The sequence below is a fragment of the Sceloporus occidentalis genome, unplaced genomic scaffold, assembly GCF_023333645.1.
Source record: "Sceloporus occidentalis isolate IW3139 unplaced genomic scaffold, rSceOcc1.0.p SCAF_235, whole genome shotgun sequence".
NCBI classification, from domain to species: domain Eukaryota; kingdom Metazoa; phylum Chordata; class Lepidosauria; order Squamata; family Phrynosomatidae; genus Sceloporus; species Sceloporus occidentalis.
Window position 1 is genome coordinate 787,260 of NW_028317215.1, and position 72,089 is coordinate 859,348.

A 72,089-nucleotide genomic window follows, 5' to 3' on the forward strand; every position below is an offset into this window, starting at 1 on the left:
CCCACCAGGAAATATCCATTGGCCCAGAATTAAGACACTCATTTAGGGTTTTGGGATTTTTTTAACCCTTATGTGTAATTCACAGTGTTAGAGTTGGTCACCGACATTGTGCTGCGTAGGACCGAGAATGAAATGCTGCCCCCTCCAAAGAAGGACTCGACCTCCCATTACCGTGGACCAGCAGTGCTCGGACCAAACGATTCGGATAACCACCGATGGACACATCTGATTGGCAGGGCTGCTTCACAGGACAAAGTCCTTCCCATTTATTGTAAGAGGACAGAGTGATGTCTGTTGTGCATGTGACTTCTGTATGCAACAGAAGGGAAAGGTCATGCAAATACAGGGAAAAGGAGTAGGGCGCCATAGATTGGTGCTTTGTCCAGTGGACCCATCAGGACCCATGGTAGGGTAAGAGGGCAACAGTAACAATAAACCACGTTGTTATAGCGCTAGACATTTTCCTGTTTTACTGGAGGTGATCCCACTGTGTATCATCTTACATATGGTGGAATTGATTTAAAAATCCCCTCCATTATTCCCCCATTATGGTGTATGCGGGAGCCGCCATCTTGCTGCCCCGTCACATGATATAAATCACCCTCAAATATCACACACCCCGAAGATATCTGTGATAATAGCGTTACGGAGGGACCTGCGCGGCTGGAAACAATCTCTAGCGCTAGAGGCTCATGCGCCGTCCGCTAAAACACTGCGGGGAGAGAACAGGAAGCGGCTTCCAACTTCCTGCTCAGGCTGACAGAGGAAGAGAACAGAAAGCAGCTTCCAACTTCCTGCTCGGGCTGACGGGAGGATTCAGGTGCAGCTGCATTGCGGGATCATGGGAAATGGAGAGGAAATTGCATGAATCCTGTGGCTATGGCTTTGGTGGAGACAGATTTTATATCAGAAGTGATAATTATAAATTTGAAAAAACTTTTAAAACTGGAACATTATATAAGTAAATAAAAAAAAAAATACAAGCTAGATTTGGTCATGATTTAATCCCAGATGTGATAATTCTCCTTTAATCATATTATTAAAGGATATTTTTAAAAATAAACAAATAACAATATCCTTATAAATGTGTTTAAATATTATTAATAATAATAATTAAAAGAAAAATAATAATAATGCAATCAAATATAATCTCTCGATGATTTAGCGATAACAAAGGATAACTCTGGCTTGAGTGGCATGCGTCTGATGGAAACGCATCTCCCGTGCTGCCCAAAGACAGCCTGATCCACAAAGCCTTTGAACTATTTTAGTTTCATGTCTCTGATAATTAAAGAGCAATGACCTTCTCATTAGCGAACAGAGAATGATTATCATTGTCCCTTATATTTATTAATGGATGCAAGCTACACATATGATTTGCGGATATCAAAGCAATTTTTTTCCCCCCCTATGTTATTTATTAGTGTAAAAATTATGAAAACACACAGAAAACCTTTAGTTTGAATTGCGAGTGTTAATATATGCAGGAGCCAATGAGTAGCTCTTCTTTCTTCCTCTCTTGTATCTTAAATTTTTCATTACAAATTTCCGAGGCTTCAAAGTAACATCTCACAGCCAGGACCCTTTTTTCTCCTTGTGCACGACAAAGAGCTGTCAAAATGTGTCCCTGTGTTTGTTAGTGTATTTCGCTTTATTCTCTCATTTAAATGTCAAACAACTTAAGCTTAAATAAAGTATCGGATTCTTCATCTGCCGCGTCTCAAAAGAAAAACAACAGCACAGAAGGCATATAAAAAAGGCCTAATTAATGTTTCTCATTGATTTTGTTTTAGCGTGATGTATTTTATGAAAAAAATATGAATCCAGAAGCACTCTCATTATCATCATTAGCGACTCTGTGTTATCTGAAAACAGCTCATTCTTTGGGATTTTATAGGGCTTACAAACCACCGCAGATACTCCTTAACAATATCTTACACTCACACCATGTCGGAGGGGCATTTAAGTCACATATTACGAAATTCATTTTTATATACCCCTTGATACTAACTATACTCAATACTAACCCAGATCTGGTCAATTGGAGTGTTCTGTAAACATGTATGTTCCGAGGTTTCGTCCAAATCTGGCCAACTGGAATCCTTGGAAGGCCATGTAACTCAATATTACAAGATTCCGGGTGAAAATGTATATCGATTGCCTGGTGACAATTGGTAAGGTTTAGCTGGATTCAACTCCGTTGACCAGACCTCCTGGAGGGCTTCCGCAAAAGGGTAGAGCCTCCGCGCACAGCCTCTCCCCGATTGGAGGAACGAGGGAGAGCCTGCCCCTGCGGGGTGCGCCGTGGCTCCGCCCTTTTGTGGAAGTACTCCAAGTAATGCAGACAGGTTCGCAGAGAAAGAGAGGTGCAGAAACACTTCTCTATCTCCATGGATCCATCTGCATTATTCTGGAGGCCTGATTAACGGAGCTGATACCAGGGAGAGGCCGACTAAGACAGAAAGAAAGAAGACAAAGAAGAAAAACAAGAAGAGACAAGAGAAGAAGATGGGGAAAAGGAGAGAGAAACACGGAAGTAGTAAGAGAGACATTAGGAGATGGAGTGTGAGAGAGCGTGAGAGAGGCAGGCAGTGAAAAAGAGAGTGTGAGTGTATGTGGGGGGTGACAACGAATGTTATTTCTGAATGGAAAAAGCTCTCCGAATTTCACTTCAAATTGTTCGTAAATGAATGGACCCAAAACAAAATGAAAAATGTATCTGAATCATTGTTGGTCCATTTGCTCAAGTCTAATTTACATATTTAAACTTGTTACAGTAAGCATTCCAGTATAAGTCATGGTGTATACTGCATGTTGTGCTCTGTTTGGTTGTTTTTTTTAATATCCAGCATTTTGATGATTTGATAAATATTTTTGTAATTAACATTTTGCAGGAAAGTAAGAGGTGATTGAACTGATTGCCCAAAATACCCAATGCAAAAAGATTTTCATAAATGGAAAATGTTTTTTTTTTTTATTTTTTATTTTTTTTTTGTTTTGAATTGAGCTAAAATTATATCAAGCAGTTAGTTCACTAATAAATATCTATATCATTATATGCGTGTCAAGCACCAGGGTAATTATCAGGCTTCCAATGAAATATTATTAATTATCCCTTTTAATTGTTTTCAAGATTCTTTTCAATAAAAAGCTGCCAGAAAAATAATTTTGATGTGAAAATTAAGTGCACATCCTGTCAACGTATTTTTTTTTCTGGAACAATGTTTGACATTCTATTTTGTTTTCAGTATAAACTGAGGATGAAAGCCATGATAGAAGAGGCTGTTTGAAAAACTCATTTATGTCAAAGGTAAAATTGTATTTATTTATTTTTTATTATGGCTCCTTTATAACCCTGTCAATACACCGAATATCAGACTCCACATCACTGTTTTTTACTGCCTTAAACTGAAATTGATGAAATATATATATATTACTGTATACAGCGCTGGGGGTTATATTACTGTATACAGCACTGGGGGTTATATTACTGTATACAGCGCTGGGGGGTTATATTACTGTATACAGCGCTGGGGGGTTATATTACTGAATACAGCGCTGGGGGTTATATTACTGAATACAGCGCTGGGGGGTTATATTACTGTATACAGTGTTGGGGTTATTACTGTATACAGCTCTGGGGGTTATTATTGCTGTGTATACAGCCCTGGGGTAATTTTTTCCAAGGGGCTTCTCCTTTCAGTAGGTTATATTTTGGTTTTGTAGCAGACAGTATATATACATCTATAGAAGAACATTTGTCTAAAAACAAAGCAAAAATTGCATGTCTCTAAGCATAAATAGGGTTAGTAATAAGAACAGTTAAAGTTGAAATGTGTCACCTTGCGGTGTATATTGTCTCGTTATCTGCTCCCTTTCATCTTCTCAATGTATGCAAGAATTCTGTTTGTTTCATCAGTAAAGCAATAGATTCTACATTCCGAGTTACATCCCCATAGCTCGCTCCCCATTGGCAGAGCTGTCAGCTATATTTTTTGATGGTTAATAACGTTACCGCAATCGCACAAATTCATTTAGAGACCTAACTGTAAATCAGTAATAATTTAATACTTAAAGTGCGTTAATGTTTTGTAATATTTTTTCTTTATTGGGAACACAATAGTGAGGTCATCCGTAATAAAGATATTAAAACCGAGTCACCTGCTAGCATTTCATTTCACACAAACAAGCCATTAGCAGCAGATAAATGAAAGTGCAATTTTTAAAATATTATGTTATGGCAATAGCTTGGTGACACTATAAACCATTCTCTATAAATTATACATAACTCAAAGAAAACTGCATTCCGCATTAAGATCCCAACAAGGAAACTCTGAATTAAAATGGAATATTTAACTGTGAACGCAGGTATAAATCATAATATTGTGGAAAGAATGCTTACTGGACACAACCCATAATGGGGCAATCATTTTTAGGACTATGCGGGTGCAGTATAAGCTTATTATCAGCTCGTATGTCATCGCTCACAAATCAAGAGTTTAGCAGAACATACTCCCCCCCCCCATTAATATAGATGTTCTTCTACCTGGAAGAATAAACCAAAGGGATAAGTGGCTATAAGTCTAAACATTTGGCCTTAATGTAACGGTTGAAGGTTTGGCTTCTTTGGGTCCTCCTCTTGATTGACTGAACAAAGAAGGCAGATGGTGGTAGAAGTCTAGCTTCATCTTGTAGATATGATGTCATATTCTATGGATCCCTGCAACTGAACCAACAATAGAACCAAAGGAGTTCTGGAAGTCACATGGACGGTGTTACCTTTCTAGTAGATCAAGTTTAAGGTTGGGCAAAAATAGACCTTCTGAGTCTTCATTGCACTGGCAACATTATATCGGGCTCACAAATCCAGTACTGGAATGAAATAAGATAAACAAAGATCGACCCTGGCATTGGCCAATGTTGGCCAATGCCATTCTTTAGAGCCGTCAAGCAGAAAAAAGTTCCCCTCTTGACCTCTGTGGCCCACATGAGAGACATCATCCCCCGAAGACTGGCGAGAGGGTTAAACAGACACAGAGGAAAACAATTTATGTCACTATTACCCTTGGTTTTTCTCTTTGCTCTTATTATGTATTGTATGTGGCTTTTTAATCTTTCAGTTCGGATGCTTTATGTAGATCAATTATATTGTTTATCCTTTTGCTGCTTTTATTTCCAGGTGATCCATCTGCCAGAAGAGCTTTTAGAAAAGGAAATACTTTTTCTCGTGTTGTCATCGCAGTAATCTCCAGCGCAGTCCTACGACTACATGCGACTTTAGGCAAACACTTACTGTCAGCGCCACGTCTGATTTCAGCAAAGGCATTTCAGAACGTCCTTTTCAGGAGACTCAGGATGCTTCCCAAAGATAAAAAAGGGATGTGTGTTCTCGATTCAACACCATTTATCGATTTGGTTGAAATAAAGAATATGTTAAAGAGCTGGAGCTGAGAGCCCTGCTTACTTCAGTTATAGTATTAGAAGATCATGAGTAGAGATGAGCAGGGGGCAGACTGGGTTTAAGTAGGCAGCCCTGGAGCTTTAAAGCCAGCCGCCACCTGATAACGTAAGTGTGACTGACTGCTAGATATGGTAGAGTGGCAGATTGGGTGAGTGTGTGCTGCTGTGGGTCAGCGGCCCGCAAGGCATTTGCCCGTTGTGCCACATGGCCAGTCTGGGTCTGGAGATGAGTAGAAGCTGAAGAGCGATCAAAGCTTAGCGACCATTCCAAATATAGACCCCAACCTTTGCATTGAAGAAGCTTCAAGGACCCACCACACGAGGGCGATAGAGCTCAAGTTCCATATCGGGTCTGGTTAACTTTCCTCCCTCCCTGACTTGACCCCAGCTTTTCCCTGCCTCGTCAATGAGATGATTAGTTCCGTTCTATACTTTTAAGCATGACACATCTTTTTTGTTGAGAATGTCTTTGCTCACCTCTATTGAGCAGTTCAGAAACTTTGCCGTGCTTTACTGTATCATTCTAACAGCCGAAATGAGCTATCTTCATCAAAGCCAACGACTGCCAATGTCTTTAAGCAACTAGTAGAAAATACCTTACAAAAGGGTTAGATTTTTCTAAAGCCTCTCTTTTCTCTACTAGCATTTGTGATGCTCGTCTTCACATTACCATCTTTGAAGCGATACAACGGCATAACATGTTAACTAAACCTTGTTAGGGACTCCGCAATACTGGAATGGTCACCATCGCCTTTATTATACCCATAAGCTTCAGTATGTTAGCATTTAGTTCCCTGCTACAGTTTTACTCATTATCACTTTTATTCTTTCATGATAGAACTCCACACTGAGCAGCGCGAGCAGCCAACGAGGAACCATATGGTAATTAAACAGTCCAGATGGGAAATATATTCATTATTCTCCAGAAACTAAATAGACAGAGAGATAGACGGGGTTATTGATTAAAGGGAATGCGTGCCCCACTGCTATTTTTAATCCAAGAATTAAAAGGATCATGTTTGTTTCGCTGCTTTTAATTATTAAATACGCCATGGCACTGCTGTTTTGCCAACAATAAGCACAATAGGACTCTAATGATAAGAACTGTAAGATTAATAAATGCCGGGGCTAGAAACAAAGGGCTATCAGTGTATTGGGCTAATGCTTTTTATCCAGCAGTGTCCGCACGTTCCATTAGAAACCGCAAAGTTCTAAGACGACAATAAAGGGAAACACCGGGTTCTGCAAAGTTCTAAGACAACAATAAAGGGAAACACCGGGTTCTGCAATGTCGGTGGGAGAATGTAAAGCTTGCTTTAGGGCTGTTGTTGTGTCAAGCTAATTAAGATTTGTCTCTCCTGTTAGCTTTATCACTAGAAGTTCCTGCACATTCCTTGTAAAGTCATGGTTTGATGTCATAGAAAAGAACTCAAGGATTGACACAAGAAGTCCTGCATTCTATCTTCTTTCCAGATATGGCTATTTTTTTGCCCAGCTATAATGCCAGGTATTAGAGATGGGTGATAAGTCCCATCTTATGCTCTATCAATTCGAGCCCAGCCTCAGGTGTTAACAAGAACAAAAAATAAGTCTAAATCTGTGCTTATTCTTTCTCCTTTCTTGAACCGGTGTCTAAATATTATACTCTTGTCTAAGTTATTCTTGAAACAGTTTCTCACACGTTTGTTGCACACACAGTCAATCACATCAATAAATGTCATCTTGAGTATGAATGGAGCCCCTATCAAGGACATGTTTGTAGGTTCCTCAAAGCCTCAAATGTTCTCCAAACCGCATCATCCTCTCTGCAGCCCTCCGGGCCTCTCCTCTCCCCTGATTCCTCTCCTGTCCTCCATCTTTTCCCTTTGACAGGTGGGTTCTTAGTAGATGGAGTAGAACAAAAATGCAATGGCTGTTGGACACATCGGTGAATCACTGTTGGTCCATGAGGAATGGATGAGCAAACTCAACCTCCTAATAGATTGCAAGCTCATACGATCAGGTCCTACTTCTCACCTGCACTTATCTGTATTAATGTTACTACAACATCCCCTTTGTGCTAAAAAAAATCCTTGGGCTCTATGAATAAAGTCTAATAATTAAATATGGCCCTGATGGTCTTTATAAGACATCTTCTGTCTATCTTGTTAAATACTTTCAACTTTATAGTTTAGGAACATAATTCCGGTTAGTGTTGCTGCCATGTTCCTTTTTTTACCAGCATAAAGTCACACAATGAAAAACTAGTTTTATCAAAAGCAAACTGCGATAACAAAGCTCAAAAAAGCCAACATTTCCATGCTGTGAGCTTGTTGATACAATATAACAACTTTTAGGTAGGTTGTCCAATTCCAGAGAAATTGTTTACAATGTATTTATTTAGATAAAGAAAAGAAGATTATTTGAGTGTCACTAGGGTTCAGAAAAAGTTCAGATGTTCCTTTAACCATCAAAGACCGCGATTAGCAAGAGACCAAGTTTCTCAGTAAAATATCCCATTTATTTTCTATCATCAGCTCCAGAGCTTTGTGGGGGGAAAACATGTCTTATATATATTTTTTTCCTGTACTGCTAATGTAATGGGCTCTTATTTTCTACATTTCCAGGTTTCTTGGGAAAGCGATGGTGTTTCTTTGTAAATCCATTATGTCATCTCAGGTCAGAAATTATAAATGACAACCAGTCCCAAGATAAAGAAAGGAAAGTATTATTTTGTGGAACAAGCAGGGGTTAAATCACATTTTTAATATGACTGTCTTCTTGGTTATGACATATCGAATGTATTATTCAGTTTAAGTGCATGATTAAGAAAGAAGTAGAGGGTTATCGAGGGAACATTTTCACAAAACACTATACTTAAAGCACCTCGTGGTGCCATATGGAAAGACAAATGACATGTCCCTTTGTGATCATGTGCTTTCTAAACCTGCCGATTGATTTTTCATTATTCAGGAGCAGAACTAGTTTTTATTTTGAATTCCATTTCCTTTAGATTTAAATAACCCTCTTATACCACAAAGAGTTGTTCACCAATAAAAAAAATAATTAAAAAAAAAAAACATTTTCTGGGTTTCCACCCCAGTCTCAGGCCGGACCAGACCAGCCTAGGGAAGCAGTGTTCACACGGTGAGCACAAGAGAGAAAGCTGCCGTCAGTGAGGGGTAGAGGGGTGCAAGAGGGAGCGAGAGAGTAAGGGGCGGTAAGGGAGGGAATAGTGAGAGTAGATTTGTGTATTTGTGTTTGAGAATGGATGAATGTATGTATGTGTTTGTGTGTCAACATAAATGTGTATGCGTAAATTTGTGAGCATTAATGCGTATTTGTGAACATGGATGTGTGTGTGAGAATGAATGTGTAATTGTGTGTGTCAGCATGGGTGATTGTGTCAGCATGAATATATATGTGTAAGCAAGGAAGTGTATTGGTGAGCATGGATATGTATGTGTGAGCATGTATGTGTAAATGTTTGTGTGTGAGCATGGATGTGTAAGTGTGTGTAAGCATAGGTGTATAAATGTTTGTGTCTGTGTGAGCATGGGTGTATATGCGTAAGTGTGTGTTAACATAAGGGTGTAAGCTTGCATTAGTTAGTATGTGCGTATGCATGTGTGTCGGCATGAATGTAGAAGCGCAAATGTGAGAGTGTGTAAAAATGTATGCCAGAGCACACGTGAGTTACCTGGGGAATGGCAAGGGGCTGATGGGGGGTGCCAAATATAGGATCCGCCCCGTGTGCCAAATACTCTAGGATCGACCCTGCTTCATTCTGAATTTCTTTGCCTGAACCAAGGGGACCCAAGGCAGGACTTACTTATTGCCCCAGCTTTTATGCATTTCATCTTCACATAATTCTGGGAGGCAGCCAATCACATGGGTCACATGACATCACGTGACACCACACTACTATTGCTAACTTCACTATGTGCAGACGTTCAGCCAGGTGTATCTGATGGATATTGGAGTAAAATAAGGGGGTGCTAGCAGGAACTCTTGTCTAGGATTCAATTTGGTCTAGAACCAAAAAGAACCAAAAAGAATGCAACGCAGAGCCTTTTCTGTCCTGTTAATAGAACCACAATCTTTGGATTCTGAAAATAATTATATTCAGCACACAGAAATTGTACGTTTTTGCATTATTTATTTCTCCCGAATAAATATCTTTTGATTTGGAGGTTTGTAACCCAATAATTTCTAATTTAATGAAATTGAATCATTTACCTAATTTCTTAAGTGAAAAATATACATGAAACATATAAATATATGTCCTATTGCTTTATAAAATGTATGCATACAAACCTTCATCGGATGACAAGAACAATCATTATATTGCTGGTGTTTCATATCAATATTGCCCTAAAATAGAACGCGCCCTGCCTTAATTTTAAATTAAACATATGCCCATACAGCTGGTGGATTTGAAACAAGTCAATTTGATATGCTAGTCTGGTCGACGGGATTTTTTTTCCCCTCCAATATGTAAAAATCTGATAATATCAGAGGCAGATTTGGTAAGTAAGAAGCAATTCGTATGTCTGCTATTTCCTTACAAAAGAAAGAGGAGCATGAAAGAAATGTAAATTTTGTATAATTAGACTTTTAGATGGTTACTTAAATACCTGTCTTTTTGCTCTACAGGCACAAAGTTTGAGTCTAAAGGGATGCATACCTCAGATATGCTAATACGTATAAATGCCTTTGGATTGTGACATACAGAAACTGAATTTCTTTTCCATACACACCTCTTGGGTATTGTCACATACCCCAATGAGGCAAATTTGAGGATGGCTGCAATAAAGATTAAAGCGACTTTAAAATCTTTGATTTTTTGTATTAACGCCCACTGCTTTCAAATTGCTACTAATATCCCGCTATGTCACTATTTAGTTTTGATACATTGTATCTACACTTTTAACACAATTACCAATACGCCGTTTTGGGCCAACTGCTGGAATGTCTTCATAATGACGGAATCCTGGCCAATATGGTTTGTGAGCTGAAAAGCATGGATATCATAGGGGTTTTATTCACTAAAAAAGTAAAATACAAGTGCATTGGGGTGAGTCAAAAAGCTGATCTCATTAAACATGCATTAGGAAGGGTCAAGCTTGGGAGGTTTCTCCTCCATGGTTGGCCAACGTGGACCTTCAAAAGAGTAGTAAATAAACAAGGTCTTTCTGGTTCATATATTTTCTCTCAATCACATTCTCTCTATTTTTTTCTTTCCTTTTATCTGTTTCATTGGGGTTGATTCACTTCGGTAGGTGAATAATGAAATCGACGAGACAAAGAATGTCCTCTTAATTGGAGATGGTAGAATGGAAGAAAAACTCAAACTGACCCTTTAAGGGCCTATCTTTCTTACCCAAAATATTACAATTGTGAAAATAGATTTAATTGATAAAAATGATGAATTTTGGAAACTCTATACAAGGTATAAAAACTAAACCAAAAACAAAACCAATTTGAAAAAGTCATCATATGTCCCATCACAATATTGCTGTTAGTAACAATTTTTGACCATATTAAATCTGGATATTTCTATTGAAAAGATACAGAGAAATTAAAAAAAAAAAAGATTACAATTTTAGCAGCTTCTGGGTGGATAGCTTGCCTCGGGCACGTTTGTCAGTTTCAAAGAGTCCTTTTATTCATTTTGCATTTTGTATTTTGTTCGTAAGAAAAACAAATTCTATCGGGATTCCTGAAGCTATAGACTGAATGTCTCGGGGCAGCCGCAGAGCGTATGTTAAGTAGATTTCACACGTGAAGTCTTGTAAACTGCGTATGTTTAATTTGTCAGACAAAAATAAAAATTGAATTCAACAATTGACGTGCCTACCTTTTAGAAAGAACCAGAACTGGCAAATGTGTTGCTGTCACGATTCTAAACTGGATTCTGGAAATGAATTATAAAACATCGAATACACATCACATTTTCCTTAATTTTTACCCTAAAGAATCTGCAAATGTAAATAACTTGGGGATCTTTTTTATTTAATTTTTTTTACTTTTGACCTACTTTTAGAAGTTGTTTTTTTTCTGCTTTTGAGTTGTTTTTTTGTTCAAGTGGGTGAGAAGTTGACCGAAATTTCAAAATGGAGTTGACTTGAACATTTCTTAACATTAATGCATTTTTTAAAAGTATAATTTTAAAAGATCCTCTATTGGCAGGAAAATACCCTTTTTTACCACTCTTCCTCGAGTCTGCGTGAGATGGGGGTATCAGATAACTAGGCACCAAATGTTACAACCTGCGAGAAAGAAATGTTTGAAATTACAAAAATGATCTTTCAGTTTTACTAAACATGTTTTAGTTGGGGTGGAATTGATAAAGAACTTTGCTGAAAATGTTGCTCTAAATTTCAAATTAACTGCCAGCTTGACTTTATCATTGTTATAAGCTATCGTTTTGAATCGCATAAAAATCACAGGAAAATGTGATTATTTAAAATTTTACAATTTTGTTTTAAAATAATTCATTTTTTTTTTCATTAGCTAAATTCTGCATTCTATTTTCTTTTTTTTTAACATATACAACCATGCATACATTGTGTATCTGACATAATCAGAGTCAATAATTCTATAGAATCTACTTCCCCTATGGCTTTGGCTACCTCTCCACATACAGTTAACCCATAATTGTCCACACATGCGCATGACCCCCCCCCCCCCCTTACATATATTTCTATTGCTAAAATTTACATATAAGTGTTTGGAAGTTAAAACAGAAGGAAAAAAAACAACTTTTTCTGTGATTCTGGGGATTTCACAAATTCGACTCAGTCGGCTTCAAACAGCATTAATCAGAATAAAAAGAGCGTATCCTCGGGCCGCAGAACTTACAGCGAGAGCTGCGTTACCTGCAGCAAAATGAAGCAATATTTTAGCCCGAAGACAAAAAGAGACGCGCGTCGAATACTTTGAAATTGTTAAAAATATAAAGCTATCTGAGTGTGCCAGACTACAAATACAGGGAGAGAGTTACAGATGTAATTAAGATTTGTCATTTAATGAGCACAAATATTACTATTCCTATTTATATATAAAATGCTGGAAAGTACAGCTATAGACCAATAGGAAAGCCAGGCAGAGGACGTGTCTGATAGTTGTTAGGACATGTTCACTAGACAGTGAAAGGGAACAAACAGAAAACCCTATCAGGTCTGATGCTAAAATCCAGTGGGAAGGGGAAAAAAAACTAAAAAAATTGCAATTGGGAAAAAAAATCAATATGTAAATTAATTTGCGGATTATGAGCATTTATGTTTTCTTACTTTTTATATTCTTGTTTTAGCGTTAAGTAATTATGTTTTATTGTCTGCGGCATCATGGACCTCTATGCTGACTTCCAGCACAGATCCGGGCCTTAGAGCTCCCCCTAGTGTAAAGAGCAGGAGCCAGCAGCTCGGAGATAAAATTACGCCTGGAGGATGGGATTAACGTGTGAGGTCATGCGAGTGCAGCTGAGTGTTTTTGGGGTTGTCTGTGAATTTTTACAAACATGTGGCCCTCCGATGAGTGCTTGTGGATTCAAACCAGCTCTCTGCCCCATTAGGTTTGGCTGAAGTAAGACGCGCCTTCCCGATACGTCCATTCAATAAAACGTAAAGTTAAGGCATCTCAAAAGATTGGACTCTGAGTCCAAAATACACACGGACACTACACATGTTAGAAACATATCAATTCACCAATCTTACAAACAACATAAAAATACTTTTTTATTACTTACAAACTCACAAGAAGATGTCTTGCGACCTAAAAAAAAAGAAAGGAATGCCGAGGCTACATCTTTCCATTAGGCGTGTTTAAGGAGATGTCCCAATGCCCTTGGAAAATGCTCAAAGAAATTAATGGACAAAAATACATGTTATGTTTTTTTTTCTTCGCTTAAAAGTCTTTTGAGCTTTAATAAAAGAAAAGACTTAAATGTTCCCAAGTCAACCGCGGTACTCCGAGTGCTACACAATAAAACCATGTTTGGCGGGTATTCCATTCTCTCGAGTGCTTTCTTAAATTGACCTAATGTTGCCTTTTTTTCCCACGTCATTGTAGTCCAGTAGAAAGAAACGCGCCTTCCATTAAGGTTCATTACTGTTTACATCCGCAGAATTTTTCGCAACATAGTAGACGGTTTGCCAGCGGGAGACGGAAACAGAACTCTGGTTGGTTTGGTTTCGAGTTGCGAGATGTCCGCGGGTTTTATTGCCGCATAAATTGGTGTAATGGATAAGAAATTCTTTTAGAGACCACAGATGTAGTTGGTAAAGTTTGAGGGAACATAAAGTCTTTACACTCAGAGCTTATATATTTGTCGATTTAGAGATCTAGAGAGAACATAGACCTGACCACAGACCAAGGGGCATCCAAAAAAGAAAAAGAAGCTCACAATAGCTGGAGAGCCACCTGTTTTACCAAGTAGGGTATTTTCAGGTCTAACCCAGGGCAATGTCCATCAAAATGCCTCCCTGCAAATATCTCATATATCTAGTATCATCTTCTGATTCAAAAGGACACTCTGGTAGGTATTAGTTACCAGGGGGGTATCATAGCTGGGGCAGTTATAAAGGGGATATTCTCAACCAACCCATGCACCATGTAGCACAATTGCCCAACAGACTTACCCCTAGTAATGTGGGAGCTACCACCCCACGGGCCTGCTACCTTAGGTCTAGGTCAGTACACACTGCTATTGATACTCTAATTTGAATATTGCCACCCGATTCTATGTAATGCGCACCCTTGGAAATTCCTTACTTTTTAATAATATTATGTCCGACAGTGTTCAGAATCCCGTGTATCTTTAATTAATGCTATTTTATTTAATCTTATATCGTCTATTATTAAGATTTAAAATTCTGGAATTCGTCAAATTCCCATGAAAATAATACATCGGAATCCTACGGTCAGTCGAAGTGGGTCTTAAAGAAGCCTGAAAATGTCAACACTTGATCTCACATTCCCCAAACAAACAATGTTTAACTCTTTTTTGAGTGCAAGCTCTTGGGAGCAGCAAGACCTACTTATATATATTCTCCATCAGTAATCTGCATCCTTATTGGACGTTGACACTAAATATATTGGCCTTTTAAATATAATGTATAATATACGGACTGATATCCTGATATTCCTCCATGACTCAATATAATGCCAAATAATGTAATAGCGCTAAAGCATTTCCTCTCCCAGAACCACATAATTACTTTTATTTGTGATGTAAAAATTTTTTTTTTCTGTAATTACAGCCATTTTCACTTGCCATAAAATCTATAAAATTTGATTTAATTCTAATAAACTATGTAACAATATTCTGATAAGTCAATGCAGTCATTACGCCAGCCGTGAGCAGAAAAGGACGGGTTAAAAACCCTTTATAAGGGGTAAGTTCAAACCTATCTGGGGGCTACACATTTTTAAATGCATTTAGTATTCCATAAAATAATCCAGATCACAAGTAAAATCACTATAAAATCATAAATCATACAAAAAAATAATAATAATTAATTGCCAGATTACTGTATAATAACAAATTGCAGAACTCGATATCCAAGCCGAAAAATAGAAACTTTAAAAAAAAAATAACAAAAAAGACAATTTTTTTTTTTATTGATGTGCGGGAGGAACATTCCATAAAAAGCTATATGCAAAATCTAGAAAATGAATTTCTAAATGGAATTCAGAGAAGGAGGAAAAACAGTCATTTACTATGCATTACACTGAGTTTCCAAAACATTGACTGAAAAATAGGTTTATATTCCACGAGATATTTCTAGGTATTAGATAAAGATGTAAGCCGGGGTAATTTGGAGACACTGTATAAAATGTGATTACCGCATCACACACAATGTGACGAAGCCTGCCGCTATATTTTCCGCTAACTGCCGCCCTTATCTAAACGCAGCTTCCCTGTTTATGTAAATGAAGGAATTCTTGAGTTAAAACCATTAGGTTTTTCATGGTATCCGCATTCTTTTGCTATAAGCATCAATAGTACAGCTAGGATCTTGTCAAGCGGTTCTGCTCCAGCGCTTTGTAAAGGAGAGCGAGTTAAAATGTATTCTGCGCATGCTGGAGGTTTGAGCCGACAGCCAACGAGCGAGATAACACGTAGCATTGATCACTTGGTAATTGCGAGACATCCAATCTAGGCTGTAGGCTGTTTATCCTCCACGTATTTGCCAGAGGCAAGAAGAGAAGTAACAGCCCGGTCTAGTCTCTGGAAACCAAAAAATAATTAGGTATGCTTAGAAGGAATAGTACAGTCACGGAACAAGCTACCAGTAGAGATGGGGTTCTAGAGCATTACAGCAGATAAATGGCTTGAATGACAACATACAGGAGGGAAGTGAAGGGTACGGTAAGTACTGTGTGTATGTGTGTACGTGTGTGTACGTGTGTGTGTATGTGTGTGTGTATGTGTGTGTGCGTGTGTATGTATACATAGATATATAAATATATGGAGAATGTGTATCCGTCTTCATTGTTCTGGCTCCTTGGAGTACTTCCAAAGCGGAGTCACAAGGACAGCCTCTCCCCCTATTTCTCCAATCAGAAGTGCCTTTTGTGGAAGTGCCCCCTGAGACCCGATTCACAGAGAAGCAGGCGAAGAAAGAAGACAGAAGTAAGAAGAACCCAAACAGGCAAAAGAAGAAGCAGAGCCGAGGAGCAAAAAGAAAGGGACACAGAAAGTAGACATTGAAAGAGATCATGGGAGAGACTAAATGAGAGTGTGAGAGAATGCGAATGAGGGTGTGAGAGAGTGCCCATGTGAGAGAGTGCGTGAGTGTGAGAGAACATGAGTGAGTGAATAAGCTTGAGTGACAACGAATTTCCGACTGAAAAAGCCCTCCAAATTTCAGATATTATTCCAATGTTAGGCATTCGTTATCTAGATCCTCCAATTATATTATCAATGACTATAGAACAAAATGATGACGATGGTCGGAACACGCTCATTGAGTTAGGGCACTTAATGCAAAGGGTTTTTACTCAACCAACTGAAAAATAAATCCATATATTTACATTTTTACGAAATAATATAAATCTGGTTTCAGACTAAAAACATTGAATAACCCAAAACCAAAAATCACTTTTGCATCACATTCTCTGTAAGGAAGTAACGAGTTTCCCGACTTTGTTTCCTAAAGCTAACAGTTTTATTTTTGTTATTTCTGTTTATCTTAAAAGTGCCAAGATATGCCGTAGAAGCGAGTACTCGGCATAATGTCGCCATGGAACTTCACACAGTTGGAGTATTTAATGGTTGCAATGTTTTCTTTACAGATGCGACATATGTTATGTGCCACATGAGAGATACCTCGAAAGAAATCTAAATGGAATATCGCCTGAATTAAATATTCCACCTGAGCTGCTGAAAGTTTTCTATCTATCCTTCAAAGGTGATAAAATAGACAGACAGAGACCTTTAAGCCGCCATATTCTTTTCAGCCCTGACAATACAGGGGCCAACAGGAGGCGTGAGAAACCTCGGAAGATGCCGTCTTGCGTGGGACCAATGAAGCAAAAACATTTTTGTATCCTTAGATATAAAGATAGGTGGCACCCACTGTTTTTTTGGTAGAAAGTGGGAGGCATGGGGTCTCCAAGAGTAGAAAAGGCAACCATTAAAACATACCAGCTCTCCTAAAAAAAATGGCGCTAGATAGACATCTTATCGCATATCAAACTCTGGACAGATATGAACCAAAAAGATAGGTTTCCCACGGGAACTTTAGGTCAAGAAAAAGATAACTCACGCCAAGACTCAACCGGAAAGTTTCCATATTGATTACCATAGAAAGTTGGGCAAAAATAGCACTCTACACCCTATAGAAAGTCTCCTGGGACAATGATGTTTCCACGGCTGAATGTTATGATGTCATCGCCGGAGATAAATCCCCTGGGAACGTTCTCCATGTTTTGTTTAGTTCTACAAACATCCGATCTAATTCTACATCGAATCTACTTAGTCGAAATAAACAAACCAATGCTACTTATGTTTACTAAATAGTCTTGGAATTACCCACTTTATTAAAGAGTATATTTTCTTAATGATTTAATTTTTTTAATTGAAGGAAAGGCAGTATGACTCGTCCGACAGGAAAAAAAAAAAAACAGCGTAATTGATGTATTTGGAAGTAAATGTAATATGTATTTTCAGTAATTGAGATGGACTGTATTTATCCAAATTCAACTGTAAGTAATTCATAGTAATAAAGAAATGATCAAGTCATTTATGTTTATGTCAAGGCAAAAAAATTGGAGGATTTCAAATATACTAATATTTTTCAGAAGTGGTTCAGATTTTAGATGTAAAAATGAATTATGGACGCTGTATTATTAGCTTTGAGTACACAGTGTTCCAAACAAAGAGGGCAGAGGTACATTGTAACGTACACAATGTTCTTTCTATAGGGTATTAGAGACCTGACGATAATTAATAGTGGAATGGCAGAAGTGGTAGAGGGTAATACAGTGAGGGTATTAAACATGCATGGGATAGACATACGGCTCCTGAATCTAAGACGAGACCAACGACTGATTAAGGTTTGAGTCTTTACAGCAGGAGAAACGGGCGACTAGACGGGAGCCGAAAGGGGGCCGATCTGCCTGCAGTTCATCACCTTTTTCCATTGTAGTCTATGGAAAATGTTATAAATTGACTTCATTTCGTCCACAGGCTTCAAGTCCTATTTCTTGAAGTCATTGGCGATAAATGGCAATTTAGTTAAGCTGGGCAATACCTATAATTTAATTTATATTAAATGAAAACCAGCATTTGTAATATTGTAATATGGAACCTTAACGTATCAACTCATCAGGAATCGGACGTTTAGAACCCCTTCAGTAGAATGAAACATTAGTACCTGTAAGAGAATTTCGAGCTTCAAAACAACTCCCAGCGTTAATCAGCAGAGTATTCAAACAATTTGTTTAACTCATTACCATTTGCAAAAGGAAAAAACCCACACACGTTAAACGAGAGACCATTTAATTATGTGTATGCATTATAGGTTTATTTCTTGCTGGGATAAACCGTTGGCACAAGGCTGGCTCGCCAATATATCGGTGCGCACAGAAAAACTCAAGTTCCTCGCAGAACATATAATTAACATTATTGAGGAGAACAAAGTATTTTATGAAAAACTGAATTAATAGAAGTTTCTATAAGGTGTATACTACCTTTTATTAATCAAGTATATAGGATGTAAAAGTATATATTTTTTAAAGTGTTAGAGCGGAAAATGGTAGATCTCTTACGGCATGGCAATGGTACGATAAAAATGAGTTTAAAGACTGAAATCTAGTACAAGTTGTTGAAATAGTGATATTTTATGATATTGAAGGCTAACGTTGATAGGAGAGATTCTCCATAGGAGAGTAAAGTAAAATGCGTTGGCCATATAGGTGACGCATTGTGGCCCTTATAGAAAGCTTGATCCCTAGGCAGCTACCTCTTTGTTCATGCCTTAAAGATGACCATGGATGATTTATAATGGTGGGCTTCAAGATATACATATATATAGGTTCCAAGTATGTATTCTTTCAAATAATTTACATTCCATTTATATAGCGCCAGCAGATACCAAGGCGCCATCACAGTAAGGCAGTAAGGGGATTGACATTGTAATTGACATTAACACACGTTAAGTTGTTCTAATACAGAAGGAGAAGAGAGTCCTGATCTTGAGTGCTTTCAGTGAATACATATACACAGTATTTCAGCATGACCCCGGTTAAAATAATTACTTGTTTTCATTACGTATTGATTTAAATAGTGCCGTCATATACCAGAGCGCAGTACAGTAATTACATCTGTGTGATACAAAAGCAAAACTACATAGCAGAAATAAATTAGAAGAGAGCTGATGACACGGATAAAATGATTCGTTAACAGGCAATTGGAAAAATGCTTAATATATATGGAAATGTTAAAAAGTATATATTTTAGAATTGTAGACTATTCAGCACTGCCAGACACGCAGAATAATTAGCTGATGAAACTTTGTTAAATCCCCCAAATACTTTCACAGTTTTTAAGCTCCTTCTTTTGTTAAAAACAAACAGAATGATTATAATCCTATAATGTACTCAGCGTTCAAGTGCCTGAACTAATAATGTTTTTTTTCTTCTCTTTTTAGGTAATGAACAAGTTATTTTTTATTACTAATATGCATTTTTTTTTTTTTACCCAATGCCATTTTATTTTAATTATAGGGAGTAACCATGTAATTAAAACTAATACAGTGAATGACAAGCATTTAATACAAAAATAATTTATGTACTTACAATGTAACAACGCACCGGAAAGGTAAGGAAAAAAAAGTTAAGTGCAAATTATAAATATAGAGATTTGTCAGTAAAAAAAACAACAAGAAAAAAAAAACAACATATTAGCATTTTGGAAATTATGAGTGGAACACAAAGGAGTTTATTAAAGGAACAGGGAGTTATGATAAGTGGAAACTTTTCATTCTGTTAACTGTAGCGGAAAGGCTAATGCCAGCGAGGACATAGGGGGTTGAGTTTTATTTTACATATAGCTTCTTAATGCACAAACTTGCCATGTTTTGTTTCTTTTATAATACACTGTTACATCCACGAGATTAAATACTTAATTTCACCCCAACTCTTCTACAACTCAAGTGTTAGAGAACAGACCCAAAAGGTTTGGGTGAAGCCTGGAGATTACTTGGTGCCATAATATTAGGAGATACTGTGGTTGACCAAGAATAAGTCAGATGTGGCCAACAAATCCAACTATGAGTGAAATACAAAGGAGTTTAGGCAAGAAACAGTTATGATGTTATGATGAGCTGAAAGATTTCATTCCATTGACTTTCTTGCGCTGGGAAGGTCAATGCCAGAGAGAGGACACCGAGTGCTGACTTTCATATCACCTATTTAGCTAGGGCTCATTTCAAGGTAGAAAATTGCCAGGGTTGATCTCTGTTACGTCCACAAGATTAAATATTTAATTTCACCCAACTCTTCCACGACTAAGTGAAAAGACCCAAAAGGTATGGGTCAAGCCAGGATAATAGCATTTAATTATTATATCATTAAGTCGCTGGGGTTGTCCAAGAGTAAATTAGTAACGGACTTCAACTATGAGTTAAACACACAGGAGTTTATTCAATAAACAGTGAGTTATGATAACTTGAAACATTGTATTCCATTGACTTTACTGTATTGGACGTACAAGGCCAGCAGTGACATAGTGTGTCATTGTCACGATCCGGGACGTTCTCGTCCCGAACCGCAGCGGAGCCATTCTCCCGAGTACCCGCGGATAGCGGGTACTCGCCACTTACCTTCCCCGGTGCCCAATCTTCGGTGCCCATGTCCGGCGGGCACTCGGGGTCTGCTACTCCCCATGCCGCCCCTCCAGAATAGGGAGGAGGAGCACGCACACATACCACGCCCCCTCCCTCTCTCTATGCCTCAGTAGAGATCATGCTGCACGCACAGCTCCACGTCATCAGCTGGGGGCGGGGCTTGGAGAGGCGGCAAGTTTAAAACCTGAGCACTGACACTCATTCAGTGCTCGGTTGTTGTTCCCAGCTGAGCTGTTCCCTGCTGCATATTGCGTTTACTCCTGTTTTGGTTTGTTCCTGGCTACTCTGATATCTCCACTCCTGACCCGGCTTGTCTGATTACCCTCTCGTTGCTGACTCGGCTTGTTCCTGTTTACTCTGATTTCTCCACTCCTGACCCGGCTTGTCTGAGGATCCTCCTGTTGCTGATCCATTGCCTTACTCCTGACTACGTTACCTTCTCCATTCCTGACCCGGCTTGCTCAACTATTCTTTGGACTCTGTCCGAACCGTTCCTGTTGCTACCTTTCCTGCATACTGGATTCCTTACCTGCATTTACCAACAGAAGCATTACATAACAACCGAGCCCTTATGGAATCCGCAGGTTTGGCTGAGGCTGTGGCCGCACTTACCCAGCAAATGGCCGTGTTTAATCAGTCACTGCAAGATGTTCAAGCAGGACAGCTTCAGATACGCCAGGAGATGCACCAGAGGCAAGGCAGCTCTACCGCTCAAGGCGATCCTTTCTCGGCTCCTTCTATGGCACCTGAATCCATGACTCTGCAAGGAGCATTTGCACCTGAACCTCACATTCCTATGCCTGAACGTTTCTCCGGTGACCGTAAGAAATACACTACTTTTATGATGTCTTGCCAAATTATGTTTAATATAAGACCACGTACTTACTCATCGGACTATATAAAGATCCATACGGTTATTGCACTATTGTCAGATGAACCTCAACTTTGGGCTCACCACCTACTTCGTAGTAATAGCTCTATTTTAGAGTCATGGGGCTCCTTCCGCCAAGCTATGGACGCTCTCTACGAGGATCCCTTCCGATCCACTTCCGCTACCAGCACCCTACGGGCACTTAAACAAGGTAAAAGACCTGTGGAGGAGTATATTGCTGAATTTCGTCGGATCTCTATGGAGACATCCTGGAACGAACCTGCACTGCATGATCAATTTCGGTTAGGATTGGCAGAGAATATTAGGGATGAACTGGCCCGCACCAATATACCCAATTCTCTGGATGAGTTTGCTAACCTAGCCATTCAAATTGACCGTAGGCTACGGGAAAGAAAGGCCGAAAGACAAACCACCTCCTTCTCAAATTGGTCGTCCGTACGGCAGACAGTCAAGGTAACCCCTAAGGACAATGGGGAGGAACCAATGCAATTGGGCCTCATCAGGGGACCTCTATCTATGGCTGAGAAGGAGCGTCGCCGAAGCCTGGACTTATGCCTGTACTGCGGAGGTAAAGGTCACTACGCCAATGAATGCGGAACCAAGACACGTTCCCCTAAGGGTAAGCAGAACCCTCGGTTTATGCAAACTAACAAGAGAGCATCCTTACACTTCTCCAATCACTTATCCCTTTCAATATCTTTACAGTGGAAAGACGACCCCATCAACCTTTTGGCCATGATTGATTCTGGTGCCAGCAGTAATGTTTTGGATGCTGACCTCATACAACGCCTGGGAATGACCACCAGGGAGAAGACATCACCTATTTTTCTTCAATTGGTAGACGGAAGCCCTTTAAAGACTGGTCCTATTACTAAAGAGACTGTACCTTTATGTATGCGTATTAGTCCTAATCATATGGAGGAGATTATATTTGATGTGGTGCCTTCTCCTGTTTTTCCAGTCATATTGGGTCTACCCTGGTTAAGGACTCATAATCCTGTTATCAACTGGGAGACCGGTGCTGTACGGTTCACCTCTAATAAATGCTCACAACACAATCAACCCTCTGTCTCTTAATGTGGCTCATGACTTTAGTTCACTGCCTATACCTAAGATACCACCTCAATACTCAAGATTTTCTGATGTGTTTGAGAAAAAAGGAGCTAATGAACTACCTCCCCATAGGGAGTATGATTGTCCGATAGAATTGTTCTCCGGTGCTCCTATTCCTTTTGGTCGCATCTATCCAATGTCTGAACCGGAACTAGTTACGCTCAAGAACTATATCGACGAGAATCTGGCCAAGGGATTTATAAGACCCTCTACATCACCTGCCGGAGCAGGTATTTTCTTTGTTGCTAAAAAAGATGGTGGCCTTCGCCCCTGCGTGGACTATCGCGAGATCAACAATATAACCATCAAGAACCGTTACCCTTTACCTCTAATATCGGAACTTATGGAACGCGTTCGCTCTGCCTCTGTGTTTACCAAGATCGATTTACGAGGAGCCTACAACCTGGTCAGGATTAAGGAGGGACACGAGTGGAAGACTGCGTTTAGATCACGATATGGTCACTTTGAGTATTTGGTGATGCCTTTTGGATTATGTAATGCTCCTGCTACCTTCCAACATTTTATGAACGATGTATTCAGAGACATGTTGGATCAATTTGTCGTTATCTACCTGGATGATATTTTAATTTACTCAGAATCTTTACCGGCCCATCGAGAACATGTATCCAAGGTATTGATGCGTCTCAGAGAGAACCGATTATATGCCAAACTTGAGAAATGCGTTTTCGAGACTCAATCAGTGGAATTTTTAGGTTTTATTTTGTCTCCTACAAGGGTCGAGATGGATCCAAAAAAGATAACCACACTCCTTCAATGGCCCCCTCCTACAGACAGGAGAGGAGTTCAAAGATTTGTGGGTTTCGCTAATTTCTACAGAAAGTTCATCAGAAACTTCTCTAAAGTCATTCAACCAATCACATCACTCACGTCCATCAAAAGGAGGTTCGTCTGGACTGAATCTGCACAAAGAGCATTTGAGTTTCTAAAGGAGAGATTCACTTCGGCACCCATATTGATTCTTCCGGTACCACAACGACCATATGTACTCGAGGTAGATGCGTCTGATTCTGCGATAGGAGCAATCCTCTCCCAAAGAGATGAGTCAGACAACCAACTTCACCCAGTCGGATTCTTCTCTCGTACACTTAACCCTGCGGAAAGAAACTACGGGGTAGGGGAGAGAGAGATGCTGGCTTTGAAACTGGCACTGGAGGAGTGGCGACATTTATTGGAGGGTACTCTTCATCCCATCACTGTTTACACGGATCATAAGAACATGGAGTTTTTTAAGACTGCCAGACGCCTGCAACCCAGACTTGCCAGATGGTCTTTGTTCTTCTCCCGCTTCCAGTTACACATTACATATAGACCAGGTTCCCGTAATACGAAGGCTGATTCGTTATCCCGTATGTTCGAGAGACCCACATTACCCTCCCATGACGAGAACACTGTATTACAATCAGGACATTTTCTAACGCTAACACGTTCTCTATGGGATGAACTTCGTTCTCTCTCCTCCCACCTAAATCCATCTGATTTCCCTCAACTACAGTGCCGAGGAGGGTTGTACTATCACAAAGATGCAATTTACACTCCTCCTGAAATACGTCTTATGATATTGCAACATTTTCATGATACCCCTGCAGCTGGACACGGGGGCATCACACAGACTATTGACCTAATTCAAAGAACCTTCTGGTGGCCTGATCTCAAGGAAGACGTTTTTAAGTTTATACGATCCTGCAATATATGTGCTCGTTCCAAGGGTTCTCACCATAAGCCTGCAGGTTTTTTGTGTCCTCTGCCAGTACCGGTGCGGCCATGGTCCGACATTTCCATGGATTTTATCACGGATTTACCTGAATCTAACCAACACACCACTCTTATGGTGGTCGTCGACAGATTTTCGAAGATGGCTCATTTTATTCCTGCAAGACAATTACCCACATCTGAAGAAACAGCTACCTTTTTTGTGAAAGAAATTTTTCGTCTTCATGGTCTACCTGAAAATATTGTTTCTGATCGAGGAACACAGTTCACGTCACGAGTCTGGAAGGCTTTTTGCGAGGAATTACACATACAGCGTTCTTTATCTACTTCATTTCACCCTCAGAGCAACGGACAGACAGAACGAACGAACCAAACTTTAGAACAATATCTCCGTTGCTTCACGTCTCACCTACAAGACGACTGGTATCAACTCTTACCACTGGCAGAATTTGCCTACAATAACCATATTCATTCCTCGATACAGATGTCCCCCTTCTTTTCTAACTATGGCTTCCACCCTTCCATGCTTCCTGGCTCCCCCATCTCCAGTGCAGTTCCTGCTGTAACCAATCAGATCTCGAGGATGACTAATATTTATCGGGACTTACGTACCACCCTTATCAAATCTCAACAACGTTACAAATTCCAGTCGGATAGACACCGTAGTGTCACACCTGCATACAAACCTGGGGACAAGGTATGGTTATCCACTAATCACCTCAAATTAAGTTGTCCCTCCAGAAAACTAGGACCCAGGTTCGTGGGTCCCTACACAATCCTACGAATCATCTCTCCCGTGGCAGTTGAACTAACGCTCCCTCCTTCTATGCGGATTCACCCAGTATTCCACGTATCCCTTGTGAAACCATGGATTGAGAATCCTTTTCCAGGTAGACGCCCAGATCCTCCTGCTCCCATCGTCGTCGACGAATCTGATGAATATGAGGTTGAGCAGATTATGGACTCCAGAAGATACAGGGGTCGTCTCCAGTACCTCATAAAATGGAATGGATACGAAGTGAATGAAAATTCTTGGGAGGATGCCAGGGAAGTACATGCCGATGAATTGGTACAGGACTTTCATTCCCTTCATCCTCACAAACCAGGTCCTTTGAGAGCCCGGAGGTCTCTCTTTAGGGGGGGAGACTGTCACGATCCGGGACGTTCTCGTCCCGAACCGCAGCGGAGCCATTCTCCCGAGTACCCGCGGATAGCGGGTACTCGCCACTTACCTTCCCCGGTGCCCAATCTTCGGTGCCCATGTCCGGCGGGCACTCGGGGTCTGCTACTCCCCATGCCGCCCCTCCAGAATAGGGAGGAGGAGCACGCACACATACCACGCCCCCTCCCTCTCTCTATGCCTCAGTAGAGATCATGCTGCACGCACAGCTCCACGTCATCAGCTGGGGGCGGGGCTTGGAGAGGCGGCAAGTTTAAAACCTGAGCACTGACACTCATTCAGTGCTCGGTTGTTGTTCCCAGCTGAGCTGTTCCCTGCTGCATATTGCGTTTACTCCTGTTTTGGTTTGTTCCTGGCTACTCTGATATCTCCACTCCTGACCCGGCTTGTCTGATTACCCTCTCGTTGCTGACTCGGCTTGTTCCTGTTTACTCTGATTTCTCCACTCCTGACCCGGCTTGTCTGAGGATCCTCCTGTTGCTGATCCATTGCCTTACTCCTGACTACGTTACCTTCTCCATTCCTGACCCGGCTTGCTCAACTATTCTTTGGACTCTGTCCGAACCGTTCCTGTTGCTACCTTTCCTGCATACTGGATTCCTTACCTGCATTTACCAACAGAAGCATTACAGTCATCCACGAGATTAAATACTTAATTTCACCCCAACTCTCACACAACTCAACGGTTAGTAAATACACCTCAAAGGCTTGGGTCAAGCATGGATATTAATTGGTGGCAAAATATTAGGGGTTGCTGTGGTTGACCAAGAGTAGGTCATACGTTGACTTCAGCACCCAACCCAATAAGTCCTTTACGTATGGTGGTCACGTGGGTGGAAGCCGAAGAAGTGACTCTAGTAATTAATTATCCTAATTCATCAATAAAAATATTGTTTGCTTTCCAGACATGAAGCGAGGAAGGCATTAGTACAAACTATAGATTACTTATCTGCCAGAAGCTAATGATATGAATCAGAAAAGATTAACATAGTAATCGAGGAGACAGAAGCCTCACATATGTCTTTGTACCAGGACATGCGCGTATCTGTGTTTGAATGAGTGTTTCCCAGCGTAAACATGTGTGCATCCATTAGAGACATGTTCATACATCAACATGTATCGGGGAATTCATATCATGCCAGTCACGTGTTATATGAATTCACATTCCCCGGCGTTATTAGTGATTACGAGGACCAGATATGACAGTCGCCTCCGTGTCATAAAACTTGAGGGTCATGGATTACAGCTATGCCTTGTTGCCCCCCGCATCCACCCTTCTTCTGATTCCACAATTACTTGTTAACCTTCCCGATACCGATCATTAACTTCCAGCAGATAAGTGATCTATGGCTTGTACAAATGTGTTCCTTATTTCATGCCTGGAAAGCAAACAATATTTTTATTCTCCCAGCAATTAATTAATTACCGGAGTCACTTCTCCTGTTAAGTGGAAGCTGTTGAATGAAACAGTGTCAAGTCACGAGGCATGGCTAATGAATGGAAATCGAGAAAAGCTGGGTGGTTAGCCACCTTTAACGGGACCGAGAAACCGTTAATCAGAAAGCGTCTCCCATACCCACTTTTATTATGTTATGTGCTAATTTCCAATCCTCTTTCTGCATCAACGAGCAGATGAGATCTTCAGCCAGCTTTAATCTTTCAAAAAAAAAAAACCGGATAGCACAGAAAGAAGATTATCAAATGAGTTCCTGAAGAAGTCGGTGAATATGTCATCGTGTGTGACTGCTCCCAAAATGAATTTAGATTTATCTGCATTATACGTAGAGTCCTGACACAGTCCCCGCTCTCTGCCAGCCCTCGGCTGCACGTTGGCTCCTAATAAATTATGTCAAGCACTTTGCCGGTACTATGCTGACATGTCCAATTGTGTTATAACTCGTTGGGAAATTAAATCTGCTATCATTATAAATTGTCTTCATTTGACCGAAGGTATGAGCACCTAGACACATTTAACATAGACCATTTTTTTTTTTTGAAGGACCTTATTTTTATTGGACAGTAAATAATTTTCAACATTCCGTGTGCAATCTATTTTTTTTATTCTTATCCGTGATCGCCAAAGCCGTCCACACCACATGGAAATTATAAAGAAAATACAGATTGATCTAAAGTAATTGTTGCTATTGGAATTCCCTGAAACGAGAAAAATCATACGTGTTGCTGGAAAGACAGATTTTTTTCATATTTTCTATTGATTGTATTGTAACATTTTAATCATGTTTTCCATATAATAGCGTTTCCAAGGCTCACATTCCTGACGGTTACGTTCTGAAGTCTCTTGTGTTCTCTTACGCCCTAAATACAATGTTTCTTGACCATTTCAAAAGTAGTTTTTTCTTCTCGCGTAATAGGAATTGAAAGATCTTTTCCTTTGCCATTCATCTTCACATCACCCTAGAAAGGTCTTCACTTTTGTCTCAGACAACAAGAACATCTCGCAAAGTGTACGAACATGTCTGAAAATGTCTTTGGCTGCAACGTGTCATGCAAGAAAATGATTATAATATTGGAAATATAGTGTGCAATAATTATACTTTTCAAGGTCCGGAGGTTCTATCTGGTATGTGCTATTTGAAAAGCTGCTATCCTATAATTTGTGATAGAGTACAATCCAGAGCGAGCCAAACATAACATTTTTATTTTATTACGGGCTATAAGTTTCAAATTTGCTGCACGAAAAGCCAACCAACTTCTTTTTATCAAGTGTTAATGTTTTGTAGAACGTGGAATGGACGCCATATTGGACTAACTGGGAAACCATTTGGGTGTTTGATGGTGGCTCGGAGATTCATGTTTTCACAGCGCTGCTGTTAAGTGAGACAGAAGGACATGGAATTCAGAAAATGAGTTGAGTTAGAAGCAAGTGGCATTAAGAAAGCCAATAATAATACCATTTTGGGTGGACTTTGGCCAACCATGTCTATAGTCAATGGATCCAGTTGAAGATGCATGGGTGACTTCTGAAAAGAATGATATTACAGACTATGTTATTATTAACATTTGTATCTTTTTACTATTTGAAAATTCTATACTACAATTTATCTTACCTTCTTTAGAGGTTTATGCAAATATCAGTAATTTTATGAATCAATTTAAAAGATGTTTAAAGATTGCAAGATTGTGTTGGTTGTACTTACACATTAAGAGCTATATTTGAGAAGTATCTTGGAATAATGTTACTGACATTTTTATACGTGCAATGCAGAGATAAAAGATGAGCGGTCTGGTTTTATTTCTTTCTCTATGTTTTAATATTTTCGCTGATCCCAAAGACAGTCTACAATGTTTAACTTATACCTTACATCACAGAAGCCATTTAAGGATCATGTGGCCCTATTCATTTGGCCCATAAATGTTCTTGAGATTAAATTTCTTATCATGAGCTTCACTAAACCCAACGGAATAAGTATGACGACCTCCAATAGAAAATCGTTTGGGTCCCTCAATATTTCAGTCCATTGTGAGTCCCACAGAAACATATTTCGTATTTCTGAGATTTTTGGCAACAATAACATTGACATTAAGGGAACTGACACATGGCAACTTGCAACAATTTGGAGTGATCGGGAAAATAGTAAATTTGTAGAGTACCCTTGGAGCACATGGCTTTATCATAGTATATATCCATAGGCTTTAAATATGATCAACTCACAGAAGGATCAACTCATAGCATGTAACCATAAGTTTAGAATAGGATCAACTCTGGGTTTAGTGAATAAGCCCTAACTAGTTGACTCTAAGGGATATAGTGATACTTGGCTATAGAGATGTCACAAAAACTATTTAAAAATTGTAAAAATTCTTTTTTAAAAATGGTAAAAAACAGGTACAAATATACAATGCTCTGTATTTATTTTAGGAACTTGAAGTTTCATGTACAAAAGATTTTACATGAAAAGATAAAGTGAATATAAGCGTATAGTATGTTCTCAGACCTTGTGTAAACAAACATCAGTGATTGGCATGGGAAGGAATGGCATTCTGTGCTGTGTAACCAAAACTGAACAGATTTCACAATAACAGAACATATCAATAACCTGAAAAAGAGCTTTCGTGATTAGAACAGCGCCTCCCACCGGGCAAAGGCTGTGAGAGGTACTGCAGCCACCAGCTGCAAAGTGATACAATGTAATGAAACTTTGTTTTCTCTTATAATAACCAAAACAATGACTCTCAATGTGTAATTTACTGACTGTATTTATCAACATTTTCTGAAATAAAAAATAGTTTTAATATCCAAATTAAAATAAAATCCCAAAACATGCCAAAACTTTATACAAGATTCAGAATGACACAAACAGGATAGAAGAAGTTTATTTCTGAGATAGAAGGGGGAAAAAAGAACTTGAAGTAGTTAGAAAACAAGGATTTCGTTAGCAGAGCTTCTTTTTTTTTTTTACAGAAGAAAAGATAAAAAGGAATACCAAATTAACACACCACCATAATTGCTTCCAGACATTCTTTTTATTTAAAGATGAAATAGCTTAGAGTTCTCATCAAAACTAGGGTCACAGCGTACATATTGAATGAAAGCAACTGATTGGGATTCATTATACCCTGACTATAGCAAAACTGCCTCAATCACACATTGCCACAACTGTATTCTCATAAGCTACTAATTGCCAAACCAGAATCGTAACAATGGTGCGATGACATTCGCTGATGCGGTGATTCTCTTGAAAACATGAATAGTGACAAGAAAGAGAGAAAGAGAGGAAACAGCCACCAGAATTCTGCGTCCCTTTTTATTCTATTAAACCACACTCTTCTGCTCAGTGGAACGTTACGCAATCCAGTGTTTCTTCTTTAGGGATATAATTTGGAAAGACAGACATTTACATTTATAATCAAATGGTCGTGCATTTTTTATTTGTCTTGAAAATTAATGACTCAACTAATCATATTTGATCAAAAGAGGCAAGCCGGAGTGGCTGCTTGTTTCTAGACGCATTAAGTCTGATTTGAAATGGCACGGTGGATATTTAAACGCTCCTGTGCGTCCCTCTGTATCATTCACTGCTGTGATAGGAGTGGATTGCCTAATGGCTACGATATTAATTCTCACGATCACAGATCGGGGTATTGTATGAAGAATGTGATACAAGGTTTCTTTTTTTAATACAACATTCTTGATACAATGTATCACTGCTAGAATGCTTTGAAACGAGGTATTTGTTTCAGAAACCTCTGTTTGCTCCTTTCTGATTAAAAAAATAGCTAGCTAGCATTATAGAAAACATCTGGATATTATTTTTTAACAATATTCATTCTATTTCCACGTCCAGAGACAAAATGAAGAATACAAATTGTTGATCTTACATAGTTTTCTGTTATTTTACTAATGTTATTTATCAATTAGTATTGACACATTCTCCAAAGATAACATGTTATTTCTCCCTTCACTTCGTGTAAGGTGGCCAAAAACCCATGATTATTGGGAAACGTACAGAAAAAATATGCAACTTGAATGTCAAATACAAACGCTACAATTTATTAACTAAATGTTGAGTATACATTATACAGGGCCAACCATGGTTACTAGAAGAAAGACTAAGCTTATCCTGCATTATGTCTAGTTAATTATTAGTTAATTCCCGTGATGCTTCTGCCAGTAACACGCTAACAGCACAGACCATTAACCATCAATATAAATTCAATTCTCCAAATAAAGATATCAAAAACAGAAGAACGAGACAATAGTTGGACTGCTACGTATTTTTATCTAGAGTTCTATTTCCATTAAATGCTAAACGTGGATTATTCTTCTTGCGTAGCCATTGGGTGAATGCTCTCAAGCAACGATTCAGTGATATGCACTATTGATACATCCCCAAAAATTCACTTACATGTTCCCGATGGGGTATTTATCTTGGGCGCAGCCTTAGTCCTATCCTAGGCCACCACCACCAGCTGACCCCTCCGTGCCACTGTCCTTACCATTAAGAACTGGAATATGATGTCATATCCCAAATACTTCTCCTTTTATATAAGAATATGATGTCATATCCCAGTGCTTCTCCTTTAAAGGACATATAGCGTTGGGTGGAAGGAGGACTTTACTGACTCAACAGAGCCACCCATGGGGTGATGGGCTGGTTGGGGAAGTCCGGATCTCCCTTTTATCCGGTCCATTGAGCAGCGTTGCTACATGGACCCCAATCACCCAATAGAGCGACTGGATTCCTTCTATGTGGTAAAGGGACTTCTGCCCCACTAGACCAACCACCCCAGACCAATGTTCCCTCTAATTTTTCTTGGGTGGTGTGCGCAGAAAATTTCTGTTGTGCAAAATTTTTCCCAGAGCCAAAATTTTGTGCGCACAATATGCTTCTACAGTCCATATAAAGCGAAGTTGGTGGAGCTGAAAAAAAAAAAATCACATTGCAAGGGGGGTGGAGCCATTGACAGGGGTACAGCATAACACCTATCACTATATACTGAGGCACACGTTGACTGGGGTACAGTATAACACCTATCACTATATACTGAGGCAGACATTGACGGTGTTGCAGCATAACTGCTATCATTATATACTGAGGCAAATATTGACAGTGGTGCAGCATAACTGTTATTATTTACTGAGGCACTCATTGACGGTGGTACAGCATAACTGCTATCATTATATACTCAGGCAGACATTGACGGTGGTACAGCATAACTGCTATCATTATATACTGAGGCAAACATTGACGGTGGGGCAGCATAACACCTATCACTATATACTGAGGCACGCACTGACGGTGGTACAGCATAACCCCTATCACTATATACTAAGCCAAACATTGATGTGGTGTAGACCTACCGCTTCTGTGTCTGGCTTAGTATATAGGGATGCACCGAAATGAAAATTCTGGACCGAAAATTCAGCATTCACTTGAGCGAAACTGAAAATGACCCCCCCTTTAAAAAAAAAAACACTTTATTAACAATAACACATCAAAATTGGACAAAAAAACCAACAATATTATATATATATATATACATATATATATAATTGCTAACAGCAATCACACTCCTATCATGCCCAGGCAGCCAGTACATGCTGGAACCTAGGCATCATATTAATGTGATTACAGCCTCCCTATGCCATGCTATCCCCCCTCACTTACACATCCATGCTATCACACACACACACTCATTCACAAACATACATCATAACACCCATCACTCTCACACACTTACTAATCCACTCTCACTTAATGTTTTCCTACCTTTCCTCTGGTAGTTACTTTTCCTCCTCCTCTTCGTTCTTCCTCTTGACTCTTCTTCTTCTTCTGTGTCCTGTCCTTCCGGTGTAGTAAAGACGGTGGGCGTGGCTTCAGTGCTGTGTGCCGGGATCTGACATCAAATCCCGACGCACAGCATCAGTTGCCGCGCGGATAGCAAGGGAGCAGGATCGGAGGTCTGTATTAACAGACCTCCCGCTCCCTTGATTGATTTTAAGCTGGTTGGGGTGAGATTTTTGATCTCCCCAACCGAGCTTGCTCCTCCAGCGGTGGACATTACTGTCCGTCTCTGGAGGAGTGCCAGCGGCACCCTGGACGGCACCCTGGACGTACTGCATGCACCCCCCAGCTCCCCGTGCACACAATTTTAGGACTTGTGCGCTCCCTCGAAAATTTATGCGCGCGCGCACAAGCGCACAGCTTAGAGGGAACACTGCCCCAGACCAAGGGCGGAATAAGTCACTTCACAAACTATTCCCATGCATAGTAAATATTATTCAAAACTAAACATACTGGACAGACCCGTTTCAACACAATCAAGCTGATCCCATTACAATTTCCAGAACTCATATTTTAAAAAGTTATAAAATAAGTTGCTTTTTACAGGACGACCCTAATTTCGGTAATTTGTAATTCCATAGAAATTATTGACATAGAAATTCGACATTTACAGCTTGGGAAGTAATTTATTACTTGTTAAATAAAATAAAAAAAAATACAATCCTGTCAAATCCATTAATATTTTTATATGTTTTATTCATGTTTGTACAAAATATTCACTACTACGACTGGCTATAATACAAATTAGATTTTTAATAAAAATAATTTTTAAAAAAAATATTTTTAACATTCCTTATTTTCATAAAGAGCTGAAGTTTAACCCCTACAAAAAAGGAATACATATTCTCCCATCTCCCATCTCTTTAGGCACTTCGAAACGCTGATACTAACGCGCCACTTAGACGAGAGGTAACGTATTTAAAGTTTAATGTGTGTAAGGTTTCTTGATGAGTTTAACTTTGATTTAAAATGCTATGCCTTCCAAAAACTAGTATTGCATGAATAGCAAAGCACTGCCGCATTTATGTCACTTTCTGTTGCATCCTGCATGACATTGACAAAAACCGGACTGACAAAAGAACGGCTTTTTTTTTTACATTTTTCACGCTTTTTAAAGAAGCTAAAATCTATGGCGTATTCTGATTTTTATTTGTAATTTTTTATTCTGGCTAAAGTTCATCGAGTTGAACAAGTAGAACAAGTAAATCTTAGATAGATTGATAGAGAATAGATAGATAGATAGATAGATAGATAGATAGATAGATAGATAGATAGATAGATAGATCGATAGAGGGGATTGGGATTGGATCTGCTGCACCATCGGCAGAAATGGTAATCTACCCATTGCCCGGTTTGACAGATGGCTAGTCCGAACCGGACAATGGACGGTCCCTAAACCCATTGAAAACTGCATTTTGAGCCCATACATGTACAGGCTTTGTCATTAAGGGGTTAATAATCTTATCAGGAATCATTGGCTTAAACTGCCAAAAGCATTTAGAGAATCTTTGCTGGAAGTAGCCATTGAACAAAAAAAAACAAACCCACAAGTTCATTGATTTAATTCTTTGACAATTCAATTAGTAGAAAATCAAACAAAATCCTTTTTTTTGCCCAATGTGTAGACAGCTGATTGGATAAATTGAGCATTTCAGGGGAATTTGTTTGCGTTAAGTAACGACTACATGGGAAAGTTTCCGCAATGAAAAATTTATTATTTTAGTTCTCTCTTTAAAATTATCAGTTTCTTATTGCCTCAAAGTTTGACCTTGTACTAGCTTTACAAGACCCTGGAGTCCAAAGAGCTGGAGGAAACATTTCTATGAGCCGATAATTGCTGTTCTATCCCCGGAATTGAATTTATTTTACAAATATATGTATTTAAATAATGTATTTATTATTTATTTATATTGGAAAGCCACCACAACCTTTAACAGGGGTACATTTAGGCAACAAACTAATCCAGCCAACCGGAGCTCAACCTCTTAGAGGCCATTTTGCTGGTTTTGTTGACTTTGGAACTGGAATTAGAATGGAATTTTCCAACATGATTAACAAGTATTACTGAATGGAAGTGAAACACACGGCCAGATACATTGTAGATTCAGACTGTGGATCAGGCATAGGACATCAATTACTATTGAACATTATATATTAATTGTCTGATGGCCCAATTTAACAAATAGCTCTGGAATAGTAAAGCCTTTCTTAGCCTTTCCATAATTATTCATGCAAATAACATTAATGGAAATATTCCTAGAACATCCACTGCATATCATCTTATATATTTTTCTCATTAAATGTTTCTATATTTCACTTCATTTTGTGTTGTTGACATTCTGATAAAGTCTTTTTTGGTGTCTTTGTTGATTTTTGTTTGTAATTGGCACCAAAAAGATTGTCACTTTAATAATTTTATATACCGATGACCTACAAAACCTAGTTTTGTATTTATAGTGTTTTTGTGATTTTCACATCTTCTGGTGTTTGGAGGCTCCTTTTTTTCCTGATTTATTATTTTCTACCCACTGCATGCATAAAATCATTATTTATTTATTTATTATTATTAATATTTATTGTTTTATATTCCTGAGAGTTGCTGGGCCCTGGGCAGCTGCCCTACTTTTTCTAAGGACAGTTTGAGGCTCACCGATGGGTTGACAAGTTCTTCTACACGTTTTCCCAGGAATGAGATCCCTTGCAGACTGTGACCCTCCCTGGACATCAGTCCTTTGCCGAAACTCAACAGGGGTACCATCTTTATATGGAAGCTGCAGTTCCACGCAGTCATAGGTTGCAACAGATGTTGTCAATCACTGACTTGACTACAGGGGTCGACTCCTTGTTCCCATCTCCTCATACCGATTCAAAATGTCAAAAGGACCCTTCCAACTTGGACTGCGCCAGTCCAAGGGGAGACGTGAGCGTATCCAGGGCAGCTGTGGTCATTCATTAGAAGCACGGCCGCGGCTCGCGGTCACTATGGGGAGCAGTGGGAGCGAGTCAGCTATTCCCACTCCTCCCCATAGTCAGTTACTAACATGCATTAAAAGAGGTGGGGTATAAGTGGGTGTGGCAAAAGGGGAGGGTTTGTAGGGGTGGAGCCAGAGGGGGGTGGCAAAATTATGTTTTGCCTAGGGTGGCAAAAATCCTTGAACGTTTACATCACAAGAACAAAAAAGATAAAATGGTAATCTATTTGGTCAAAAACAGCTTATTATGCCTTTCTGGCTCTAAAGTGGTACATTTTGCCCATTGAAAACCAGATGGGTCCACAGGGTTTTAAAAAAAAAAATGTTTTTAAAGGGTTAAAACATCTCAATTGCGAACATTCTAAAGTAAAGAGAAAAAAAAAAAAGAGCAGCCGCTTTTCTTTATGTAATGGATTAATAGCAGAAACATAAACAATTTTCCACTTTGTTCCCAAACAGCAATTTTCAAAGGCAATTCGATAGAAACAACAATTTTAAAACTAAATTTGTCCAATAAAGACGAGAGCCGGGGGGGGGGGGGTGGGGGTGGAATGATAATTTTTGCTGACATGAGTAAATCAAGAACAAAACCATGTTTAAAAGAAAAGCAGTTAACCCTGCGCTATTGTGAGATATATCTTACATTGTTTGACATACTGTTATAAGAGGAGAGAGAAGTTTCCCATCTTTCAGACTTGGGTAATGCGCCTTATTGTTAAATTCAATATAAAAAGCTATTCATACTATCACGTGATTGAAAAGGAAATTGAACCCTTTTGATGTTATAAATGTGTCTATTACTGCATTTGCACACAAATTTTCTCCGGAAATTATAGTGAAAGTAACGTTTCTCGGAGAAAAAATGCATTAGTGTTGACATGTTCAATTTTATGTGCATTGGAATATAAATACTCTTTAACCATCTCAAAATTGCTTGGAACGTATAGAAGGTGTCTGTGTAAGTCTTTCTATTTAGATGAAAATATTAATTAACCAAAAAAGAAAAAAAAATACTTTACAGCGAAAGCAGAGCTAATGCTTATATACGATTACAATTTGAAAAGAGAAATTTGAAATCTTTGGCTCAGTCTAACCTTTAGAGAGAGCGAGAATTATAGTTTATTGTTGTCTTACTGTTTGCAATTTTACATTTCTTGCTTTAAAACACATTTAGGGAATTTTCACTGAAATTGATATCATCCTCATTGTACTCATATAAAATCATACAATATATATATATATACTAAATATAAATAAATATATATATATATTTATATATAAATATAAATATTATATATATATATTATAATATATATGTTATTATATTATACATATATACAATATATAATGTATATTATATATATATTTATTTTATTGAAAATCAACTTTTACATTTTAATCTTTAATCATTTTCTTTCAATTCTTTAAAAAAAAAAATATGTCTGATTGAGCTTCTTACATAGGAACAGGAGCTAATATTATTTTGTGAATTCTTTTTCTTCACTTCAAATCTTCCAGGTTTTATTTTTAGAAAAGTAAGAAAATTCATTGTCAGTAAAACAAATGGACCTATTCTTTTTTGGTCCGCGTGCACAAATATAATGCCTATACCCTCCCGTGTTTAAAACCCCCCTCATTGTATTAACCACTGGGAGGCTGTTCCACTTATCTACCACCCTCTTGGTAAAGTAAAACTTCCTTACATTCCTTCTAAGCCACCGACTCTATAGTTTAAGATTGTGGCCTCTTGTGCAAGTAGAGCCCTGCGCTTTTTTAATCCCACTCCCCCCCACTCCCGCTAATTCTTTGCCCGCTCCCGCAATGTGGGTGTTCCACTCCCGCCCGCTCCCGCCGCATTTGTGGCCAATCCCGCCCGCTCCCGCCACATTTGTGGCCAATCACGCCCACCTCCTTACCGGAACTGCAGAGTTCCCACGCAGTCCCGCAAGGCTGCCTTCTCACTGCTCCCTCACCGTGTCTCTTCTCTTGCTCCGCCCAGGAACAAGGCGGAGTCACGGGAAGTGACATCACATCACGTGACTCCGTTTTTGTTCCTGGGCGGAGCAAGAGAGGAGACACTGTAAGGGAGCAGCGAGAAGGCAGCCTTGCGGGACTGCGCGGGATTACCAGGACCCACAGGTACAGTGCCTGACCGCCCGCAGCACCAGCAATACCGCCCGCGCCCGCAGGTTTTTTGGCGGGTCCAGCGGGACCCACCTCCCAATGCAGTCCTCTACCTGCAAGTTTCTGCCCATGTAACTGCGCTAAAGTGTAAGATTTACCCAAACTGGTAAAAAAAAAAATGTTTTCATGGGAATGCTAAAGGGAGACAGAAAGTACAATTTTTGGCATGTTTTTCCCTTCTTTGTGGACAAGTATTTTCCAAACATATTATCCATATATCTTATTTTTCCATTTTATATCCTCGTGCCCCAGCTCCCCATTACTGTTTAGCCTTTCGGTCCTAACCCTCCTAGTCACCCCCTGGTAATGTTGTCATTAAATATAAAAAATTTTATATATTTTTTTAAAATCTAATAATATATATATATATTTTAACCATACATACTGTACCTTGTTTTAACCTGATTTTCATGATTTTCAAGTAAGGTAACTTTGTTTTCTGTCCTTGTAAAATATTATATATATATATATATATATATATATATATATATATTTATATTTCTTATTTTTTATATATGTAATTATATCATATATATATATATATATATATATGATATAATTACATATTTATATTTATTATTTTTTATATATGTAATTATATCATATATATATATATATATATATAATTACATATATATATTTATTATTTTTTACCTTTACCTGCTTTAAGTTTATTACACACAGAGTTAACAGGAAAAAAAATAGAAGCTTAATTAAAAATAGGAGACGAAAAGCGCTTTAAATTTTCAGCTCCGTTTGTATCTATATTTCTGTGTCCTTCATGCCAAAATATGTGAGATTTTCACAGAACGTAGCATTCTGTGCATTAGCATAAACTATCACATATGTATAGTTCCCAAATTAACATCAGATAAAGCACAGACTCTATTTATTTATTTATCAGTGCAAATTTTTTTTATAGGTTTTCATAGGATTTCAGCCTTCAAATTTGTTCCCCCGTAGCTTGTGTTGCGCAAGAATGACAGAAAATGAGTTTGCATCTCATTAGCAGGCAAGCTATTTGCAAGGTCCTCACATTTACTTAATGTCAAGCATAATTCTGGCGAGGGATCTGTAGCGGAGGTTCAGAGGGCCACAGGTGAAATAACACAATTAAACATCTTATTAGAGTCGAGATACATCATTCTGAACATCTATCTCAATCATTTCTTCCCGGGTCTTTTCTCCACTTCTTCTGTCACTCCTTGGGGCCTGTCTCGTCGTGTCAAGTCGCGGCTTTTGGGCTTCTGCGATCTTATTCTGTGCGGTTTCTCTAAGATACGTTATAACCTTTAGACAGCGTGCGCGGACTTGTCTTAGTTGCAGAAGTGTTAGCCACACATTCAAAGAAGGCATTATCGAAGGGACAATCGAATCTTCAATACAAAATAGGATTTGATAAAAGTACACAGCGTAGATACGTAGTATAATACGTTCAGGCCTCTGAAAAAAATGGAGCAATCGTTGATTCCAGGAGAGAGTTCCTTCCGATGTGGTTTCACCAGACTCTACTTTCATAAATCTTTATTCAACATTAAAAATGATCCCTCTCTTCTGGAATTTTGAAATGTCATATTTTAAATAAAGTTGGTTGGAAATTAAAGAAAATTCTTACGGAATTCTCAAAGTTCTTACGGAATTCTCAGAGTTCTTACGGAGTTCTCTGAGTTCTTAGAGTTCTTACAAGGTTCTCAAATCTTCTCATATCAGAAGTTCACTAATCACCCGAGGGGTGGCACTAATCGAATAGTTCCACTGACTGCCACACAACAGAACCTTGAGGACATTTTGTAGCATTCCAAGAAGTCCAGAAAACACAAACCGATGGGATACACTGGGCAATCTCTTAGCAGAGCTTAATAACATTACTACAGTAAAGACATTAACAAGGCGCTGGACACTCTCAAGGAGTGCCCAAGAAATACAAAACCGGAAATTGAGCTGAGTGATAGCCTACAGATTCTTGACCAAGCCTAATCCCGAGGTGGTTCCATGAGGCACCTCCAACCTTCCACTAAATGTTTAAATTGTAACAAGAAACACAGAGAAAAAAAGATGTTCAAGATAGTTTTATGTGTAAAGTTCCCCGGCGGATGTCCCCATGACAATTAGGTAGAACTGTTAATTATTTTGGGATAGAAAAATAACATTCATATCATTTTTCGAAGGAATAATGACATATATTTGACAATCACCCTTAAAATAATAAAGAAATTCAACTTCATTTTCTTCTTCTATGAATGAAGCACCGAGTCCGTAGGTTTGAATGAAAACCTTGGAAAGTTGCATACGGTAACAATGTTATTATTGAGTAGCAACAGTAGCACAGATGAGTTCTTGACTTTGAATAAAAGAATAAATTAAGGTAAGAATGTATGTTTTGAATGCTCGCCTTGAAATCCATTGATGTATCTATACACAAGAACCTGCCGGTGATTTAATTAATATCATCGCTTGTTTCTAGTAACAGGAATTCAAGAGAGTTCACGCGACGAGAGAGCAAGGTTCAGCACCTTGTCAGACCTGCGTTTCTCGGGGCAGTCACGGGTCTTGGTAATTATTCACCTGGGCCGTCATTTCCATGCACGTTATCTACAGTTAATTCACCATTTGCATGAGAAATGTGGCAAAAAAATGAACAAGACCTGTGATGACATCCATGTCAATTTCAACTCACACCTATCTGATCCAAAGGAAAGATGACAGTTATCAATCTGGTTAAAGGCTGAAAGAGAGAGTTTAGGGTGAGCGGAAAGGGGGCAAAAGTGACACCGAGAATTATCACCTTTCAGAGAGCTGTTATAGCGTACAGCGTTAACATACACCCAAGTGCAAAACCTTTGACACTGGATCAAATTAATTCTCTGAACGCCAAAGGGGATGCAGATCTCAGTCACCTGGGAACGAGGCAAGCAAAGACTTTCTGAACTAACCCACTTCCATAGGGGCAGCTATTGCGGGTTGTAATATTTTGTGGCCAGCCCCACGTACTCCTGTATTTTCTGTTGAGGGTGATAGATAAGGACTTAATACCTTGATATCTACAATTGTGTTTCTTCATGGATCCAAAGGACGTGGCATTGTTACAATCGGTACATTTTCCGCGTTGGTATTCCAGGCTTTTTACCCATCTGGAAATAAACAATATGGTGGCGCTGAGTAGAGAGAGGCGCAAAAGTATCGGGGAGATCAGGGGAATTGCTGTCCTCCATTCATGTGAATATTGTAGCTCCCTTCAAATCTTAACCCTTAAATATCCCATCACAAAGATTTTGTTCTAGTGAGTGTCTAGAGTGTCTTTGCGAGAGGAAAACAGTTCTAGTAATGGTCCTTGTGAAAACCTTGACTTGTCAGGGGTGAAGATATCCTGAATGAAGCCATCTGAATTCAAGCAGGGATTCCATCTGTGATATAGCATGGAGAGAAGAACCAACTAGGATGCTCAGATATCATTAAATCAGTGGAGAATATGAAGGAGTTGACTTTAGACCAAGTGACCCTGAGAATCGCCCCCTCCCCGAGATCATGAGGCTGGGGAAAAACCCAGAGGAATGGAGCACCATATCCGAATGTTTCAATGATAACCTCTGAAAGGGGTATACGGTTACAATGTTGTTATTGAGTAGCACAGATGAGTTCTTGAATTTGAATAAAATAAATTGACGTAATAACGTATGTTTTCACCCCGAGATCCTGAGGCTGGGATAAAAACCCTTGAGAATCTGCTTGTTCACCCTGAGACCTTGACACTGGGGGCAGTTATAGTAAACATAGATAAGTGACTTTGTGTCCATAGATATGTGGTCAACACGTGCATTGTAATTGCTTTAAAACGCTGATTGCCTTCTGGGATCTTAAATTCCATTCTATTCCCTAACATTCTATTTGAAATCCTTTCTTATATAAACACTTATATAGACTGAAAATGGAATATACATCACATGATTTATGGTTCCGGAAAGTAATTATTTTCCTATTTATTGAAACCTAATCGACCTATTTAGAAACCAGTCCTTTTTCTCGAAGGTTAAAGACCATTTATGCCAAAGTCAGATAATAGAATAAAAGAATGAACTGGTTTGAATTCATTAAATGATTCTGTTAAATTTCAGCGCAGTGTATTAAATTACCAAAGAAAGATAGAGGAATACAGGAGCTTTTGTGGAGGAATATAATTTATTTCCAAACATAGACATGGGCCAAAGACGGCACGTCTATCATGGTCATCAAAAAAAGGATATGCGCGTCACGTCTTTCTTAAGAGGATGCTGTAAGCAATTATACAGATGGAAAGTGGTCTCATGCTTTATAAACGCACCAAAATCTCGCCGTAGCTCCAAACCAAAGGCTTCAAGGATTTCAATTAAGACAAGGTGCGGAAAATAGTGAATACAAGATAGAAAGTTTTGGGCTTTTAAGGAAAACTAAATCTATAGACGAAGAATGAACTACTGACTTTCTATAAATTTGTCTATAAATAGTGTCTTGGAAAAGACCCCCCAGTGGGTGTTGTAACTACCTAGGATCCTGGAAAGGAGAGATTGCGTAGACTGCAGACCCCAACCCAACGTTCTATGTTTTTGTAAATCATTGGGACCTATTTGCGTTGGAGAAGGCTGTTGGTGTACTCAACTTTCTTTACATGAATGTGGACATAGATTAAAATGATTCCAGACACCAAATGTATTTTTAGAAACATTGTTACTCTAAATCATGACCTCTTTTATGTTGGCCATTACCTACATGTTCTCTAGAACCAAAAGGATACATTGTATTTTGATTTTGTCTTGTCGTGGTGGTGCCACCTGCCTCAGTTCGGCTAAATTTCCGGTACCATGATGAATAAATCTGTCCTGATCTAATGTGCTGCTTAGTCTTTGGAACATCAAATAGCCGAGGCCATGCGGCCTTTCTAATAACTTAGTAGTTGATGGGTAAGCAAAAGCTTCTTGAGATATCTTAGACCTCTGGGGAGAAGGACGTTTAACTTGCTGAAGGATCTCAACACGTTCACGAGAACCCACTGTTTAAGTTAAAAAGACCTAAAATCTTAATGTTTTTGGGGTCCCAGGTTTGATGACCAACCATTAGATTCAATGATTCACTTGTCCATTGAAGTAAAAGCTTAAACATCTAAACAATGATGTGGTCCACACTTTTGGTCCACATCCTGCTATTGTTACAATGTATCTACACAATTGTTCTTTTTTTTTTAAATGAACTTTAGAAAAGCCAGCAGTATTTTCAGGGAGATTTAATTGTTTTAAAAGAAAATGTCACACAATTTGTGGTGCCTTCTCTACACAGATTTCATGGTGAAACATAAAACCCATTTTGACTTTCTTACACTAAACCATCTTTATTAAAACTATTCGTCTAGAGTTCAGTGTTTTGATAAAAGGAGATATTTCTTTGAATAGTTGAACAATTTGCCGATTTTCTTTTAAAGATCATTATTACTAAAACGTAAGCAGTAACCGTGGCACCTATTAAATAGAAAAGCTGTGTTTACATATATACCTCTCGGTACGAGAAATTGTTTATTAAATCAAGAATCCGGCGTGGATATTCTGACATTAAAGACGTGCTTTCGTCTCCTACTCCCTACGGTTTTCTTAAATCACATTGTTATCTCGCTCTTTGAAATGTAAAAATACAGAAGCTTCAAACAATTATTTTGATGGTCAAAGACTTTTTTTTTTTTTTTATTAAACTGAATCGGTATGGAAGTCGTTCTCACCAGAGTCGCTGAATTCATCATCAGAACAACTACTTTGTAACTGGAAAACAAAGCGTGAAATTGAGCTTTTAGATGACGCCGTGTAAACAGAATATTGAGTATACAGTAATTGTTTTTTTGCTTAGAATACCAAATTTGTGTATTTCATTCAAATCTACAAATATATTAAAGGGCTAAAGTATAATTAACTATTTGAATGCCTCCTTGTCCGCTGTAATATTTCTGTCGCTAAACGTAAAGAATAGAAAAACTACTTATATATAGTGGTGACATGGCTAACCCCCATATAATAGTATTTAAGGGATAAAAGACTTTAACCATCATTTGATGTCCGTTGGGCACTTATACTGAACTTATTTCCTGCTATCTGCACCAATTACACAACATGTTATAAAGATTTAGGATGATGTTAAATGACCAGCCAATCAGGCGAAAGGTCTATGGAGAGTGAGGAAGTGAGACTCCATCAGATTGGCTTAGCTTGTATCAGGTTGTCCGCATCTTACTGTAAACTGGTATTGGAAGAAAGGTTTTTTGTTAACAATGTATCACTGATGGGTTTGCAAGCTCAGCCGTAGGCTTCCGCCTAGGCCAACTAGGTCTAGTGGGGCAGATCAGAGGTGGTGGGAGCCCTCTGCAGGGGGCAAATCGACCTATTGAGCAATCGGGTGGCTCCACTTGTCCTTGGGTTGGTTGAGGACATCAGAGAACCGGCTCATACACATTATGGACTTCTGTGCCCAGCCTCCATAGTGACCTTAATGTGCATCACACATGAAGCGCGGTGGGATATGACATCATATACCAGCACTCAACATGGTAGACCGCGGCCGTAGAGATAGGCGCTGGGGGGTCAGGTTTAGGACGGGGCCATGGCTAGATCCATTTCTTGTTTCCAACCTCCGCTGTGCCTCGTGCCATCTTTTCATACATTACATCGCAGAAAAAGCTTCTACTGCAGAGGAGGAACCTCATTAGAATGGATTATAAACACACTCCAATATTTCCGGTAAATAAGGTTTATCATAAAGACAACGGGCGATTTTCATGCGTAATCTAACTTTTCCGTTTTCAATCACACACTAAATTGCATTAAATGCCATTAATTGATCTTAAAGGCGCTAAAAAGAGGTAATGAAGCGCATAGCAATAAATGTAAAAGAACGGAAATCGGGAGTGTGGTTTTGTGACAAACAATGCCATTTCACACCATCGTAGAACAGGACGGCTTTATTTAATAAGCTTATTACGTTCTAAGTGCTGTGATATTAGCCGTAATATTCAGCGTCTATGGGGAGGAAAAAATAAAAAAATTTTTTATTGAAAAACAGTTTCATTGGCTATCGAACCAAATGCACCATTATTAATTCTGGATAATGTGATAATACGAAGGCTAGTTAAGGTAATCATTTATTTAACTTTAGAAAACCAACCCTGCTTAATAAACCACAACTTCTACCGTTTTACCTTTTTAACAAGATAATATTTGATGTTCCCTAAAAGCTACACCTGACTATTTGGGAGGAAATTCACAGGATCTCCCCGTCGCATCATTAGAAGCTTTTCAAATATTTCCCATTCATACATTTTTTGTGCTCCATCTGTTTTTTTTTATCTTCAGTTGAAGTGACTTAATGATCTCATACGATACCCTCTCAGTATTTTAGACATTAGCCCCTCATTCTGTTTCTTATTCTGGGGTTGAAACAGAACGTTGAGGTTTCTCATCGATGTAACATTTTAGTAACTGTATCATTAAACAAATGGATATAAAGAATGATTATGGTCTAAACCAGGGGTGTCCAACCTGCGGCCCTCCAGCTGCTGCAGGACTACATCTCCCATAATGCTCTTTCAACCAAGGACCTGGCAGATGAGTATGGGAGATGTAGTCCTGCAGCAGCTGGAGGGCCGCAGGTTGGACACCCCTGGTCTAAACCATAGGGTTCTATGCAATGGAATCTTTCATGGTGTTCCGCGAGCATTGAGTACTTGTTTGGAATTTTAAAAGATCCAAAGCAAAATAACGATTAAAAAACTCTAATAATACATAAAATTGTTACATTTTAAATAACAAAACCTTTAAAAAATGCTTAATTAATTATACTAAAATACGTTTTTGATCCATGAGTCGTACGCAATAGACATGCGATGCCAGGATTTCAGCTTACTAGCTTGTGGGTTAGTTTAAAGGTTCACCTGGTGGAAGCTGAGATTGGTGGCAGTCTGTGGCAGAGCCAGAATTATCCGATTAATTTCCTGTCTTGGGATTCTCTCTCTCTCTTCTCCTCCCCTCCTCCTGCCAAAAGCTGCCTGGACCAATCAGCAACAATCAGCAACTCAACAGAAGACGTGAGATAACTTAACGGGGTGGAATAAGCTTGCAGAACAGGAAGTTAAGATGGCTGCTCCCATGGTTTACACACATGGTGGGTTTCTGATACATGTAAACGTCTTAATTTCCATATAAACACCCTGGCAGACCCTCTTTAAAATGTTTAAGCTGGCGAACCGACAATATATCATAACCTAGACGAGCAGTCACATAACCATTCCATACATCATGGAGTAGATTCAGATTTTTTACGGAGGGGGGCATTCATTCTGATGTTGTTTTCTCCAGAAATTTTTTGGGAAAAAATTTAAGCTCACCCACAAATAAAAAAATAAGATTTAGAGAAAAAACAGGCCCACATTTCCCTAAAAAATGCTCTCCTATTGTAATTTGTAAAATTCAGTTTAGAGCCTAAGAATTCATGGCAGTTTATTAATAAATGTGTTCACGTCGGAGCTGGAATTGACAGAGCGCCATATGGCTACCATACGAAGCACTGATTATGCTCCATAACTGCTCGGTATTGTGACTCGTCTTCACCTTTACAGCTACTGGTTCTTGAGTGTTTGACACACAGTGAAAATTTCTGTCTTCATCATTTTCATCATCTGCCATTTTCAGTTATTTCTTCTCCCATCATCCGGTCGACTGAATTGAGATTCTTGTTGCTTTCTTGGTGAATTAGGTTTAAAGAAACCGTAAAGCTTTGGGATTCAGAAACAAACAAAAACAAGTTGGTGCAGATCGGAAACGTTACGATAATTCCTTATCCGGCCTTTTTTAACCTTTTTTTAAGGCGATGTTTTGTTATAATTTGATATTGTTAATAAACCTTTGGTTTTTATAAAGATATTTTAATGTATGTATCTCTAACTTTCGTCAACAAAAAATGTATCCTATGGGTTTCGTTGGTTAGCTCGACCAGTGACATATTCCAGTCTTGTCCGACTGACAAGGAACCAACCACTCCGTTGACAATCAAGCTTCCTGTAGGGCCACTAGTCAACATGCTGGTCATCGCTGATCCCCCCAACTGTCCCTAGGAAGGGCTGTGCCGAGTTAGCAGGGTCCTCCATAGTTTCCTTCCAACTGGCGCCATGTGTCCTTCAAAAGTGGAGAGTCAAGATATGATGTCATGTCGCTCAGCAGTAAAGATGGCGGCATGGAGAGGGAGGTCAACGGTGCTATGCTGGGTTAAGCCAAAGAACCACCAAACCACCAAAGAAAAATACGCCACTGAGCGCACCCCTTCTCTGACTTAGACGCCAAGAAATGATAAGTCGTCATTGGAGGATGCCTTTGAAGGACTCAAATAACTTCTCCTATGTTCTGTATTAAACCCCGACTTCATTTACTGTGAGGTTAACAAAACACATCAAGTTGATTATTTTTTTTACATTTTTTTTTAATAAAACATTCTACATAATAAGGATTTACATACTGTCGACTGAAAATGCTAATTATGTAGAAATATAATGATTTTATGAGAAGTAAAAATAAAAGAACAAGATAACTTAAATACTACTGAGGCCTTCAAGAACATCAAAGAGACACAAGGCAAATTAAAAATAAACTCACTGGGGGTACCATCTATGCTTGTTTAGTAATGAGGTCCTAAGGATGCGCCTGAAAATGCATCAAAAGAAGGCGGACAAGATACGGTTAATAGACCGAGACAAAAAAAAAAAAAAAAATCAGCATCTTGGTACATTTACTTAAAAAAAAAAATTATGTTACAGTAAATTAGGAAAATTTGGAAATTTTAGGCCAAAAAAAATTGGATGGACGGTGGACGATGGGAGAAATTCACCCTGCTCATCACATACTGAAAATCACATATTATCTATTCTCTCAATGAGACACGAAATGTGCAACAGAGTGAAGGTTTTCTCACTTCTCCATCTCATTTATAAATTGTAAGAATGCGAAGATCACACCGGCAGCTGTCTGCGGAATATTTCAGTCCCCCCCTCCCCTCTGTCTTGATCTCGTTCTTTATTTTGCCAACTATACCCTCAAAATAAAATCTTATTCCGCAAAATTATATATAAATGTTATTATTTTTTCAATTATTTAATCATATTTTTCCCTCCAGTTGTAAAAAATATACTCAATATGCATTAATAGTTATAGATGAGAACAATATCGGAATGGAGAACAAATTATCTATTTTGAGGACCTCTGAAATTAGTTTGTGGATTTGAGTTTGTGTTCAGAAGCAAAAAAAATAAAATATATATATATATATTTTTTACTTTACAAACAGGAAATGACATCCTGAACTTCCTGTAAACAAAAAAAATGTTTACATAAATATTTATTTCCAGTATACACCTTGTCCATAAATACAGTATGCAGCATACTTTTAACATAAATATCTGGTAACATTTTGACCCAAAGCACCCATACATAGAAGGCGATATACTAACCCTTGTAAACATAAGAATATATAATGTTTTTTTGAATTAGTTTTACTGTCTGGAATGCGCTATTGTGTTCTCGTTTGATAACAGGTGTAAACACTTTGCATTAAAAAGAACTAATTTAATTGGAATATGCAAAAAACACGGAAACTTGAATGGGAGACGCTCGCCGGGATCTGACGGGCTAATTTTGTATGAAATAAATTAAACAAAAACGAAAAAAAAAGAAAAAAAAAAAAGACGGAAAGTTGGACTATTAAAGAGAAGAATTGTTCTTGCGCGCCATTGACAAGAATGACAATGAAAAGTAAAACGCTTGAGAATGTAAGATAATTTCTCCGGCGCTGAACGCTGGTCTGTGCTCGTAAGCAGCAAGAATGCGCAATTATCATTTAAAAAACTAAAAAACATATGCTGTCCTAATCCCAACAGCTGTAGGTTAGATGCTGTTAAAACCGGTCCCCGTGTCTCCTCCATATTTCAGAATTCAAATTCAGATAAAATTAGCGCACCTGCTGAACAAAACCAGTATTTCTAAACCCGTTCTGTACTCACACACAATTACTCTCAAGTGCTTGGATACCATTGTTATCCGTCTATTCTTTTCTGAATAGAATTGCCAAATAAGTTTAACAAGCAGCTGCATCCCCTCAATTGTATAACTACCATTGGCCTTGTGCCAACCCTCGAGAACTTAAGTGCCACGCAAAGATACTATATTGATTTGCAATCAAATATAATAGGCCATCAGCGGAATTATTATAGAAGCGACGGAGTTTGGATATTTCATATTTTTATTGTTTACGTCCCTGTGAAGCATGAATGCGTTTATTTTAAATACAGACATTTCAATAAAAGTAGACGAGATGGGTGGTTGAATGCTGCAAATGTGGCATTCATTGTACTTAAAATACGAACGACGGGGATATATCTTTTTTTTTTTATTATTATTCAGGTTCTAGACTGAGACCTTTGTCTTTATACAGAGAGCAAACAAAAGATCCTGACGGCAAATACGTTTTACGGGGAAAACAAACGATAAGTGCAAATAAACAATGTTGGAATCAGAAAGAGGAAAGATGATGAGAATTTTTATTTTTTTTTAACAAAAGTTGACATCTTCCGTAGTTAAATTGATTTTTAATGGAGGTGGTCTACTGTTTGTCTTGTTGAAAATGTCTGTAGTTTAGTGAAAAGCGATGGAGGTTATGTACTAAATAAAGTGATTCTGGGACCGATTTGGAGCCATCGCTACACAAGGACATATAAATATCTCTGGCTAATGAGGACACATATATGAGTTTGCGTTTGTCAGAAACGCCATGGGCTGTAGATCAAGTAGATCAATCTTCAGGTCTTGAGGACCACAAGGAGGACACGATGTCAGGGTGTTCTTGAACATGGACGTCCACCGAAATAATTGTAAGTCATTAACTCACCAGGGATGTCTCTGGTAACAAACCTGATTAAAGTTCTTTAATAGTCCTTAAAGTTCCAAACATCTACCTTTCAGTGTTTGATGGTAGAAGGTGAGATATCATTTGAAGATGTTGGTACTGCTGGAAATTATCGTGGGATTACTTGGATTAATTGGCCTGAATTTAGATTATTCATGCTTCTGTACTGTATGTTGACCGTACTTTGCTTGACCTTGGCTACCCTAATTTCATCTCTGCTGGGTTCCTGCTGGCCTGTTTTGCAAGTCTCCATCTTGGTCTCCTGCCCTCTTCTAGTCCCTATCTCAATCTCCTGTGTGCTACCGGTTATGTCTATAGATGGTGCACAAACGGGGACAAAGGTTTCAGCATACAGCCGTCTGCCCCACCGAGGGTCCTGAACCCTGTACAGAGACCCCTGTCTAATCCGGTATCCACAGTTACGACAACGACTGTCCAATGTCTGAAGGTCACATAATCATCTTAATCCCCTTCAGACTTATATCATATATAATAAATCTGACAAACAGACCTAAATATCCTCTTGGTTACTTCTAAACCCTCGTTACAGCTTTTCGGGTTTTAGTTTAGCATTACCTGCATTACCTGGTATTATTCAGTACCGCCAAAGTTCTTTCACATCATTTCTTACTGTAAATTTTGCCAAAAAATTTCAATTTATGTCTATATAAAATTCTTATATTTTCTTATAGCAATAACTTTTATTTTTTCAATTTTTTAAATAATATATTGATAATATTAAAATTATTACTTTTTATTATTTCTGTGCATGCATATAGATAAAATAACCCCAAAAAAGAAAATTCCTGCCACTTGATACCTATCCATTTTTGACTAAACACTTTATTCACTAGAACATTTGTGATTTATTATTGTTCTGACTCACTGGCGATTACATAATATCTGTTTACTCCATGTTCGTAGGTGCGGAATGGGGAAAAATCGAATCCATCATCAACTGTTCGTTTATAAAATGACAGGGGATTTTGTTTTAAAAAATTACTTTTCCAAAAGTATAATGTTTTCACCGGTCAAAGATTTCTCATTGCGGTGCATTCTTCTTGGGACGGATGCCATAATCAGTGATTTATTGGGCATTACAACGCTCCATTCAGATTTTAGAGTGATTTATTATTTGACTGTTGTCCGTTAGGCAAATAACTTAACATTTATATTTTCTCTTCGATATACTGTCCATACTAAAACCGTACTGAAAAAACAGAGAAAACTCTTATATCATTTGTTTAACGTAAGACTTAAGCTTACCAAGTTATTAAACAATGTTATCACTAAGTAAAAGTGAAGCATATAGTTACAATGTCAGCTGAGAGCTAAGTTACGGTATATAAGTGGAACAGCCTCCCAGCAGAAGTGGTAGAGGGTAATACAGTGAGGGTATTAAACACGCATGGCATAGACGTACGGCTCCTGAATCTAAGACGAGACCAACGACTGATTAAGGTTTGAGTCTTTACAGCAGGAGAAACGGGCGACTAGACAGGGGCCGGATGGGGCCGATCTGCTGGCGGATTCTGTGTTTCTGTGGGTCTAAGCCATGGGAAGCATTGAGTAAAACTCAGTTAAAGTAAGATGTCTTCCCTCAAAAAATCACCAATATTGACCTCCAACACTTCTGCTGCATTGACTCCTATCGGGTTCTCATTGATTGAAGCAAAAGTCGACAACAAAAGTCGTCAAACTTTCAATTATTGTGTCAAAGTCAGGATAAAAAGGCAACATTTCGCCCTACATCTTTATCTGGTGAAAACCTAGTAAACCTAGAAGCAGTCGACGTTCAGCGCATGCTGCTCAATGAATGAATAAAATACATTCTAAGACTTGGATACAATGTACATATCGCTAGAAATCTCTCTAACTTTTTGATAAAAGCGATTCAAACTCCCGTAACCGGTATACACACGCTTCCACACGATGCGCTAAACAATCTATTAACCCTCCTCCAAATTGATCTACTTTAATATAAAATATTACACAATTTTCATCTTGCTTAAAACTATCATCTTTTGCCCGTCATCACCGTACCGGTATATTTTTATTGATTATAGACCCAATTTCTATTTTCTGTCTTTTTTTTTTTTTGCTTTTTCTAAATGATTTTGATGTCTGTAAATAAGAGTTAAAATAGGTCTTTACAAAATGCGCCTGGGACAAATTGTTTGGAAGACATCCTTATATTTGGAGAGAGGGGGAAAAAAAAGGAGAAAAGAAAAAGAAATGGTTTATTCTAAGATTACAAGGCTCACCCTCGGATACTAAATTGTCTATTCACTCCGGCAGTCTCGGTGAGAGCTTTCATGTCTCATGCCTACATTTTTCATATCATTCCTATCAGTCATTCTCTCTTTTTGTATTATTATCTCTGACAACCTTTGGAAGGAGACGCAGGAGGGATTGTTAGAAAGTTTAGTTTACTGCTGACAAATACTATGCCTTTGATATGGCAGGTAGCTTTAGGCCAATTGGCAACTATTCAGAAAAATGTTTGCGAAAATAAAACACTTGTCATAAAATTGCTAGATTCTCCAGTACCGCTGTGAATAAAATAATGTCAAGAAGATAAATATAATAAAGCCGAGGAGATGTACACAGAGCTGGGAAATCATGACACAAGACGCTGGCGGTAACATTTATTTCACTCCACTATTTGTTTAGCTGTTAAAAGGTCCGCGGGAGAGGCCAAGACTTCAAAAAAACGAGAGCATTGTCATCCATTAAGGGGTTAATTTCACAAATACATAGCATCCCCTTCCCTTAAAACGATCAACTTTCATTTCCTTTCCAAACAAAATCCAATTAGATCTAGAATTCTTTAAGTGGAAGTTGGTAGACATCGTTTATTAACAATGAACGCAAGAAAAGGGAGTGATCTCCTTTTTTCTTTTTTCCTTTTTTCTTTAGTTAATGGCTGTGTTATCTTTAGTGCTATTATTGTTAAGATAAAACCTGTTATGTGATTGTATTTCCAACGTTACTCTGTTATCTGATGGGTTCATTCTCGATCAGAAACCACACAGAGTTGTCATAGACCTGACGAAGGGTAATAACGTACCGTCGGATACAGGAAGGATCCTCAATTAAGAAGAAGTAACAATTCTTCAGGGTTACTCTTTTTACCCAATGTGGGGTGCAGTTTCAAACACAGAATTTTCTTCCTTGGGTGTTACTTTTTTTAAGGGTCGCAGTGGAACTTGACACAATATTTCAACGGACTCTATACACGGTGGGAAATCTGAACATCATAGGTACAAAAGATAAGAGGAACAATATCTTTTGGACTTGTCCTAGACCCACCATCATGAACCTTGAAAGCTTGTCCTTGATCCACCATCATGAACCTTGAAAGCGTGTCCTTGATCCACCATCATGAACCTTGAAAGCTTGTCCTAGACCCACCATCATGAACCTTGAAAGCTTGTCCTAGACCCACCATCATGAACCTTGAAAGCTTGTCCTTGATCCACCATCATGAACCTTGAAAGCTTGTCCTTGATCCACCATCATGAACCTTGAAAGCTTGTCCTTGATCCACCATCATGAACCTTGAAAGCTTGTCCTTGATCCACCATCATGAACCTTGAAAGCTTGTCCTAGACCCACCATCATGAACCTTGAAAGCTTGTCCTAGACCCACCATCATGAACCTTGAAAGCTTGTCCTTGATCCACCATCATGAACCTTGAAAGTTTGTCCTTGATCCACCATCATGAACCTTGAAAGCTTGTCCTAGACCCACCATCATGAACCTTGAAAGCTTGTCCTAGACCCACCATCATGAACCTTGAAAGCTTGTCCTTGATCCACCATCATGAACCTTGAAAGCTTGTCCTTGATCCACCATCATGAACCTTGAAAGCTTGCCCTAGACCCACCATCATGAACCTTAAAAGCTTGTCCTTGACCCACCATCATGAACCTTGAAGGCTTGTCCTTGACCCACCATCATGAACCTTGAAAGCTTGTCCTAGACCCACCATCATGAACCTTGAGAATCCATGACAAAAAGGAATTAAGTGGGATTTTGTTTGCTATGGGTAAGGATTTTTTAGATGCTAAATCGTGGTCCTCCTATTTATTTTCCCCCGACATTTCCACCCCTTTTATCTTTCTTCTTGGACTACTTTTCTACCCCCTTCGCTGTCCCTTTAAGAAGAGATTGTCACGTCCACCAAGAAATAAATGTGACCACTTAGACTTTGTATTTCTTTTGTTGAAAGGAAGACTTCCTGATGGAACAAAGTATTCAGTGATATGACAAGCGAGCACTTGATCTCTGTCCAGCTGGAAGAGAACTATATACATCAGCAGCTTTTTAGCTGAAGATGTCTTTGTATTTTTACTTTTTGTTTGAGTCTATCCAGAGCCTCCCCTTATTTCATGTCAGCAGAACACACTAGGTATGCCAAGTGGTTTTGAAAGTTAAATTATAGGCTCTTTTTTTCAGATATTATTGGAAGGAGTGTAGAATTCATTGACACCAGCTAAGAGTATAGGATATTAAAGGGTTCATTGGCATTTCTTCTTACGTTAATAACATTATTGCGAAATGACACCCGGGAATTGCAATTTGCACGCACTTTTAACACGGACGGATCCTTTAATGCCTTTAATGGATTCAGTCCGTGCCATTAACCCCCTGGCTGACATTGTACCTAAAACGGCAACAGCTCGACGATGACTTACCCTCTGCCCGTCCTGTATTTAAATGGTTAATGGTCACTCGGGAGCCGTATTTGTTTCAAAAACATGAATTTAGGGGTTTTTTTTAAACTAAATTCCGTAAAAAGACGCCGTGTTGGCGTACGAGGCCAAGTCCACCGGATTTATTGACCTTTCTTCTAACCTGTGAAAGGAGTTATCATCTCTAGAACGATTTCGCGTCACGCAGGGAATGTTTTAATGTTGAAACACAAACTTACTTCTCCTTAATGAATTAATTAAAACAAAGGCAAACGTTTAAAATCAAATGTACAGCTAATGGCTGCCTGGCGCTCGTCGACCTTAAAGGAGCAAGACAATGGCATAGCGTGCCGCTTGGTGGCTGTTAGAGGCTTTTCATATTTGACAATTTCCACTGGAGGACAAGCAGAGCCCCGGATCACGGCGTTACATACAACGAACGTTCCGTAGAGCAGATGGCAAAGCCTCAAATGCAAAAATAATGGAAGAGCGAGATGAGGGGAGTCGTTTATAAACACCATTGCCTATGCGGCACTTCAACCTCCTAGACAAGGTTAGGGAACAAAGCTAATCGCACACAAAGACAATCAAAGGAATGACTTACCAAAGAGATAACCTTCGTATTCTGAAACCTATTTGTATGTTTATTTTATTTTTAACCCCATTCATGTTCTACAAACATATTTTCCATACATACATTTTATGCTGTAAAAAAATATATCTCAAAATGAATGCCGCCGCCGCACGCCGAACTACATCTCGGATCTCTCAAAAAGCGATCACAATCAGAATTCCGATTGGAATGTTTGTTTTCAGCGGCACGGGCCACCATTTTTGACACGTAGCCGTGACTTTAAATAAATATCAAGAAGGTATTGTTTGGATTAATGGCGATATCTTTAATGCTCGACTGAACAAGAGCAGAGTAGAGAGGAACTCGAGGAACCCGGGGAAATCCACCAAGAACAAGAAACGTTTGGTGGATTTGTTCATGGAATTGTTTTAGCTCAGTATATAAAACTATATAAACTCCAACACACAATCCTCACGCTTCCACGGCCAATGTGGTGACCAGAAGAAATATAATCATATGAAATTCCGTTTTTAATCTTTACACGTTTTTCATTTGAATTGAAATAAAATAATTTTCATTACAAAAAATTCTCTTTTTTTGTAGAAGGCATTGAGAGGAATAATTCATTTACTCAATAAACAATAATAAATATAAAATAATAATAATAATAATCTAACTTTCCTTAGTGTAGCTTTAAAAATAAGCCACCCTTCATGATAGAATGCTATTATCTTATATATATTAATAGAGCTCCAGCAGATGCCGTATCGCTATTACAATAGGAAGAGCGAAAATCAAAAATAACGTCAAAACTGACAAAATAAAAAAAATAAAAAAAATTGGTTTAGACGTGTTAAGACATACTGGGGCTGAAGGAGAAGGGGGTTCTGTTCCTGGGAGCTTACAAACTATTAGTATTATGCCCTGAGCGTTATGTTTTTAGTGAATGTATTGCAGATTTGTTGACCCATTTCTTTCAGCCATAAGAGGCTCCACATTTTGTCCTTCAATGACGCACAATCCAGGTGTTTCTCGACCCAATAAGTTGAATTAAACCACCTTCTTCTGGAAAGCGTAAAGCTTGTCCACTTGCCCTACCTTCACCCGACATGGGATTTCTGATTAACAGTAACAGTAAAATGACTATTGTGAGCTTACACCTTCAGCACCTTTAGAAATAATATAATCAACGATAATTGTAGACCTCTTTTCTCAATAGGTCTGGGATCCCATTTCTGTTTTTTTTTTTTTTAGCCATGTAGATGATTAGTTGGAGTTCTAATGAATCTGGACACCGGTTGAATGTGTAATTACTGTCATTAGATACATTCAATTAGCTAATTGTTAATGCACTAATTTAGTCTCTTCAAATCCTGTGGGTTGTATTTGACAAAGTGAAAAAAAAAAAAATTCCATCCAAGTGATATGAAGGCTTCGAGAACCCTGATGGCCATCACGCCATTTGGCAGTAAGATGGTGATAACCGGTACATTTGTTTACATTTTTTTGTGGCCCTACAATGTTACTCTAACAAGATTACAAATGTATCCATATAAAAATGACTTTGGTTGTATGTGTATTGCAGCATTAGGAATTGTAACATTGTTAACCTCCATTTTTTTGCTCGCATTTCCAGTTTTCCTATCTATAAATACTAATTGCTTTGAAAAAATATATATATTTTATTTCTGACCATGCTGTCTTTTTTGTGTCTTCCGGGTAGCTCTCTCCATCATTTGTCTGATTTGCTTATATATAGTTGATGAAAAAAAATGAAACAAATGTTTCTTTTATCAACCAAAGGCCCTGGGAACAAAAAGAGTCTAGAACCAAGTCAGGAAAAAAAAAATATTCTCATACAATACACGGGAAAAAAAGAGACGAGATCGAATCGTGACAATATCCAGAACTATTTTTACATCACTGCTTTTGGAATGAAAGGCTTTTTAGAGAAATAACAGACTCCGTGAGGGTCAGAAGAAGATGGGTTTCCTGGCCATTATCAGCCGGAGATAGGGTTTTTTTGTTGTTCTTGTTGTCATCCATTTCTTGAAAAGATGGAAACTATTTGATATAATGTTTTAAGATAAGAGAATGTTTGTTTTGGTATCTATTTCCAGAAACAAAGCTCGTATGAGGGTCATTAAACTTTGAACTATTACGTATTAATTTTCTGGAGGGGGGGGTTATGTAACTATATGATATTGACACCCCATATGATTGTTTATAGCTATTAAATACTTTTTAATGCTCTGCCAATAAGATTCCAGCACAAGATTGGTCGTTCTAGATTTGGGATGCAAAACATGTAGCAAATAATTACTTCGAACTTACAACAGGTAAAATAAGCACAATTTTCGGGTTTCTATGAATCTGGTTTTTGAAATTAATTTTAATGTTAGCATGGTAACTAACTTACACATTCAACTTTTAGGGAAAACAGGAGATATTAGACTTCTGAAAACGATACATAATTAAAAACGCATACTAGTACCCCCAGCTCATTTTTTTCATCTTAAATATGTCATATATCTCAGAACAGAAGAGTAAATATTAGGGTCTCCAAAGAAATAGTTCTAGAACTTCCCCAGACTGGTAAATTGTCCTGATCTAGGTACTTTAAATATTTAAAAGATTCCAAAAATCTGTTCTAGATCATGTGTTTTGAATTTGTTCTAGAGTGTCATAGAACAGAAGAGCTTCATAGGAACACCTAGAATGTTCTTTAGTAATTCATGATAATGTTGGTTCAATTGTCGACATTCTGAAGGACTGGTGGGATTTGAATTCTCAAGATTTGAGACTCCGGAATTCTCCTCTCCATCCAGGTGGGGCTTCTTTCATCCATAACGTGTTTCACGTTCTATGAAACCTAGAAGGTTTCTTCAAAGTGGGTTCTTTTCACTCAACGTCCCTGTTTTGTGTACTCTATTTTACCGCTTTAAAAAATTCATCTTAACATCTAACCAAACTGAAATGAAAGAGGCTTCGTGTTTTCTGCTCTGTCTCATTAACTAAACCAAACATTCAATGAAGAGATATTACTTTCTTTATGTCAATCTCCCGTAATCAAGAACAAGGTTGCTCATCTTCCATGTGAAATAAGATGTAATCCAATTAAGATGAAAAGGTTATTTATAACATGGGTTTTAAGGACAAATCGTGTCACTTCAGAACATATTACATTTACTGAATTTATTTGAGTAGTATGAGTCTATAGCGCCATGTATATATAATTACTCCGGCGCATGATGCCGGCAAACATAAATATTGAATGGCTACAAAAAATACTTTATTTCCTTCATTCAGAAATATATTTAAAATGTAATCATGAAAAAATATGTTTGCATAGACAAATACTAATATTCACATTGACGAAGGACATGTTTTATATATATATATATCGTCCTACGGAAAGTAAGCGTAACACTAGAGAGGCTGGGTTTCAGAAGAAGCTCGATAGGTGTTGGAGGTTCCATAGGTCAACTGGCGACTTTTCAATTTTCAGGGTTGATATTTTTTTCAATGGATATGGATGGCCCAACCGACTCAACCTTTGGTGCTTTGTAGACATGTCTCTGTAGACATGATAGGGTCAGATTCCTCTTTTTGTGTGTCTCAAGGTACATATAGACCCAAAGGCTCTCCGTTTTTTTTAGCTTCTTTATCTCTTTTGGGTCTATTCACTAATGCCTGGGCTAGTTGGCTAACAATGCAAGTTTTCAGCGGAAGACCAACTCAAATTAGACAAAAATGCCACTCACATTTGTGCTCACAAATTTTTTAATTTATTTTTTAATTACACTACCCCCTTACCCCCCCAGGACAGGGATGGAGGGAGAGGAAGGCGATGGTGTCTGTGTCTCTTCAAAGGTTTCTTCTCATTTTTTTTATCTTCACACCCCAGTAAGCAAGGTCTGGTGGGCATATATACCCATGAACAGCATTTAGTTTATTTAACCCCGAACCGACTAGTTAGAATCCCATTGTCTATACCTGCTGTGAATGATAGGGGGGGTGGTAATCATTGCCCCCTCCAGTCGATATTCCATTTATTTGGTAAATATATTACAGGGGGGTTTATTTAAATAGTAACTTCCGGCCTAGCTCACTAATGCAAACCAACCCCAAAACTATAGCAAATCATCCTATTAAAATACAAATGAAAAGTGTTTTTAATGTAATTGCTCTGAAATACAAGAGATGCGGTGCGTTTATTTCTATCTTGTTTCAAAGAATTAATGTTAACACGACAATTTAAACCAATCCCACATAAAAGGACAAAACGGTAAATCTGAAATGAACTGGGCCTTTGGAGATACGGACGGACGAGGAAGAAAGGTTCCGCAACACAAAACGGAGCAAAAAGGTAAGGAGCAAATAAGAGAGACCTCCATTTTTTTGAGGTCAGGGGATAATATATTATAATCTATAATTAAGTCCGTTTCAGCTTTTTTCCAACATGCAAATTAACATTTGGAGGTTGAAGGAAACATACAGGCGTCTTTCATGTGATTAAGGAAAACCAAATTGTATCATTATCACTGTATTAGAAATGGGACATTTGACATTTCCGTAACATAAAACAGGTGACTCCAGACCGATGGATCTCGCTAATTATGTTCATACAGTGAATTTACCGAGCGGGGTAAAAAAAAAAAAAAACCTGTTTATGCTAATTACGTGGATGTGTGGAGTGACTGCTCAATATTGTAGAAATCAGGAATAAAAGGCAAGGTTTTGGCAAAAAAAAAACAACATTGAATCATTTTTACTATACAGAAATTTGGTGCAAAATGCCTAATCTAGAGTTCATGTGATGGATATGGACCCACAACTTATATAATGTAACATTTTGCTTTGTTTCACCTTATATGAAATATATAATTGAATAAAATATATATAATAAAATCTGTATAATAAAATATATATAATAAAATAAAATATAAATAAATATAAATTATATATATATATATATATATATATATATATATATAATGACCTGTTTAATGTATAAAGACCAATCCTGGGGAAGAGGGATGCTTGAGCTGTACCTATATCTTTAAGACAAATAATTCTTAGAATGTTGCATTTTGCTTCTGTTACCAGGATTCTAGAGAGAGAAAAAAATCAATGAATTTAGTTTAGTTTATTAATCGACGATTATAGCTGAGCTGTATTTTAAAACATCCACTGCCATGAATCTGATAGCTTTTATTTTGGATCCAATAAGTAAGATATATTTTTTTTTGTAATCTGCTTTTAAAAGCACTATGTTTGAACATCTGTCAAGAGAGTCGCAGATCAGCTGAATAGGCTCGGTATATTATATTCATTGGTATCCTCTATACTGTAATTATCTTGATCCTAAAACAACTTAGTGACAGTTACAATTACTTCTACAGACTTGTTGTTACTGCTGATTCCAAACTCTCTCTAATCTCGGTCCAAAAATTGGACTTTTTTTTTTTTTTTTTACAGATTTCGCCGTAAAGTCTGTTTTCTCCGTGCTTTTAGTGTGTTTAGATTGTTCTTAAAAAGAGAAAACTACTTTTGTTAAAAACAAATGCAGAATTGATCAATAAAAAAGTGCTAAATGGTACTAAAGCCCTTTATTGATTTAAGTTATTTGGGTATTATAATGGTTAAAAAATGTAGCTCTTTAAATGTAGATCTGGAATCGGGATGAATAAGCGACGCTGTAAGCGTGTGTGTCTGGGTGTGTTAGCCTGTGTGTCTTGGTGTGTAAGCATGTGTGTCTGGGTGTGTTAGCTTGTGTGTCTGGGTATGTTAGCGTGTGTGTCTGGGTGTGTTAGCTTGTGTGTCTGGGTTTGTTAGCCTGTGTGTCTTGGTGTTTAAGCGTGTGTGTCTGGGTGTGTTAGAGTCTGTGTGGGTGTGTAAGCAGGTGCTGGATTTTTTTAAGCATTAAATGCAATAATAATACTTACTATATGGTGTGAAAGAATTAACCCAACATGCAGGGTATACTCATGCGACAATTAGAGGGAGACTCACGGGTGGCAGGAGCTGGAAGGAAATGGGGAAACCATGGCCAAAATAGTCAAGACTTTGTTGGGAGTTGGGCTTGGGGCTACCATAAAGCTTCATCTGTTTTGCTTCTGGAGGAAGCAAAAGAGATGAAACAACAATGGTGGAAAGGTCTTGTGGACAACCACTGGCCTCATGCCCATATCCAACCCCACACAATCATACCCAGAGTCCCCACTACACCCCCTCTTCTCACCCCTCGGGACGGTTTATTTAGGGGTGTTTAGGATAATGATTTATGATGAAAAATGCCAACAAGATAAGGTCTGAGACGGGATTCATGAAGCAGAATTTGCAGCAAGAGTAGAATTGTACACATTATTAACAATTATAGCACAAGGTAAATGGCTTGAAAAGTTATTTTAATATTGGTTCACATCATTATGAGTAAAATAACGTATGCATTATTTAATTTTATACAGCAGAGGGCAGTAAGCCGTGACTGATTTAATCAGTAAAATCAATGGCACAAACGGTTTTCCGACAAACTCATTTTATTATACTATAGTATTACCCTCCATTACACCCTGCTATAGTAGGGGGGGGGGGCTAATAGAATAGTAATACAACTTATTCTATAAAGAGAAACGTTCCACCCTGAATATAAAATAAGAAAATGTAGAGATTTATGCCAATAGCTTACATACCTACATTTTAACAACAAAAAAGTAGAGCATTAGAATTCCAGTGGTCAGTGGTTTCATCCCTAAAGAAAAAAGTCTTGAAAAAGTGCTTGAGATATAGTTGTCTTTTTCCCCTTGGGATTATTAATAAAAGCAAATTAAATTCTAATAATGATTTAAAGGGCATCGCACCCGGAAAATAACATTCACACCAAGGTTTCGCCAGCATAATCGGTAGGTTTCAACTCTAACAGCTAATTTAATTAGTGAGATACCTCTAGGAAACAACCTTTACAGAACATGTTGAACCTCTGAAATGTGAGACCCCATTTGATGAGAACTGGAGCCTAAAAAAGTTATAAAAATGTAAAGGTCCTGTAGGTAGGACAGGAAGTGAGTGTTCATTGGATGATTGATGGACCTGTCACAGAAGCCCTTGCCTCTAGCAGCTCCCATAATATGCTTAATGTCTTCATTAAATGCCCCTCTACCATGATGGTTCTACCATCTGGGCTGGTGAAGATGCTACTTGAAGGACTTCAATCAAATGATCAGCCATGTCTTCGAGATCCACCTGAGCTGGCAGGACGAGTGTGGTGGACGCAACCTCAGTGACGGGTCTATCAATTAATTATCTCGCTAATACTAATCACAAACTTTTCCGAAAAGTGGTGTATTCAGTCCCAGGTCACCTAGGCCTAAGGTGAAAACTCCATGGGGGGGGCACTCCATTAGAAAACTGGGTGCAGATTGACCTATAGGGCCTATGTAGGCTTCTTGGCACCTTACTACTCCGTGGACCTTGTTACCAGCCCCTATACACTATGGAGCGCTGTGTCCAGCCAGCACAACCTCCATAATGACCGGCGCCCATCGCCGGGGATGGTGGCTGTGAGTGGTGGGTCAAGTCTAGGGTAACAACTAGCCATGATGCCTCCATTCTGGACTGTAGCACTTTCTTACATCTGAAACTTGATACAATTGTTAATGAAGTGAATTTCCAAAACATTGTACACTCTTTGTGGTACACAAAAAAAAAATATTAAAAAAGACTTTTCTAAACAGAAGAAGACAAAACCCTGCCCTATGTCACTGGCGGCTTTGTGCCTATGTCCCTGTGTAGATGATTGTAATACAGTTTGCTTCATATCATAACTCAAAGGTCCGACTCGGGCTCGGCTATTCCCTTTAGCTTTACTCCCAGAAACGCACTCATGTCATTGTTACAGAACACATGAATGATACGGAATGTATGAAACGCTCCGATAAAAGATTACAGAGGCAGAAAAACACACGTCCTTAGTAATTTGCTAACTTCTCAATCTGTATAAAACGCTTTTTTTTTTTCTTCTATCATCTATTGTACGATGATAGAAGCCATAGATTATACCCCAAAAATAAAGCGTTACGTCCGTATACAATGTGTCCAGATTCTTTTTCATATATTTCAAAAGCCCTTCCTTTTTGTGAAGTCTGTTTGAAACATGTTGGTGCATCAGAGATTCAAATACAAAGGAACGTACATTGTGATACAGTTTGTATCCCGAGAGTTCTGAATCTGAATGGAATTTAATTCAGCGAGTGTCGCTAAAATCCCAGAACACTAAAAAAATGCTAAAAGCTCTAAAATGTCTAGTCATTTTTATTATTTTATTTTTTTGCAGACCTCCCTAAGCAAAGTATAATGGACACATTGTATTGATCAAACTCTACAGCGGAAACGTTGGACTAACGCGGGGTTAACAACACGATATGACAACCAGACATGGGCGCTGGAGAAGTCTTCACGTTCGTCTTGGGGAAGGAAAACCTTTGTATTCCATGAATATTTGGCCATTCCCGTGTTCGTTTCCGGCAAATATTCATATACTTTCTTCACATTTGTTGTTTTCTTAGTTTTCTGCTGGTTACCATGGAAATTCTGTGAAAAGGTGATGAAAGCAATAGATGATTGTGTAGAAGAAGTCGAATAGTTTGAGATCAATTTAACAAACTTGCCTAACATTTGCAACTTACCTACAATTTAACGGGACAGGACTGGGGAAAAAGAAAAAAAATCGAGACTGTTGGCAGGTATGCAGATTGAAGAAAGTGGGTCAAAAACTCAAAATAAGCTTAAACTTAGTGTTACAGGGTTAATGTAAGGTTAAGGATAGTAGTCATGCACCGGTTTAGTTAAAGATCAATTTTTTTATTATCTAATTTAAAATTTAATAGGCATGATGTCATTGAACGAGCTCATTGGACAAAAGAAGATCAGCTCACTCAATCGCCCATCCTCCTCTTTCAAGAAATGGCGGGCGCGTGTTCTCCCGAATACTAATGCACAAGTGTCATAACAACCAACTGAGCCATAAAGGTGACATACTCCCCGTTTAACCTAAAAAAAAGTGTGTTTTGGGGTTTTTTTGTACAACCCAAGAGTTTCTCTAGGAGTTTCATACTTTTGTATCTGTTCATTTCTCTGCCAAATTCATTTCTCTCTTTACTCTGCGAATCTTCCGCCCTCCATCTTCACATCATGTCCTCGTTTCTTCTAATCGTTTCTTAAATCTTTCTCTGTTGAACTTTAATAAATCGTAATATTTGTAATAGAATACACAAATTGCGTCCCGTGGGTCCGTGGGGCGCTGATTCTCTCATTTGTAGATTTCTTGATAGACGCTGTGTATTTAATTTAGCCGGTTGCGTGAGCTTCCGTGCGCGTTCTCCGGGGGGGGGGGGGGAATAATGACGGAGATCTGCATTTCTTTGATGTCAGGTATTTTTGAAAGTAATTAAAAAAAAATATTCTTAAATTAAATGCAATCAACCAGAATAAAGTACCCGACGTCAAACACAAATAGGATGCCTTGTATCACGGACCGTCCCTCTCTTATTTATATTGAGATCTTTTGATGTTAACAGGGAAGGAACGAATCGTTTCCATAACGTGTAATTTAGCCCAGATGAAGAGAACTTCCTTGAACAGGTGATACATTATATCTAGGCTGTATTATATTGTTACTCTGATATTGTTGGCGCTCGGCATTCAAAAGGGGAAAAGAAATAAAAAGTATCCTATAATTTTGTTTCTTTCAGCGGCTCGATGTTTTGATTTTTAGAAGACAAAGGATATTGTTGGACGAGATAAACGCGCCCGACGCAAGTGCGGATTCATACTGTGCTCAGATCTCACGTGTCTGAATGACAGAGAGAGAATCAATGGAGTCAGAGATAGAAAAGTATTTAAAAGGGAAAATACCTATTCTTCAAATATTAACCTTTTAACCCCTTCACAACAAAGGCTGTACAGGTACGAGCTCACAATGCAATGTCCTTAATTGTTGTCTTTAAGGGGGTTAATGTCCCGACGCAAAAGGTTCTACAGGAGCGACTGACTAATGGCGGAAACCAAATGGCTCTAATAATGACCCTTATGGAAATCTTGACCGGTCGGGAGGTAAGGGTATTCTGGATGAAGTCACCTGTGTTCAAGCAGGGATTCCAACAGAGAAAAGCTTAATTGGTGGTGCTTAGAGATGATTAATTCAGAGGGGGATATGCAAAATGTGTGATAGTCAATAAGTGATATTTCTATGTCATTCAGAACCAATTGAAGGTCAGTGTGTAGGACCTGGGCAGTTGAGGCTACTCAACATTTCTCTCTCTTTGGTTACTCATCAATATGGGCTTGTGTCATGGGACAGAGGGCCACGCGGATTCCGGAGCCAGGTATTTTTTTGATCATTAACCCTTAATTCACTCTATAAATCGACTTACTACCCCAGAGGGTAAAAGCTCTGCCTCTCAGGGTAGGGTAGGTATCGGTGTCTCTTTGCAGTGGTGGCTGGACTGTAAATCCAGGAGGAGAAGACATCATGAACATTGAAACTGGCAGGACTCGAAAGCCAAGATAAACATCTTGAGAGCATGAAGCCTCTTTGATCTCTAACATATTCTAAATATTTACCATGTCTTATCATCCCTGCCATCCTCGCCATCTAGTAAACCCCTACAGGGCGAGAAGAGAGGAAGAGTTATGAAGAGATGAAATTAGATGAACAGAAAAAAAAATCTACATTATTATGATTTTTTTCTGTTTTTTTAATTTATTTTTTTATTTTTTTTATCTAACTTCAAAGATAATGTAAAATTGAAATCATAAATGCCCCAGCTTTGTAGTGAAAGTATTGCAAGCTTCTTAAATAATTAAATTATCCGAGTCCTGAAAATGGAGTGTAATATAATTAGTCATTAGGCGGCGGAATTTGGTTGTTGGGCAAGGTCGACCCCCCCCCTCGCGGGGAGTTATGTGTTTGTGAAATCTTTTCCTTTAGATGCCTCATTTAAATGTATTAAAATCAACTTCTGTTTTCTAAAGTATTCACAAACTTCTCTGGCAATAAAAATATAAATTAATTAAAAAGTCTCTATTGCTAACATGAAATATTCTTGTTTGAGAGAGCAGCGGGAATGTATCACCTTATAATTAGTCTTACATTTTAAAATAAAACACTAAAAAAAATGACTCACCGTATACTGAATATCTGTAAAATCTAATTCTTATAGTTTACAAGCTTTGCTTAGGTGAAACGAACTGTTCTGGTACAATCCAACATTACAGACAAAGGAGTTTTCTTACTGCACTTAATATAGTAAGTTTACTTTAATGAGGGGGTTGTAGATAAGTGGACCAGCCTCCCAGCAGAAGTGGTAGAGGGTAATACAGTGCGGGTATTAAACATGCATGGGATAGACATACGGCTCCTGAATCTAAGACGAGACCAACGACCGATTAAGGTTTGAGTCTTTACAGCAGGAATCACGTGCAGACTAGACGGGGGCCGAAGGGGGCCGATCTTCCGGCAGATTGTGGGTTTCTATTACAGAAGAGGCAATGAGAAGATCTAGTAAATCCCCGCCAAATGCATCCGTGTTTCTGGGATAGGATTGTACTGGAAGCTGGTGCTATAATTTATTCATTTATGTTTCCTTTTAATATTTAGATTATGGTATTCTATTCTGTTACATTGTTGAGTGTTTGTTTACATATATATTATATTCTGAATTTGTTACATTGTTGAGTGTTTTTGTTTACAAATAGATTATATTCTGAATTTGTTACATTGTATTCATCACAGGTGGAAAGCTGAAAAGTATTTTGATTGCCCTTTTCTGGCTTTGCACATGTTTACGGTCATTCATTTTTCCCTTTTACCCCCCCAAAAAATCTAATCCCAATCTGTGACGCACTTGAGCATTCGGCAGAAGCTCCAGTTTATTAAAAGTATGACACGAGGCAATCCTTTCAGAAGCTTTTGTTTTATTTGTCTTAGTATGGACAGACACGGAGATCAGGCATGGACTGGCAGATGTCCGGTGGGCCGTTGGCCAACATCGCTCCGTACACCTGATCTGAAGTCATACACACTGATCTTATGAGGTGGCCGTCAGCCTTAAGGTGCCGGGGTCACCTCTTATCCCCAGTCTCGCCCTTCAGACTATGATTATGACACACAGACGTAATATAAAATATTCATTTTTAACACATTATTTGAAGCCCACTCCAGAGTGTATCGACCTCTGATGCTGCTTTTGGCTGCGACACAGAACGACACAGAAAACATACAAAATCTACTATTTCAATTCTCAAAGGGTCCTTAAATCAATAATTAATTTATTTTCCTGCATTCCTATTGGGTAATATGACTCAATAATGAATGCAAACACTTATGAGAACAACTGTTCCTCTTCCCTTCCTGATAATTCCTAGGGGTTTTTTTTTCAGTATTTTGTTCTAGAATGAGTTACTCTTCTCTAAAGATTGATATTTGGCCGCTCTAGATGTGGACTGTGTGAAAAAGCCTTTTTTTCCCCTTGCTTATTTGAATGATGATGGGTCTGCGGGGATCTAAGAAAACCGCTATTTAATTATTACTAGAAAATATGAAAACATAAACAAATTCCTTGTAATAAATTTTTAAATCTAGGTTACATGTTTTATTTAAAGTTCTCCTCTGTTTTCAACTTTGAATCTATGAACTTTATATTAATAACCAGAATTAAGGGTTTTTTTCCCCAACCACGTATAAAAAAAACCCCATCAGTAGTTTGTTCGTGGCGGTGCTCTCGGGGAAATCAGTTATATCACCCTTCACAAGAGAAGAAAGAGAAAGCATTTAATATAATACCAAAAATTAAACCATGACCCTGTTATTTATTCAAATGATGTCTTCTTCGAATTGAGTATCAACATATTTATTTTTACTTATTCATTGTGGATTCAACATTCACGGACAAAATTGTAGAGACTCATTGAAGACCTTAGATGTTCTCCAGACGTCCTCAGATGTAATTTTACTCCTTAAGAAGATATTTTAGGGCAATTTTTGTGACATCTTTCATTATGAAGGCTAAAGGTTTGACCAACGTCATGTGAACCGATTCATACAATCATTGAAATCTACACATTTTTGGAGGGTTGAGTGTATGTTTTTATATTTATGGACATGGCGCTAGATGCAGATGTCATTGGCTGCGGTCCGTAACGTACAGTCTAGTAGTAGGGAGTGGGAAGACATAGTGATGAAATCAGGAGAAAGGAGTATGTTAAATTTTATTATGTTTATTATTAGGTTTTTAGGTTACTACAGCTCTACCATAATAAGTGGTTCCTTTAGTTGGCCTTGGTTGCGGAGAGCTGAAGCTTGGCCAAGGTCCGGTTCTAGAGATCCAAGCGATGAAGGAGAAAGTCTTAGTTGAGGTGGAACAGTATCGGTTAAAGGAGAAGAAATGGATGCAGCGGAGAGGGTTGAAAGAATATGAGAGATGAGATGTATGATGGGGATGAGTGCTGAAAAGCCTCGAAGGTAAGGACCACCATTTTGAAGGTGCTGTTGGGTCAAACCGTCTTCTCCTTCTGTCCCGGTATGAAAATGTTATTGTCAATTTTATTTTCTTTATATATTATTTTATTAATATTTTTTTTGCCAATTAATTTTCACTCTCCCCCATTGTAATAGAATACAGAATCTGTAGGCCTCCTATAAATACATGTCATTATTAGCTATGACTTTCCAAAACATCTCAGATTTTTCTGTCATTTAAAAAAAATATATTTCTTTACATATTAATATTATTTTATTTATATTTTTATATATTATTGATATTCCTGTTAATTTCCACTCTCTCCTATTGTAATAGAGCTACAGAATCTGCAGGTTCTCTCGTACTAAGTAAATGTAATTATTAGCATAAAATGTAGCAATAATTTAGTTTTAATGTTTATTTAATATTTAGTTTAAAAAAGACTTTCCAAAACATTTCATTTTCCTGTTTTATAATAAAATGTATTATTATTTTTTTTTTAATACCTCCCTTTTAGAATTGATTCTGGTTCTCCTGTAGGATATCCGTCTCGCCAAGACATGTCACATTAATGTTAATTAGACCCGGTTTACTTATAACCTATTTAATTGATTTTAGTAAAGGGTGAAATTATTACAAGTGGAATCTCTAAAATTACCTTTATTAACATCTTGAAAATCAAACTTCTTAAGCCGCAACAATTAATGAAAACCCTTGTAAACTTTCTTAGGAGGCTTTTTTTTTTGCATTAAAAAACTGCCTCAATAAAAAAAAAAAAAAACACACAACAACATCTAAGGGAATATGTCTTTGAATTAAAAGAGAAAAAAAAAACTTTTATTATCAAACAGCTTTAGAAATGAAGAAAATGTCTATTTCCGACCCACTAATTAGTAGCTGAATTTTTATAAGAATTGGATTTTTGTTATAAAAAATTTACAAAGCCGGCTATTCCAGTTGGGTTCTTTAAAGTGCGAGCTATGGAATGAAACCAGGATATTTTAATCGCATGCAAGACTAATTAGATTATGTTACAAAAAAATAAGAAGAAATAAATAAAAACAAGAATGGTTCGGGGCATCGCCCGGGGCGCAAACAAGCTTCGCGTCCCTTCTACTTGAGAAGAGAAAAACAATAAATATTAAGATATTCATCTAGAACAGGGATTATTCAGAATAGAAGACTTTTGTTTTTTAAAGTATTAGTATTCAGTGATATTTCTACACAATAAAAATTAAAAAATATACAAACTTAGAAACATTTCATAAAAAAAATAGATAGATAGATAGATAGATAGATAGATAGATAGATAGATAGATTTTACCCTAACCTCAGGCTAAATGGGTAGATTCTCAGGGTTTTTGCCCCAATCTCAGGATCTTGTGATGAACGGATCTCAGATGATGGGTTCTCAGATCACTCAGGCTAGAGTATATATTCTACTCTAATTTAATGATATCTGAGCATCCTGACTGACGCTTTTCTTACTGCTATTGAAATCCCTACTTGAACACAGGTGACTTATTATAAATCTCTTGTCTTAACCTTAAAACATAATGACATTTATTAGAACCATCCTTAAGCCACCATTAGCGACCCACTACAACAGAATGTGCAGTTACGGGTCATAAATATACAAATGGACTCTGTGTTGGTCCATTCACAATTTTCCCATTTATATCTGGTCAAATCATGGCAACCTTGTGCGCCAAATTTGCACAAAAATTTTACTAAACTTTGGAGTGCGCAAGATCATCGGATCTTGGATTAAGCACTACAAAGAAATTGGCTAAAATTCTCCTGAAAAACTATTTTACAAAAGTTCCAATTTGTGAATCATTTTGACTAAACATATCGCGAATGTATTCATTTATATTAAAAAAAAAAATCACATTTTATTAACTGCTCAAACACTTCGGAGTTGTGCTAACGGTATTATTCTCTTTCCAGCTGCAAAAGGGTTCATGATTATTTTGCCGCTGGTAAAAAAAATAAAATAGAAAACAAAAATAAAATAAAATATATATATATATATATATAAAATTAAATAAAAAATAAATAAAAAATATGCGTGCCTTTGAGCATTAATGGGAAAGTTTGGGATCCGTTCGCACAGGCAATTATTCCCTCTTAGGGCACATACACAGGAGCTGTTGGCTAAATACGACATTTTATGCAGATCATTTGCTTTTTAGATGAGACTCAAATGAAGTCTGCCTTTACCGGCAGTTTTGTAAGATAATCTCGCGTCTTGAAATGCATATATATTTCGCTCTCCTTTACTGAACTCTGCCAGCAACAGGGCTTCACAATCTTCAAACAAATAAGTCATTCTCACACATCACAATGAACCCTCGTTTCAGAGCCCTGTAGAAATCTCAGTGGGATATACACGAATTTGTCTCTAATTAGGGTTTCTCATATAAATGTCAAAGGGAAATACTGCTTCCTTGGAGCATTACAGTAAATTAACAATTTGTTTAACTATCATATTTTTCAGACGTGGCCTGTTTTGATGTGTATAGCTTAAGTGAATCACGCCATAACATCACTAAGTGAATAGCCTCGATGCTAGCTCTAAATTAAATCACATTGGCATAAGTCAACATGCTTCTCTCTCTGATGTACCAAGGAACGCTAAAAAAAAAATCAACAGAAGATGGATAAACTTTATAAATATTTAAAACAATTATCCTTTATTGAAATTCACATTTATCAGGGCCACGTCCGCGAAGTCTGGGGTTTCCGACTCAAAATTTTCAAAAAATAGGTCATGAGATACAATTACGATGTTTCATTTATTTTGTGTCTTCATTTAGAATGTTGAGGATCATGAGCTGAAACAAAGCCAACGTTCGAAGACAATTACAAAGAGTCTTCTAGGCTTCAAGACCTTCAATGGCGCTTCTTCAATTGTCAAGGAACTTTTGGCCAAATAAAAAGAATCTTGTGGGACCGACAGGTTGTTATCCAATGTTTTCTGCTTTGTTTTTTTTAAAATCTGTGACCCTTACTTTTGAAATTGCGTAAAATATTTGTTTTTATGATTAACCCAAAGGACACTACGTGAAAGAGGTCGCGGTCTAATGAAATTCCACTGAGGAAGACACATCCTCGCTCTGTGACCTCATTAAGCAATGCATTTCACTTTAAAGGCTTGACTTATAT